Here is a 72,089-nt window from a genome sequence, read left to right on the forward strand (position 1 = left end):
GTCTTGGAGCTTTTGAGGACCGGAGCATGAGTCAGCACCCCCATCTGAGAACAGTTTTTCAGGGAGGACCAAACCACCAGTTAGTCTAGTCATGGAGGGCAGAGGATGGCCACACCCAGCCCTGCAATGATGCTTCAAGTCCCTGAATGCTGAATCACTTGGTCAGCAGGGTGGAAACCTCCCTATCACCCCTAATCGTCTATGAGCCCTATTGTCTACTGTCTCCTTGTTCCCAGAGAGTGAAACTCTCACTGCTCATTCCAAGGGCATCCTGAGGTCCTATCCTGTAAAATGCAGGGCAAGGATGAGACCAGGTCCTGATGGCCTGTCTTTGTCCACTGGATCTGATCATTTTCTGGCCACATATGAATGGCCTTTCTAAGAGACAGGTCTCCAAAGTTGACATCTCCATTTACACAGAACAACTGCAGGAAAGCAGGGCGGTCCTAATGCTGACCTTGTCCCAAGGCTACCATAAGAGTAATAGTAGCCAGAAATGCATACATCACAAACCAGAGTCCTAGTGGAAGGTTTTCATTCCACTTTTTATCAGATCCTAGGCCAAAGAGCGAGAGTAACTACTGAGACGAGGAGAGATGATCGGCGCTGTCCAGGTCAGCTAATCGAACAAAGTGTGTAGTTTCATCATCCCGGGGCTAGCCTCAGACAGCTCATCACTGATGCGCTGGACATAACTGCACTGTACGGGGCTGGTGGAACCCACTCTCTCTCTCAGAGCAATCAGTGGGAAAGGGCAGGTTCTTCCAAATCTCATGTCATTAATGTTGCTGAAATTCCCAGGAAAGGAAAAAGCCGCCAGGCAGCTCACCAGGCACTGGCTTCCAGCTTAGTCTAAGCACCCGATGAAATTTTAATTATTTCAAGGTTCAAACTGTCACTGATCTCCAGGGCAACCAAATTCTTAAAGAAAAAAAACAAAGTCTTGTTGTTATTTCTCAAAGGTACGTCTTAGGGTGGACAGTGAGGCTCAAAGGATTCAGTCATTTATGTAAGTTATAGCTTAGGACATGAATTTATTACCAGTGGGTCACGTATCAGGGGCATTAGCTTTCTCCTAAGGTTTGGCTTCTCTCCATTTGAAAGAGAAAATAGCTCAGTGGTAGAGTGCTTGCCTAGCAAGCAGGGGGTCATATGTTCAATTCCCAGCGCACTTGTGCATGTACATGCATGCATACACACACACACACACACACACACACACCTCTTCTCTCTCTCTCTCTTCTTCTTCTTCTTCTTCTTCTCCTCCTCCTCCTCCTCCTCCTCCTCCTCCTCCTTCTCTTCTCTCTCCCTCCCTCCTCCTTCAAACACATTTGTCTCAACAAAGGTATTACTGCTCAACTCATCACTGCCTCTTAAGTTTAATATTCTGAGCTGAGCAGTAAAGAGCCAGCATTTTAGAAAGAGATGGCGCACTCACAGAAGCTGGCTGTGTCCATATTTTTTATTTACAGTTTTGCTAATAAGATTTTTTAAAAGTGAGTTTTATTCCTTTATAAAAATTTTCTTAAATTATCTCCTGTTCCTTTAAAAATTCAACATGAATCTTCTCTGCTTTGCCGTATCTATGCATTCATGTGAAGTGAATCCTCCTAAGGATCAAAGATGGGAAATCCTTAAAGTACTAGTACAGAACCTGGTGACTTTTCTGCCTTGGCCACCCAGGGCCCCTTCCATGGCTACTGAGTTACACATGGCTGGGGTTACACAGTTAAGTTTGTCAAGACAAAAGCTGGCACTTTCTGAGCTTGAATCTACCTGTAAGATAACTCTAGGCTTTGAACTCCCAAGATCAGACAGGAAGAGATATTTTTTTAAAGATAAACACTCCTAGTGAAATCTTTACCCTGCAGACTTTAGCCATTTGCCAAAGACTCCACTTTGCGGAGCCAACAGCTTTAGAGCAGGAGGGAGGACTCAAGGGACTGGATGGGGGGTACTTTGATGTTTTCCACACAGGAGGATACTAACAATGTGGTTAGTCAGCAAGCATGAATCCTCATTAATGTCTTCATCCAAACCTATTCTCTCCACACAGCTGTGAAAATATAAAGTCACTGGACTGTTCTGATCAACATGCCCAGGGGAAAAAAAAAGCCAAGATGTTTTGCCAAAAAACTAATTAGATGAGTAACACATGCCTGCAATGCATAGGAAGGACTGAGGGGGTCACGCTATAGGCTAAGACAATACAGTTGCTCCTTGGACCGCATGGAAACTCAAAACTGCAGATAGTCAAGTCCCTTATATAAAATTGTATAATATTTGCAAGCTACCTATCCATTATCGAATACACGCTGAATTGTTGTGCTATGTTGTGTGCAGAATAATGACAATAAAACCAGTTAGCTGTAAATGCTTTTAACAGGTGTGTGTGTGCGTGTGTGTTACTTGGAACTGTACCTACGGCCTCACATAGGCTAGCCCAAAAAACAACACCACTGAACTATATTCTCAGGCTTTTTTGCATTTATTTTGACACAAAGTCTCACTAAGTGGCCTTGAACTTGCAATATTCCTGCCTCAGGCTCCTGAGTAGTTGCCATCAGATCTGGCTAAATGTTGTGGGTGAGATGGAGGAGGTGGTTACTGGAGTTTAGACTCAAGGCTTTATATGTGACGCCAAGCACTCTATCTCTCAACCACAGTCCTAGCAAAAATTTTCAGATCCCTTCAGTCTGCATCTAAAGGAGCTCATGAAGGCAAAGCCTGCACATATGGAGGGCAAACTGGACATTAGAATCCATCCTGGTGTAAACGTCCACCAAAAAGCATAACGGGGTGGGAATGAGTCCACCAAGAAGCAGAAAATTGAAGGTCGGGAGGACAAGAGCACTCATTGCTTTCAGCACTGTGTGAAGGATAGCATCTCGCTGCAGAGGGGCCCACAATGGCATCATTATGCCTGGTTTACATGAAAGGTAATTAGGAGCAAAGAGACTGCCTGTCAATCACTCTTGGATCCCAAGCCATAATTTAAATCTGGGTCGGCTCCAGAGTTTGTTTCCAACCACGTTGCTGTCCTTGTTCTCTCTGCATCCGCAACACGCATGCATTATATAGAGAGGAAAAAAGCATAAGGACTCTGTCTCTGCCCTTCTGAAGTTTACAACTTGACTGAGCAAATAGGAAAGATATGCATGGAACCATCAGAAAACAGAAAGGGAGTGTACCGCGGGGGTACCGCTCTTTCAGCTGAAGGGAGTAACTCACAAGACCTGAGGCAAGCGGATATAATTCAGCTGTGCCAAACTGCGAAGCATTTCTGCCAGACTCTAGAGAACAAGTTGTAGAGAAGGCTATAGTTTAAAGACCAGTAACTTTCTGACATGGCGTGGCATGCATGTTGAATTCTCCCTCTAAAGGACAGCACAGCCAGCCTACTCCCAGATATACCATACATGGCAGAAAAAAAAAAAGCCCCTAGTCTCCAAAAAGCATCTGAGACAAAGGGAAGAGCAGTTTCTGAGGCCCACTCTAACAGAGCGGTGGTGACCTCTCCGAGCCTCCAGAAGCTGAGCGGGGAGGAGACAGTTTGTCTCATCCCATCAGCTCTTCTCCCTGTAAACTAAGCAGCCTGACACATGAAGGTGTTTAGCTACTGCCCAATAGCTTCAGGGTGGAGAGAGCCGGAAGGAAGCCCAGTCACTCTGCTAATCATTCTAAAACTCACGCCCAACACAAGCGTCCTTCGGAAGCTATGACAGCAATGCATTTGTATTCATTTGCTATCCGGAAACTTCTAATGTGCTCTCAAGGGTGCTTGACTTTAGAAAGCTATATCCTTTCAAATGGGGTGGCATGCTGTCCTCAGCAGCAGCCTTATGGAGGAGAGCCGAGGGGCAAGACTTCAGTGTGCAGGGCAGTACAGGCCACTCTGTATGGAGTGTCTTGCTTGGACTCAGCTTTCATGGGGGAGCAGGGGAAGAGATATAGAAAGGAACCCACACTCTGGCTGTGGTGAATGAACAGCAAACATAGAAAGGCTTCCTTCCTTTTGTCAGACAAGATCCCGAATGCTCCCAAGCAAGAAATAGGCAAAGTATATGGTTCTGTCTTCAGCAGTGCAAATCGGGCCCAGAGCAAGTTGCCTGCTTGTTTATGGTTAAAGAGAAAAACCGAGATTCTTAGAGGCCCTGGAACTTAGAATCAAATATGAATATTCTCAGTAATCTTAGGTGTAAATTTAGCATTTCTTTAATTATGAGCATCTACAAGAAGTGAATGATCCTGCCACCAATAAAAATAACACATTTCACATCATATCATGGTTGCAGTGGATATCTTATGATATTATGGCGATTTAGAGTGATCCATTGTCTCCCTTTGCCCAGATTAAAGGGATGTCCTGTAACATGAGGCTCACAAGGTCGAAATTAAGAAAGTCCCAAGCAAGTCACTCTACTTACATTCCTTACTGTTTGGAAACTCAGTTAGCTATCACAATCCTAGGTAACGAGGGTCCGTATGGCAGTAAAGACGCATTTAAACTGGCATCTCCCAATTTCAAAACCATCTTGTGTCTCACAAGTAGAAGCCAACATATTTTTCTTCATTACTGATGCTTTCTATTTCATTTGGTGCACTTAAAGTGTTATTTTAACCACATTGTCCTCATTGACGGGGTACATGGCACGCACTCACACACACAAAGTTTAAGAGAGAAAAAAGGAAAGACCTTTGTCTATAAAGTTGAAGCTTCAAGACTGAAACTCCTTCAGGCCTGTAAAGCTAAAGGCCACAGTGGGTCATGGAAAAGACTTGAGAATGCATCTCCAAAGCTGATGACAGAAAATCCGTTACTTCTCCAAGCCCTACATAGGCCTGCACATATTTTGTGACCTGTGGAGTCAACTTAGACCTTAGACCTATCAATTGGGATATCTATTTCTCAATAACTACCAATGATTCCTATGAGAATCATAATTTGACAGATCTTGATTTATCTTTTAATAAACGCAATAAGAAATTCAGATTTATAAAAAGAACAAGCAAGTTTAATGAAATAATGGAAAGAAACAGGAGTGTCCACCTGTAATCTCAAGATTCAGGAGGTTGTCAGGAGGGTCATGCTAGGCCATATTCTTAGAGCAAGCTCCAGGCTTATGTAGGGCCTATGTAGTAAGACCCTAGATAAAAACTCCTAAAGGGGGAATGAAGGAAGGGAGGAAAAGTGAAACAAACCAAAGCAGTGGAAGAAACGCAAACTCTTACCAGACACCATTGGGCTTCAGACTGACGTAGGCTCCCACGTAGCCTTACATCCATTGCTGACAGAGGTTCCATTGCATCCCCACAAGACCCTAAGAGCCTCACTCTCTTCCGATCCACATGGCTCCAAGCAGCTGGCCCGATATGGCCAGAAGGCAAGGTTCTCACTATGGCTCTGGTGCCGGTGTACACGGACTTCTTCACTTCCCTGTCATTTTTACAAAACCTTCTCACCAGCAAAGTGGACCGTTCCTTTTTGCTTTTCAAAAAATCGTCTATGTCTTCACAACTGTCAGAGAAATCCTCGAAAGGGCTCAGGAAAGTCTTGGCAGGTGGGTTGTGAGTAAAACCCTCCCTGCAAAATCCAGCCCCTGAGCAGCCCCCGTCAGCCTGCGGGCAGGAGCTTTCAAAGCGCAGGTATTTGCTGTGCAGCAAGCTGCAATGTTCGCACTGCAGCTGCCCGTTCTTATTGCCACAGTCTTTGGTCAGTTCCACTAGCTTACAAGTATAAGCCTCCTCATAATGTTTCTTCTGCTGCCCCCCAGGAAGAGCAACGTAGTTTGCACAGTCATCCAAAATTAATTTTTCTGACAGGGAATGGAAAGCGTCGGACATTGTTCCGTCCGCTTCATAACGGAAATGAAAGACTGCCATGTTGCTGTCAGGCTGAGGTCCGCTGGGCTCCGTGATTCCAGGCTCGTTTCCCAAAGGGCTCACATCCATGGGAGAATCACCCATTTCCAGTTGAATTCCAGGGAGTGCCTTCCTTTCCAGTGGAGAAGAAATTCCAGTTTGCAAACACAGGCCCTCTTCTGCGACCGAGTCACAGGCCCCACGAAGCTGGTTCCAAGGAGGGTCACACTGGTGACTTTGCAATAGGCTGTTGCAGTTGACGGTGCTGTTTCTCACAGAATCTGGCAGGTTTTGCTCCCAGCGCTGTTCATTGTGGTTCTCATCGCTCATTATTCCTCCTGTGGCCATTGAGAGGACCTGGGACAAATCGCTTCTAGAAGTCTCTGCCTCAGGTTTGTTCCACCGTGAGAGGGTCTGGGGGATCTGGCCGCTGCGCCTACCAGCGCGTACCTTTGGAGCACCAGCATCTGAGACCTGTTCATTCTTGTCCTCTCCCACTGCCGACTGGGCAGAAGCCACTGTCCTCTGAGTCACAGGGATGAGGACGGAAGCGGCCATTTCTTCAGAAGTCATCTTGACCTGTGTCCTTCAGTTACTCTTCTGTGTTCCCTCCCCTGGCAATCATGTTAAGATAACAGGTAATCTCACATAATCCCGGTCTCTGTGAGAAACAAGTTGACAGCGCCTTTCATTTGGGTATGTTGAGAGCCAGACAAAAGTTTCCAGTTGTAATTTCCAACAAGAACAGTTTGTTTTAGACCAGTATTTCAAAACGGCCCTCCAGTTTTCTTTCCTCTGTTGCTTGAAGCTAATTTTTCAGAAGCGTTTTACACAGGATCACATTCTGTGACTTGTGGTTTATTGTTAGTGTGCAATGACTTAAAAATCCAGCTTGAGTGTTTTCTGTTCCCTATAAGAAAAGAAATAACATCAAACATTTATGGCATTAAATGGATTTTTAAAGTGAGTTGATAATTTTTACTTAGTGGAAGATATAGGTCAATTCTGAGGAGAGAGTTTTACAATCAAAAGTTAGTTTTAATATGTTAAGCATTTGTCATTTTGGCTTGACAATTTGGAACTTCCACTTCCACAAAACAAAACAAAACAAAAAGAAACTGGAGAGTATGAAGAATCAAATTTATCCTGGTGCTTTAAATAAAGTCTAAGAAAAAGAAAAGAAAAAAGAAAAAGATAATGATTTTCACACAGTGAATAGTCCAAGAATATTGATATCTGATTCAAGAGAAAAATTAAGTGAGTGCAGTGTAAATAGCTGAGCTCGCTCTTAGAGTGTTTCTAGGCCCAGGTAGAATCCAATAGTCTGTCTAGACAGAAGAGGAAAAGCTGCCACTTCAGAAAGGCCAAAGGAGCGAGAGTAAGACAAGAGCTGCAAAGATAAACAATAGATTTCTCATCAGAAACAATGCAAGCAAGCAAAGAGTAGAGTAAGAAGAGACACTGTTAAGCAGAATTCTATACCCAGCAAATGTCTTCTACAAATGAAAAGGAAGTAGACCTTTTTCAGACATGCAGAGCCGGAAGGACTCATCAAGTAGCAGAGTTGAACTGTAGAAAGTGATAAAGGAAGACCCTGTGCAGAAGGAAAATTCCAGACAGGTCTATCTAAAGGAACAAAGAGGGGCTGGAGAGGTGATTCAGCAATTGGGAACACCAGCTGCTCTGCCAGAAGACCCCGGTTCATCTGTAGCACCCACACAGCAGCTCCCAACTGTCTGCAATCTAATTAAAACTGATCTGATACCCGCATACACGCATAAATGCAGATAAAGCACTAATGCACACAATATAAGAATACACAAATCATTTTAAGAGGAGCAATAGCCTAAACTTAAATATGTACATACATTTTTTCATTTTTTTAAAAAAAATCATTTAGCAAGATAATTGGCCATTTAGGCAAAATAGTAATTGTGTGTTGTAAGATTTCTAATAAATGCAGAAGTGAACTGTCTAGACAGTAGAGGTCAAGAGAAGGGACCTGGAACAGTAATGCTATGAGGTTATTTCTACATGAATCATTAGATGGTTACCTAAAGGTAGACTAAAGGTATACACTCTGAATGCTAAAACAATCAAGTCATTTAAAATTCAGTTAATTTTAAACACTTATTATAAAACCAAACAGTAAACAAAGAAGAGATGCAACCGAAGGGAACTAACAGTGGGTTTAGACATTCCAAAATACATCTTTAGTCAACACTCCTAGTCCTTGCTCCCTCACATTTCAAGAAACATCCTTTTGGTTTCACTTGAGTAAGAAATCGTTCAGTTTAAATGTAAGTAGACATAAAAGACTGACTTACGAAGGTGTAATATTTTAAGTGACTTAGCTAGTTTAATGGCACAGTCTTCAATCAAATTATTGAATATCTTCCTTGTATTATATTGTCCTATGGGGTAGACAGCCAGCACTTACGTGAAACCCTATGAACCAAGAGAGTCAACCAAACTTCTCTGTGATGTGGAAGGTGCTGTCAGCAGGCTCTTTCAGGAATGTTGGGACCAGAGGGTGCCCATCACAAGTGGATCCTTTCTGCCTAGGTGCAGCCTCTCCTCCTGAGGCAACTCTTCACAGGTCACCACTACCCACTGCCAGCACCAGCTGTGCTGTCTTTGCTCCCTGTCATACAGATGCCACTCTTCCCCAAGGAAACCTACCAACATCATTGCCTAAGCATGAGTTGATCAAAAACAACAATAGACATACCAAAGCAGGTAGAGAGAAGCCCATGAGGCCTCAACCTTACACTAAGAGCTATAACTCTGAGGGGAGGAGAAATAGTCTTCCAATTGGTTATCCAATACCAAATGCTCAGCCTGGAAACATACATACAAATAACACTGTGTATACTGAGCATATTATATTATGTATATAAATGCATATGCATATAATAACAACAAAAAGAGAGGCCATAAATTTCAAAGAAAGCAAAGAGGAGTGATATGGGAACGTTTGAAGAGAGGAAAAGGAAAGGGTGAAATGTTGTAATTATATTATAATATCAAAATTTTTTAAAAGAATGAAAAAAATCTATATATTCACAAACAGCTTTCTGTTTCAAGAATGCTACAGAAAACTTTAATAGGTTATCTCATTAATTTGGATTCAGGGTCTTTGTTTTGTTTTGTTTTGTTTTTTCAAAGCCTTCAAATTGACAGTCCATGTTTTGCTTTTGTTTCTTCATCTGTGGAAAAGATAAGTAATTCTAGGTGGGAGAGAGGAGCAAACATTTTTGGTACTAAGTCTTCTGGTAAATACAGTGCAGTTAATATCTCAGTTCATTCTCACACAATCCTATAAAATAAAAGTAATGATTTTTAAGTAACAAATGCTTTTGATACTCCTCTTTACAAAAGGTAGGACATGATTCTCCTCGTGGATACGGGATACACTAGTGATTTCCTCCTAACACACAGAATGTGACGGAAGTAGCCCGGAGGACTTCCCAGAATAGGTCATGTTGCCAGGGACCAGCTGCTGCTGAGCGCCCCCGATGGTCACATGGTATATCATCTTCAGAGTGGCTCCTCTGGCCTCAGTCAAGGCTCCCAATGACTACAGCTGCAGCCAGCACCTCAGTGCTCCAGCCACATAAGCCCTCTCCCAGATGCCTAATCACAGAGTTATATGGAATAATACACGTTTATTGTTTTGCACCATAAATTTTGTTGTGTATTGATTGTTACATAGCAACAGATAATACAAGAAAGTTCTGCTCTTTGTATTTGGGAAACTAGAAATCAAGGCCTAGAAAAAGGCTAAGTCAGCTGATGGGAATGATGGAGACAGAATTCAAATCTAAGAGTCTGACTCCAGAAATTTTTCCTAACCATGAACTGTGTTGTTTCCTCCTCCATCCAGGCCTTGTGGGTTCAGGTTCTGGTGTTTATAAAGACATGACTCCTAGGAGTAACCTATTCTTTATTTGGGTTTGTTTCGGAAGGCTGGAGATTACAGACAGCCCACTAAAGCAATGATCTTTGTTTTGCTTCCAGCTGTATTCAGGAATGAGAAACATCACGGAGAACTGACTCCCTAGGCTGGGCTCCATCTCACGATATTCCATTTTTCAACAAATGTTTACATGAGTGCAAAATTAAATGAGGCAAGAATCTTGCCCTTAATTTCTTCATGAGCTAATAAATTACCAGTCAAGGTATGTTACAAACAGCGCTGTGTCAACACTGACGAAGAACACCTAAAACAGATGGTGGGCATGAGGCAGGATTAATTTCCACAGTGACATTGCAGGAGATGATGATGATTACGCTGCATTATTAAAGACACGTAGGAGTTAGCGAAACGATGAAGTGCAGTGTACTTCCCAGAGAAGAGCAATGTGAATTGAAATGAACTAAAACAGCCAAACACAGGGTCTGGGACCTCTGGTAAATATTTTACAGTCAGGTATGAGTTTCTCTCCTGCAAAATAGAAATAAAAATGCCTTCAAAGATAAGGTTATGAGTAAAAAGCTTTGAAAGATACCAAGTCAGAGGAAATGTCTGTTAGTTTACATTATTCAAAAGAAAGGACAGTCAAGGCTCAATGGCTCTGCCTTGGTGGCATGGTGTTTGTTGAATTTCCTCTCATGAGGCATTTGTACACATATTTTTCATCAGGTCTACTTGAGTTTCATTTCTGCTTTATAATCAGAATCAATTCCTTGAATATCAGTCTTGTGACCACCAGTTGCTATCGTTCTTGAATTATCAATATTAGGAAGAAACACCTGTGTCATACCTGTCAAAAGTGGTTAGCCAATCAACAAATGCTAATTTCTGCCCAGACCATCTAAAGTAGTCCCGGGTTAACTTTAAAAGAAAGGGTCAACTAAGATTAGAATTAAAGCTGCAGTGAGCACTATGATATTGTCTAAATAAAATTAGAAGCACCAAAATGTGGACCATAGTCTTAACAGATATGAAAAGCAAAAGGATGTAAAATGGGATTTATTGTTTTTCTTACATGGACATGTGAGAAATGTTTATGAGGGAGACTAGAAAAGGACCACCCCCCTGAGAGTTCAAGGGATGTATGGCCTAAGGTTATGTAATATGGGGGAATGGGGTCAGTCTAATATGTCTAAGCCAGATATTTATTGGGGATAGATAGTATGATTAGTGGAATGAATAGCCAGAGCAGAGCCATGGAGATATAAACTGTGCTGGAAATCATAGACGAAGCGGTAAGATAAGAAAAACAGATAAAAGGTATAAAGGATCAGAGGGTGACACAGAGGGAGGTTTTAGCTTCAGAATAGGGGCGTATCAGCCAAGAATAATGGTGCTAGTGGCTTTTCATGGGCTAAAACAGGGGTAGAGAACTACAGCCTGAGGCCCAAAGCTGGCTTGCCACCAGACTTTATCGATAAAATTTTACTGCCACGCAGTTACATCTACTAATTTTTGTCGTATCTATGTCCATTTCTACATTATAACAGAGGAGTTGGGAAGCCGTGACACAGACCGTGTGGTACACAAAGCTGAAAACATTTACCATCTGGCCCTTTATAAAAGAGGCTCACCAACCCTGTCCCAGATAATTAATGAGATGATGTGCTGCGTGTTTAGAGCCAGAGAGTGAAGTGGGAGTCCTGATCGCTGTCTTTGCCTATCTGGTCTCAAGATGAATAAAGACTTGTTTCATATTGTCTCAAAAGGCAGAATAAGGGCCAAGGCATATTAATTATTAGGAAGAAAGTCTGTGGCCCAGCCTAACAGAGAATTCCCTGTCTTGCAGAGCTGTTTAACCAAGGGGGAGCCATCTTTGATGATGGGCTTCTTTAGATGCTGGTAGAGGGATTTCAATAGAGCAGCAGCATCCAGCACTGAGGGAGCTCACAATATGCTGAATAGATTGAGCGAATGGATGGCTGTCTGTCAAATTTAATTATAAAAACAATAGTTAGTACTTAACAGAACATAAACTGTGTGAAAATCTTGTTCAAACAGATATATAGAATCTCATTTAATATTTGCGACAGCACTGTATCACTTGGGTGGCAAAGAGTCCTTTATTCCTTAGCAGTGATCTCCTCCCTCCCTAGAAATCTGTGCTCATAGTTATTCAGATAACATAATATCTGAATTTCAGGACAGGGGTATCACTACCCCTTATATCTAAATGTGGCCATGTGATTATGGTACAGCTAATGAGACATAAGGAAAAGTGGTTTGCAACTTCTGAGAAATGTCCTTGGAGGGACAGTCCTTCTCAGAAGATGGATGCTAAAAAGAAATCCCACACTAGCTCAGAACTGAGCATAATAAAGGGGTTATTTAGTTAGGGGTAGACTCAGATCACAGTCCTCTGCACGAATGGGAAACAGGAATTGAATCTAGCAGCCAGGAGAGAGAGGGAGTGCGTGCACTTTATATCGGTATTTATAGTATAAGAGGCCACACCCAAGTGGGCTGGTAACTTAAAGGCTACTGGCTGAAGGAATTCCTACAGCACCTCCCCACTTTTGTTTAAATAAGAGATCTAAGCCAAATATAAAATTATATATAATAAGAACAAATATCAAGAATAAAAATTAGAATTACAACCAGCAAAAAAACATATCGAGCAAGAAACATGTTATAGTCTTCCTTAGTTATGATAAAAGATAAAGTGGGTATAAATATTATAACTGTAATTCTTGCTTGATACCTGTTTTAAAACCTTCCTTTTCATTTAAACAGAAAAGAGGAGGCGATGTGGGATTCCCTCTGTATACTGTGATTACCATTGATTAATACAGAAACTGCTTTGGGCCTATAGCAGGGCAGAACAGAGCTAAGAGGGATAAATTAAACTGAATGCTGGGAACTGAATGCTGGGAGAAAGAAGGCAAAGTCAGAAGAAGCCATGGAGTCGCCAGAGGAGACAGACATGAGCCACAAGCCGGAACCCTTCCAGTAGGCCACGAGCCTCATGGCAAAATATAAAATAATAGAAATGGATTAATTTAAGACATAAGAACTAGCTGGCAATATGCTTAAGTGATTGGCCAAGCAGTGATTTAAATAATATTTTGAGGGTCTGGGCAGCCGGGAAACGAACAAGCAGCCTCCAACAACACTTCTCCCCTCCCCTTATTCCTCTTTGCTAGTCTCAGGAAGGACATGATGGCTGGATCTGAAACATACTTAGCAACATGCTGTTATGAAATCCAGCACATGTACAGTGAATATACACTCATAAATAAGTAAATAAAGAAATAAACCTTAACTGTTGGCAAACCGTCAGATTTTGCACCTGTTAGAGTGTGCATAGTTCAGATGGTTCTTAACCAGAAGACCAGCAACGATTTGACAGATGGGGGATTTGAGCTGGGACTTTACAGAAAGATGGCAATTATTTATAGCCACGGAGAGGAGAGGAAACTTTGAATAGAGGGAACAGTACAAATAACAAGAGATAAAGGAGGGGACTGCCCAGTGCAGAGCTGAGAGCTGGCCTAAAGCTCTCTGGAGACCATTTTATCCAGCCAGTCAAAGTGAAAGTTGTTCATCTCTGTCACCATCATGAGAAAAACCACTAAGGTGACTCTGAGAGCTGGAAGCAGAATTTAACATGCTCACTTACATCTTCAAACCTAAAGAGCTTTACTGAGCTGCTCTGAGTATCTGTGGATGACAGACAGCCAACCACGGGACAGTTGTTTGCTTATACATTCTCCTCCCCCAGGCTCACTATGCAAAGAGATTAAAGAAGGAATGTGTGCTCTCGTGGGTCTGTCCTCCCTTTCTCCGTCACGTGCACACGGGGCACGTGGGTACAATGCGCACATGCCCGCACACAAACACTGCATGGTACAAGTCGATTCCCACTGCTTCTTCTTCCAAGTATTTGCAGCTCCACTCCCTCTTGACCTCCTTTCTCTGAACTATTACGATGGAAATTCCATAACTCACAGGAAATAAAGCTTTGAAACATTCCCCCAAGGCACTGGTGTACTCATCTGGGTCCTTGTCCAAGACCACAAAGGTTTAACCCCTCATGGCTTTAACATTCTTGATTAGAAGTCTTTCAGAGTCTGAAATGTCAGGCTTCAGACCCCGAAGACCCAGATACCTCGACTTTATATCCTGCATATGTTAGGCATGAGGAATTGGCTGATATGTATTGAGAATGCTACAGGAGTCGTTTTCTACCTACGAATTCATTGAATTATCAAAAAAACAAAATGGAGGTCCACAAAAAGGTTGTCCATATCAGGTTAAGTCTCAGTTGTAATAAGCTACAAAAAAAGAAAACCCTTCTGGTAAATACAGTCATCCCCCCAGAAATAACAAAAACTGTAAGCATCCAGACTGAAGTAAAAAAAGAGAGACAGGATTTCAATGTGACACCACTCATGGGACTCATCTCCAGCACTGGAGTGTGACCCTTTATACCCTGTCATACATGAGGTTAGCTCACAATGGATTACAGACCCAAACAGAAAGCCCACATGGTGAAACATACAGGAAGAGGTATCTTCATGACACTAAGGCACAAATCATAGGACACAAGAAGCACTAATAATAAAGATGAGGAAAAGATGAAATGGGCTTAATCAAAATTTAAAACCCTTGCCTTTCAAAAACTTAAAAAGGTTTTTAAGTCAATTCCTTTAAAGGAAAAAGATTGGTTTTCAAATATATTTTTCTGAAAAGGGCCTTGTATTTAGAATACTTTTATTGTTGTTTATTTATACATATACAATGTGTTCTGATCAAAACCGCTCCCCACTTCCTCCCCCCAACTCCTTTGAGAACCAGCCCACCACATCTTCCTTCCACCTTCACATACTCTATTGAAAAAAAACCCACAGAGTGGAGTTAGTGTCATCAGTATGTGCAACCATCTACTAGTGCATGAGTAACCTACAAAGGGTCACATCCTAAAAGAAAACAGACTCCCTCCCCAACCCCAGCAGCCACAAACTGTTGAATAATTTTAATTAAAAAAAAAAACTACAACTAAGGGCTGAAGAGATGGCCCAGTAGTCAAGAGGGCTTGCTGATCTTCCAGAAGACCTAACTTTGGCTCCCAGAATCCATATCAGGGAGCTCACAACTGCCTTGGACTCCAACACGGAGAAACCAGGACCATCTCTGGCCTCCTTGGTTGCACTCGCCACCTTTCAGGTACTCAGGAGTCATATGGGTTAGTGACGACTGTGCTACACAGAATGGTATCCAGCTCTCCAGAGCTATGCTGCTGCAAACACACAAAGTTGAGCTGTGGAGACAGAATCCAACTGTGGGCTGAGGGAGTGGACACATGAAGTGAAAAGATTCCAAGTGTGGTTCTCTGAGCAGCACTGAAAATGCTTTACTGCTTCTTGACTGCAATGCGGTCTCCCTTGGTAGCCCAGGCAGCCCTCCGTCTGCAGCAGCCCTCGTGCTTCAAGGCTCCCCAGTGGCCTAGAATACAGGTATGAGTCTACACTCAGCTTAAAAGAGTCTATGCTCTGGTCAATGTGGAAGCTGCCCAGGCATGTAACTCCCAACTCTCTGCTTTATCCCAGAGGTCACAAGCTGGGGTCATAGGCTGCGTTTCTCTCCTGCTTGCTCCCTCAGCTGTAGGACTTTGAACAGTGTCTTTGTTACTTTTTTATTGCTGTGGAGAAACGCCATGACTGAGGCAACTTACAGAAAAAAAAGCCGTAAGTAGGGGTTTGCTTATAGTTCCAGAGGGTGACTCCATGACCATGGTGGCGAGTATGCAGAAAGTCAGCAGGCCCGCTGCTGGAGCAGCAGCTAAGAACTTACACCCTGATCCAAGGGATGGAGACAGAAAGAGAGAAGCATTGGGCCTGGCATGGGTTTTTGAAACCTCAAAGCCTATTCCCAGTGACACACCTCCTCCACTGAAGCCACACCTCCTAATCCTTCCCAAGCAGTTCCACCAGCCACAGACCCAGCATTCAAATACATGAGCCTGTGGTGGCCATGCTCATTCAAACCACCACAAACCGCAAGCAGCCTGTCTAACCATAAGATATTGTTGTGAAATCTTTAAAGGCTCTCAGAACAGTTTTCAGAGCCTGATAGCTTAACAGACAGATCTTAGACAACTCAGTTTCACTAAGCCTTGGTTCTCCATCTATAGTTTCTCATGTAACCCTCACAATTAACCTTCAAAAAGAATTAGCATCTTTTCTCCTCATCATAATGAATACTTTCTGGAGTTATCACATGCCTCCTGATATGGGATAATGTCTATTTCATTTAAATCACTCCAGAGCATTAAAAATTATAAAGGCTCAATGAATATTTGCTCACTTACTGTTGTGTATAGATTATTTGTTTGCTAAGATGTAATCATTATCCTTAACCTATACAGAAAGGCAGCCGAAGGAGTCTGAAAGTTCTATGTGCTCACTCAGTGACGAGCACATTGTGAGGTCCCACACACGTTGACAAGGAGAGGCATAATCCCTGTATACAGGGCAATCTTCACGTACCACACTGTTATAAACAAAACATGGGAGCATGAGCTAATGCCATAAATTACCGGGTATTACGGCCCTGACAGTCTAAGCATCGGGAGTTATTCCATTCAATCATGCACACACACACTGTGACTATCTGTGTGTCCAACTTGTGATTTCAAGAAACACACAGATCAGACTGGCAGAAAGCAGCATGGACTGAAGCCAACAAGGGAGGCCCTCCCAGAGTGTGGCACACACTTTAACAAGGGCCTACCCCACTGAGGAAGGCCGGGCAAAAAATAGCAGAGTGGAGTGGAGTCCCAGTCATTTTACACTTGAGATAGACAGAAGGTTCTGGGCTGACTAGAGTATGGACATCACCCTACCCTTTCAGAGCGTAATCTCAGCAAAGGCAGCAGAACTCATCGGGCACTGGACAGTTCCCATTCCTGGGTGAGGAGGCACATTTTGGGAACCCAGATATGAAGGGAAATCAAAAGCAGGAAGGAGCCAAAATTGCTGCCTTAAAGGCCTTGCATTACACATCCCACGAGTTTTCCCAGCAGCCAACTGCCACCATTTCCATGGTGTAACTACAGGCTCCTATTATAAGCAACTTTTGGTTAATTGACAGGTAACATCGACACATCCATTTGCTGAATGTCTCTTCAGGCTAGCATTCTTTGGAGCCATTCTTCAATTACTCTGAGTGTCTTCCAAAGAATTAAAAATACATGTGATGAAAACCCAGCCTGGAGGAGATAAATCCAACAGAACGGCTCTCCTCTGGTCGGCTCTCCCATTACCCTTTCTCAGTAAGATGACCCCTATTGCATCAAAAGAAGGTACCAACTGGCTTCTGCAAACTGTTCTTCACGGTTGTACTTACTGAACCCTCTTCTGTGGGTCCCCCAGGAGTGATGCCTAAGCAACACTTCATCATCACACCAAGCAAGATGTTTCCCAGATTAAATAACTCCCCAGTCTCACGGGAGTTCTCCCACAAATCCCTGGCATATTTAATGCATCACATGGCCATTCCTACCCATGCTCTACTTCAAGCCCGTATTCTACTTAACACTAGCACCAATGAAGGCCCTCTAGTCAACAAGCTAAAAAAAAAAAATTGTTCCTGCTGCTCGTGGATGCCACCAATGACCTCAAATGCTGGGTAGATGCCCGGGCCAACAGCTGACTCAAACAGTTGATGTCATTCTCACGGCTTGTTTTGAGTAGAGTTAAAAATGCAAATAGAACACCTCGTTAAAACTCAAAGTTCATTACAGCTGTGCCTCTGAGATGAGAGGCAACACTATTCATGCTTCTTACCTGGCGGGGGGAGAAGAAGAGGCAATGAAATTAGGGGTCTTTATTATTTCGTTTGGGGTCCCTTGTTCGTTCATCTTCAGGCTAATACTTTGGCACTTGTGCTATTTTTCAAGATGGTGTAACCCTAAGGTAAATATACAGAGAGCTGATTGCAGAGTCCACAGTCTGAAGCCAGCCAGCTGCTCCAGCCTGTCCCGCCAGCCTTCAGGTTCTTCCCAAGGCTCCAGCAGTAGTAGGGGACAGGGTACCCAGGGAGGCAGCAAGACTGTAGGTGGGGAGATGGGGCTATGATGTAGCAAATTCCAACCCCCGAGAACTGCTGGCTCCTCTCCAATTAACCATGTGGTGACTGGGAAGACCAGGCTCCTAATGTAGGAGGTATGGGGCATGTGCTTTCAATGCCATGATGCTGTTATTTCAAGTAGCAACTGGGACTGTATAGTGCCAGGGATTTTATTTTTTAAAGGCAACTTTTTTTTTTTTCCTTTTTCGAGACAGGGTTTCTCTGTGGCTTTGGAGCCTGTCCTGGAACTAGCTCTTGTAGACCAGGCTGGTCTCGAACTCACAGAGATCCGCCTGCCTCTGCCTCCCGAGTGCTGGGATTAAAGGCGTGCGCCACCACCGCCCGGCTTAAAGGCAACTTTTAAAGAGCTATTAAATCACATTTCACAAGAACTTCTTAACAAAAAAAGAAAGAAAAGGAAAAGAAGCCTACACAAATTATTAAAGTAGTACATATTTACCACAAAAATATTAAAAACAAGCAACAAAATGAAAATACCCTGATAGGTAAAAGGAAAGATATGATGAGTACTACCCATAATACTAATTATATCATATATTTCTATTTTCTCCCCCTAAACATATACAATCCCCACAAGCAGTATCATTATGTGTCCAGGTATGGTAGTAGATAATGTCATTACAGTCTCTAAAAGAATAGTTTGGGGTATAGAAGGAAATACACACAAACACTAACAATTTCTTTTTGTTTCTTTTGGAGGGGTGGAGAGTTGTTGTTTTGTTTTTTGTGTTTGAGACAGGGTTCTGTGTAGCCTTGGCTGTGGTGGAACTTGCTCTGTAGACTAGACTGGCTTCAAACTCAGAGATCTGCCTGCTTCTGCCTCCTGAGAACTGGGATTAAAGGTGCACACCAGCCACAATTTCTTTACCAAAGTTACAAATGTGCTTCTTAAGAGCAGGAGATCATGGGAAATCACACAGCCTTGACACCCTAAAATCACACACAAGTTCATTTGTCCTGTGAGTGAAGATGGCCTCCTCTTTGAAGTTATAAAAGGTCCCCACCTTTCCTACAAGGACAATCAACAGCTGGGATACATCCATTATTCACTCATTTATACAATGGCTTATTTTTTTTTTTTAAGTTTGAGACAGAGTTTTGTCCTATAGCCCAGGCTGGTCCCAAAGGGATCCTACTTTCTGAACTCAAGGAATCCTCCTGCCTCCATGGAAGGTGGCTAAGACCAAAGCTGTACACAGTTAAGTGACTGACTAACAAACATTTTGGAATAATTTGTGCCAGGCCATATAAGAGGAAATAAGTACGAATGTTCCACCAAAGTATTCTGATGGGGCCTGGGAAGATAGCTCAGTTGCTAAAGGGCTTGCTTGAGGACACCAGTTGAGTCCCCAGTACTCATGTAAAATGATGGCTGTGGTAGCATACACTTGTGATCCAGTGATGGGGAGGCAGAGCCAGGCATTATTTCAGTGATTAGGTCAGCTAGCCTAGGCTAATTGATAAAACCCAGGGCACAGTTAGAGGCCCTGTCTTAAAAACAAAAACAAAAACAAACAAACAAACAAGCAAAATGGTGCTTGTGGTCAGGAGCTGTGAAATGACACCTGAGATTGCTTGAATTCTGGCCACACATACACATGCTTACACCCACATGCAAATGTATCCCCCCCCCCCCCCCCGTTTATCAAAGGTCTATTTGTTAGGTTTAGATGACATTTCATATTAAATTAGGATGAGAAGACACAGTTGGAGTTGATGTGATCAAGGCTAACCTGTTCCATCTACCAATAGACGCCCATTTCACTCAGACACCATTCCCTGAGCCTGGCTTCTTCTGTGTCCTGTTCAATGCTCCCAAGCCCCTCTGCCTTCCTTCATGCCAAGCTACATTCTACCATGGTTTTTTGATCAGAGTCTATGAGTGTCACTCTTAAACTCTTTCAGAATTCAAACATCCAGAACATCCTCAGACAACACTAAAGGTCCTTGTTCCCAGTAAGACTATAGTAGATGTCCAGGACAGAGGCCAGCGCCCTGTAGTGGCATATTATTTGTATTTTAATAAATAAGTCGTTCCTGAAGACCAGGGACAAAGCTAAACCACTAGAGATCAGACAGTGGTGGAATAAACACACCTTTAATTCCAGGGTTTGGGAGACAGAGGTAGAAGAATCTCTGTAAATTCAAGGCCACCCTGGGCTACACAAGATCAATGTAGAAACAAATCCAGATGATGGTGGCCTATACCTTTAATCCCAGTCCTAGGAAGTCACATGCCTTCAATCTCAGCGCTAAAGGGGATATAAAATGGGAGGAGAGAGAGGTTTAGGCAACTGAATTTGTGGTTGCCCAGCCTAGGGAGAGGGAAGACTTCTCTAGTGGCGTGGCTGCTTTGTTTCTCTGGTTTGGGGGGTGAACCCCAATTTCTTTCTCTAGGTTTTTATTATTCATACTACAGCACCTCATTTCATTCATCGCTTCCCACAGTTCAGCAATATGTGCATCATTACTGGTTGCTTTGCTCTTCCTCTCAGGAACCCTTCCACCTGAACCCATCTCTGGAAAGACATTTAAGAAAAACACCCTGGGAGAGAGGGAGTCAGTGGATGGCCACACACCCATGAGTATACGGGTAACACCAACTGAACTCAACCAGGAGGGAAAAAACAAACAAACAAACAAACATAGGACATGACGTTGGGAGGGATAGAGGGTGGATTGGGGGGAATTAGAAGGGAAATACAATCAAAATACATTATAGGCATGTGTGAAATTCTTAAAGAATAAAAATACATCCTTCAAAACAAAAAGCTTTCTACCCTCTGAATTGTAGGCATATCTTTTTTCTACAGCAATGAATGACCTTACCTGCTGTTCTGTTCAGCGGGACAGATATGGATCTAGTTTCAGATTTCTCATGAGGATAACCAACCAGCTTTTGCGGTATCATTTGCTGAAGAGACTATCTTTTCTTGGGTGTATGTTTTAAAACATGTTTTGAAGGATTAGAATAAACTGGAAGAGTTTATTCTGGATTCTCAGTTCTATTCTCTTGGTCTATATGTCCGTTTCTGTGCCAGGACCATACTGGTTTCGTTTCAGTAACTCCAGTGTAATTTAAGATTAATCTTAAATTGTGTTGTGATACCTCTCTGCTTAGGATTGCTTTGGCTATTCAGGGTGTTTGGTGATTCTAAAATAAAACTTGGGGTTGTTATCTCAAGTTCTGTGAAAAGTGGTGGAGATTTTTTTCATGGAGTTTTCACTGAATCTGTAGATTGCTTTTGATGAGGTGGCTATTTTCACAGTATTAATTCTGCTAACTCATATTCATTGGAAGTCTTTCCACAGTTTTAATAAGTTACTTAATGAACTGAATAAACAGTTATCAAGGAAGAAACACAAACAGCTAATAAATATTTGAAAATGTATTCAACATCCTTAGTTACCAAGAAAACACAAAGTTAAAATGACATTGAGAGTCTAGCCAGGTGGTGGTGGTACCCACCTTTAATCCCAGCACTTGGGAGGCAGAGGCAAGTGGATCTCTGCGAGTTCAAGACCAGCCTGGTCTACAGAGCTTGTTCCAGGACAGCCAGAACTGTTACACAGAGAAACTCTGTCTTGGAAAAAGAAACAAAACAAAACAAAAATGACACTGAGATTCTACTTCACTCCAGTCAAAATGGCTATCATTAAAAAAAAAAAAAAAAAACAAACTAAAATCGCCACAGTGTCCACATAAAGAGGTGGGTGTGAGACAACTCATTTTAGCTGTCTCCACTGAGGCAGTGTAGACAGAAAGACCCACAGGACTAACTGTCCTGACAGTCTAACAGTACAACGAACTCTACACTCAGTGAGAGACTGTTTCTCAAAAATAACACGTAGAGTGCACCTACCTGTAGCCCCTGCACTACGCCTGGTCTATGTGCTCTACGCGCTACTGTACAGTTTGCAAGCTGTGAAAGGGGCCGAGAGATTTAAACACACACAAACACAGACAGAAACACCGGGACACGGGTCATCCTTGAAACAAGAACGCCAAGAGTGCCAACCTTATTGTGTTCAGGGGCAGCTTATATAGTGCTCTGGCCACGCCCCAGTTCTCTGGATCTTTCAGCTGCAGCCACCAGAAACCACTCCCCTGCTTCTCTGTCTCGTGCTCAGAGCAGCTACAAACACAGGAAAACAAGTTGTTTTGCTCAGAGCAGCTACAAGCAAGTTGTTTACAGGAAATTCGGAGTCTGGGGGTCTATATGCCCCAACACCTACATGTGATTGTGCTCACACACACGCACGTGTGCACTCACACACACACACACACACACACACACACACACAGAGACACACACACACAATGTGGTGTTCTGGATGAGCAATGCCTCCCTTAGACCCATGCATTTGAACATTTGGTCGCCACTTAGTGTCCACTGTTTGGGAAGGTCATGGAACCCTTATGATGTGGAGCCTTACTGGAGCAGGTACACCCTTAGGGGCAGGCTTTGGGGTTTTACGGTCTGCCTTTTCTTCCTAAATTCTCTTCTCTCCCTGTTTCCTGTGGGGATGAAAATGAAATCAGTCGGTTTCTTGCTTCCACTGCATGCACTCACTGGCTGTGGTCATCCTTCCTGGCCATGATAGACTCTCTACCTCTTCAACCAGAGACCAAAGCAATCCTTCCTGTTACCTCAGCTGCTTTTGGTTGTGGTAGTCTATCACAGCAACAGAAAGGGGACTGATACACATGAGAGGCACAGAGGCAGAGAGAGAGAAACAAAGAAAAAGACAGAGATCACACAGGCTGACAAGGGTGTGGGGGAAGGGAGCCCCTTAGACACGGCTAGTGGGAGTATAAACTGGCATAACCACTATAACCAACCACATGGAGGATTCTCAAAAACCCAAAAATGGAAGTACCAAAAGACCCAACTCTATCATTCCTGGGTATATACCTGAAAGACTCCAAGCTGGTATACAACAGAGACAGTTGCACATCTGTGATGACTGCTAGACCATGCGATACACCAAGATACATGAGCAGCCCAATGCCCATCAACAGATGGATGAAGGAAATATGGACATATGCATGATGGGATTTTATTCAGCGGGAAACGAATGGAGCTAGAGACCATTATGGTAGCCAAAATAAAACAGAGTGGGTGTTGGGGTTTGAATGTCCTCCATCAGCTGGTGTGTTTGAACACTTGGTTCCCAGTGGTGATGCTATTTGGGAAGGCTGAAGAACCTTTAGGAGATGGAACCTCACTTTAGGGAGTTCTTTATACTGAGTGAGACTTGATGCTCTGTGGCCCAACCCCATCTCCTGTAACTGGCCGAGTGTGGATGCAATGTAGCCATCTAACCTCCTGTTCCTACCATGTCCTCTCTGCCACGGTGGGTGGAATGATTGTCTTCAACTGTAAAAGAGAATAATGCTTTCCTCCTTAAACTGGGTTGGGCAGGTATGTGGTCACAGCAATGAGAAAATGAACTAGAACACCCAGTTATAATGAACTGTGTATGCTAATTAAAAGTTAACAAAATGGAAAAAAAATTAAATTATATTTTCTGAAAAATGATTTCACTCCTCATGAGGCATCAAGGTAACCTCCTCACGGGTTTGATCTTATTCATCCTTCACGGGCAACTTGTCAACACTAGAATTTCCAACTGGAGAGAAGACTGAAGTGTAAAGAGGCTGAGCAAATTGGAGGCATAAAGGCTAAAGTGGAAATGAAATCCAGGCAGCTGCCTCCCCGAGCAGCCTGGTCTAGTTATCACCTCCTTACGGGAAGAACCCTCTTCCCCACTGTTCTTCCCACCAGGCTGAGACCAGTGACCCTCACACTTACATCAGGCACAGTTCATGGGGGCAATTAACATGGCTGGAACCCAAGCGAGTCTGACGGAGGCAGAGGAAGGAAGATGACACCTGCAGCAGGCTCCCACTCCTCACCGTTACTGCCACCCCAGTGCTCTTCAGGCTACCCGGGAAGACACGGCATGGGACTCTAGGAGGCTCTGCCATCAGGGAAGAGGCTTCATAAACGAGAGCTATTCCCTCATTATCCGCCACTCATGAGGGCTTAAAAATGGCAGGGACCTGTTTAATGGGTACAGAGTTTCAGTTTGGATGATGGCAGGGAAGGGTGCTGTGAGTGGTGTGGCTCGTGCCTATGATCTCAGTACTAAGCTGACTGAAGCAGGAGGATTACTGTGAGTCTGAATCTAACCTGGGCTACACAGAGAGTTGCAGGCCAGACTGGGCTATAAAGAAGGAGGAAAACACAAGGAGACAGGGAAGGATGGGAGGGCAGTAAGTGGAAAAAGAAGGTATTACAATATGAATATAACAGCACAATGACATGAATATACACATGGCACCAAACTGTGTTTTTAAATAGCTAAAAGGTTAGAATTTACTTATTTTGCCACAGTTAGAAAAAAATGTCACAATACTAATCTTTTAGTTACTACACTGGGGAAGGCATCTGACATGCCTCTGATGACCTGGAAAGAGAGGAAATTTAACCTTAAGGGGCCCCTTGAGAAAAGCACTGTGTAAGACATGTAAAGCCACATGAGTCCCCCAAATGGTACCCCTCATGCTAGACTCTCTGGACATCCTCAAATTCAGTCTGGAGTGTGTGCTTAGTATGATCTTCCAAGGTTTTGCCTACCTCAAGGATGTTAGATAAATCCAAGTCATGGGTGTCCATGAACATGGTAGAGAGAGAAGAAAGACATCACAGGATGCTGGGGACAGAGCTCTCTTCGGGACTCCGGGCTGCAGTCTGTATCCTGGGACCTCAGCAACCCCCTTGGGCATCAGCTGGCTCTCTCCACCTCGCCCTCTGACCTCTACTCAACTGTCACCTCAGAAACGCTTTGCCTGCTGGGAAAGCAGCCCCCCCCCCACCAGCTCATGAGTTTCTATGGAATCACTCTGCCTCCATTTTCCTAGTGCATACTACCACTGGAAATTCTTTACGCGCCAGTTACTTACTTGATACCCTTGACTGGAACCAGGACTTTCTTCAAAAACTCAGTGGCTGCTTGTAGGATAAACAAACCAAGCAGCCAAATTTGCTGTATTTTATATAACGAGAGCTTTCTACCTCACAGAGTGATTCACAAGGAAGGTCAGATGAGATTGAGTATGCCAAGGGGCTGGATGAGAGAAAAGAGGCCACACAGCAATAGGGTCATTGTGCTTCAGGAGAAAGAAAGGCCCCTTTGCCAAACCCATGCGCCTCGGAGGCTTCTTTCTGTGACTTTGCCCTGGGGTGTGACTTCTCCTTGCTTTGCCACTTTTTCTAGACAGAGAACACTATCTACCTGAAGACCATCCAAACAGAATGAAACTGAATCAGTACAAAGGGAGGGAGCTTTGTCAGCGTGGGCCTCGAAATGTATGCTGTGCTTCTGAAGCCACGGATCTGCCAGGAGGGCAAACCTAGAGGAAGGCCTCAAAGATGCTCGCTGTCCTGGGTCAGCAGTGTTCAGCAAGTATGAACTGAGGTTCCATACCACCGCCGTCAATACTATGCTTTGGACTCAGCCCAAAAAGAGAAGTGATATTGTGCAACGGAGAGACATGCCTGAAACAGAAAACTTGGATTCAACACAGGGAACCTGGCCCAGGGTAGGCACGGAAGACTTTCTAGAGCCCCATGCCTAAAGTGAGAATACAGTACAGAGGAAAGTGTAATGAGGGACCCTAAGGAGGAGAGCACTGGGCCTTTATTGCTGTAATACCCAGCAAGCTGTGCGGAGAAGCCCTGGGCAGAGCAAGGGGTTGGAACATGCAGCCGGAGAAGTAGGCAGCAGACACTCTTACACACACGCGCGCGCGAGCACACACACACACACACACACACACACACACACACACCTGCAGAGGCTCTGCAGACAAAGGGTCCATTCATTAGTCCAGCAGTCCAGAGGGTGAGTAGAGTCTGGCTACAGTAGAAGCAAAGGAAGCTAAGACAAGCCAGAGCTCACTAGAGTGCTAGTAGGGAGGGCTTGGGTTGGGAATGGGCCAGGAATGGAGAACCAGACTGAGAGATGGAGAGAAATTCCAGCTAGGTTTGATCCACAGGAATATGCTGATAATTCTGAATCACCCAAGAGGACTGTTCACCAAGCAGCTTCCTTAGCCTGGCAGAACAGGATACCAGCAGAAAAGACAAACCAGCGAGACTCCCTGCATCTTAGCACCCAGGGAAATCTCCGAATCCCAGAAGGAGACGTCAGAAATAAAGGGGAATAAATGGAGGCCTTTGGTGGTTTACATTAAAAAAAAATGGACCAAATCTACTCAAGATGTGCTATGAGTTAAAAGATGTAAGACTAGGAAAGCAGAAAGAGGCAGAAACAGAGACAGCTCGAGTACATAACCAAATGCAGGCAAAGCCTGTGCAGGCCCTTTATCTCCTTTCCCAGCAGTCTTTGCTGGAGCTGCTTCAGTCCCAAGCACTCCAGAGGAACAGAACAAATCTTACATTTGTAGACAGAAAAATATCTCAGATCTCCCCTGTGTTCGCATCAACCTTCCCCCAGCTTAGGTGTGGACTAGGGATGGAGGTAGGGTACTACATCTCATCAGCACAGTCCTCTCCCATTCCTTCTCCCCAAAACCTCCAACATTTGCAGCTTCTGGGCACTGGGAGGGCCCTGTCAAGGGTGAACACAGTAAGCTGCTTTAAGAAGTCGATGGCAGGCAGGCAGGGGTGGCACATGCCTTTAATCCCAGCACTCAGGAGACAGAGATCAGCCTGGTCTATAGACTGAGTTCCAGGACAGTTAGGGCTGTTACACAGAGAAACTCTACCTTGAAAAAACAACAACAAGAAAAGAAGAAGAAGGAGAAGAAGAAGTCAATGGCATATTAATAGCTGGCCCCTTGGATGTGATGGGTCTAAGACCCACAGAGGCAATAATTAGGGTCCATCTCAATCATTCATGTTTATACACTGCAAAATCCACGCAAATGGTTCAGCCCCTCCCTTCTACTTCTGCATCCTCAAAGGCATGCATCTCCTTTCTTTCAAGTACTTCAGCAACCTCAAACAGTACACCGCCCTTTTCTCCTGTGTGTTCCTTTATTTCATTTTGTTTTTATACCTCTACTGTTTTGTTTTGTTCACAGGGCAGGGAAACCAAACCAACAGCTTTGCACATGCTAGGTATCTTAGCCAGTATTCCTATTGCTGTGATGAAACACCATGGCCGAAAGCAGCTTGTGGAGGAAAGGGTTTCTTAGGCTTCTGCCTCCATATCACTGTTTATCCTGGAAGGAAATCAAGACAGGAACTCAGGACAGGAAATAGGAGGCAGGAGCTGATTCAGAGGCCATGGAGAGGCACTCCTTACTGGCTTGTTCCTCATGGCTTGCTCAGCCTACTTTCTTAAAGAACCCAGGACTACTATCCAGGGGTGACCCCATCTACAATGAACTGGGCCCTCCCCCATCAATCATGAATCAAGAAAATGCCCGACAGGAGAATCTTATTGAATTGTTTTCTCACTTTGAGATGATTCTGAAAGTTGATACAAAACCAGTCAGCACACCAGGCACACACTCTGACAGTGCCCTGAGCTACATCTCAGGACTGTCAAACTCTTTAAAATACAAATAAAGAAAAAATATTATATGAGCTCATTAAAACAAAACAAAATACAACTACATGAAAGCCAAAAGTACATCTTTATGTGCATGTGTGCACGCCAATATAAATGCATAGAGAAGACCTTAAGAATGCCCAAGGCAGCACAATAGCCACACTTGAAAAAGAAACCAGGATTTGATTAGGATTAATTAAATTAAGGGAGATTGTTAAGCTATATGCAATATTCATATTCTTTGTGAATAAGAAGATATCCACATATTATTCTGTGATTTAAAATAAATTAAGGGTATAATTTTTCTAAACCTGAAATTCTTGTATGAAATTCTTGTTTCTCCTGCAGAGCTTGGTTTTAATGAGTTAGATAGAACTGGGAATGCAGTCGAATGATTTTCTACTTCAGCAAGTGTTTGTTTATCCTTTTTATCTTGAGTTGAGGCCAACAATGCTAATGATTGCAAGTAGTAGGGCCAGTCCTGCACCGCCCATCCACTCCCACCCACAGCTTCAACTACTACCTCGTGGACGACTCCCAAAGGCCTCTTTCCAGAAACAGCCTCTCCCTCATAGCAGGTCCTCACTTCCCACACCCCAGCCAAGGAGAGTCAGCACACCAGCACAAAGCCAGGTTCCTGTCTCAGGGTTCTGTTCCCCCACCTAACTTCTTTATTTCTGTATTTCTGTCAATGGACACTGAGCCCCTGGAATCCAGAGAAACCCTTCACAGTCATCCTTGGTCCTTGAGCCAAGTCCCCATTCCCAAATTCTTTGCTAGTTGTCACCATCTGATTTTCTAAAAGGTTCTTCCCCATTGTTAACCGCTTTCCATTGCCAATGACTCCACCCCAGAATATTTTTTTCACACGAGACCAGTGCTTCCTAAGCACTTCCATTCATGACCCATTTTTACCTAAGAAATGTTCTCAAGAGCTCACTATATATGTATACCAAACAGGTATACACATCAATCAAACAAAGAAATTCTTTTGTACACATTCAATTTTACCATTTAGTAAAGATTAAGCCAAATTTGCATATTATGAGATGGATGTCCACATTCGTTTTTGAACAAAAAATTCAATATTAGCTGAGTATTGGATATCACAGGACAGAGAGCATCTTCAACATTTTTCAGAGTTAACTGGTAATTTACTCTTATAATTGTTAAAGCTGAGAACAATGACACACACACACACACACACACACACACACACACACTATGTATTTCATAATGGCAGAGTTTAGAGCCACTTCAGAAATTGTAGGAAATTCTATCCTATCTCAAGCTAAAATTCATTTAACGTTCTTTTTAGTGAACCTCAAGTCAGCAATTCAAAGCGCAATATTTAAAATCAAATATACAATCCAATAATAATAATAATCAATAATACAGTTCAAAGGTAGACTAATTTGATATTTCCATACTGAGGAATGACAATAGGAAAATATTGAAAGTTTTTCTTTTCTTTAAACAATATTTCTGCCTGGCAGTGGTGGTGCCCACCCTTAATCCCAGCAATCAAGAGGCAGAAGCAGGTGAACCTCTGAGTTTAAGGCCAGCGTGGCCTACAGAATGAGTTCCAAGACATCCAGGGCTACACAGAGAAACCCTGTCTCAATAATAATAATAATAATAATAATAATAATAATAATAATAATAATATATTTTCATAAAAGGAGTAAACTCTGTATGTGCAGTAAAACCTTGCTATATAACACGCTGAGCTATAGCTCAGTTGACATGGTTGATTGGTGGTGTGGAGTGTAAGGGAATATCCAGTGCAAAGTGCAAGAGCTTATGTGCTCAGGCCTAATGCTGTGGTGAGGTTACACAGGTGAACACTGCCAGAAACACCTTAGATCCACTATGAATTTAATATTAAATCAATTTATCCTTGTTGAGTGGTCAGAAGCCTTTTATTGTGGCCTAATTCTTTGTTACTCCTACGCTCAGTTATGTGACCCCATATGGGGCCATGACTCACAGTCCATGGGGCCACGGACTAGACGAACCACCTTCAAGTGGTCACCATGCTCTTGGTTGCTTTAATAAACCTTCTAAATACCTTCCTGGATGGAGGACCAACGTTCCAGCCCACTGAGGTCACCCTACCACCTATTTTATTAACCATCTCCCCAGTTGAAGATACATTTGGGAAAAATGGCTTTCATGGCTTTATGCCTCACCCAAGTATCTGATGAAAATGTTACAGAGGGTCAAAAATAAACTCAGGACATGGGCAACCTGGAAGAGTTTTTCTAGAATAAAAAAACAAAACAAAACAAATAGGATTAGATGCTATGGTGGTTTGAAGAGACACAGCCTCCACAGGTTGAGCATTTGAACATTTGGTTTCCAGTTGGTGACAAGCTGCTGGGGAAGACTGTGGAACCTTCGAGAGACAGAGCCTTGTGAAAGGAAGTGCTTCAGTGAAGGTGGGCTTTGTGGTTTTAGAGCCTGACCCACTTCCTGTTTCTCTGCTTCCTGTACCTGAATGAAATGTGATCTCTCTGCTTCCTGGTGCCCGCAGGGATGACTTCTGTTACTGCTGGCACGACTTCCCCACAACGATGGACTGAATCCCCTGGTGGCCGTACGCTAACAACCCCTCCGACCCCAAGTGGCTCTTGTCAGGGTATTCTATGACAGAGTCAGGAAAGTAGCTAACACAGATGCCATTCTCTATCTTATGATAAGCCCCACTAATAGGTACCATTACCCTGTTTTGGCCATTTTGAACTGAGGTTGAAAATCAGTAGACAGATTTTGAAGCCTTGGATCTATTAAGCAGTTGGGTTTTCATGGGGACCCATCTTATAACTGCAGAGCACATGGTTTTTAGGTCATGCAGTTGGACCCTTCACAGATCCCTGCCTTTTCAAAGATAAAGCACACACCCCTAAGCTGTGCTGATGAAGGTCCACACCCCAACATGAGTCTTACCTTTGTAACAATGGACCACACCATGTTAAATACTACAGTATATCTCACATACTCTATTTCATTTAGTCTGAACACAACCCTAAGACCTAGATATTATAACTATACCCATTCTACTAATTCAGAGGTGAATGCATATAGATTAAAACTAGCTTGATATGTAAATTAGCTACTATCTCAGAATAGTTTTTAAAAAAGCTTCATGAGACCAGTAAATGGCAGAGCTGCATCAGATATAGGCCTGCCTGACTAAAGAGATATTTAGGAGGTAGAATTTGCAGGAATCTCCACTTGTACGACTAAGCAAGTATTTATTGGAGATCTTCATTTCAGGCTCCATCTGGGGTTAAGGGCCGGAGAAAACAGAGATGATCAGTCAAGGAGATCTTGTCTTGTTGCTGCCTGTCTTCACTGAGCACATAGTCTATAGGAAAAGATGACAGTGGAGATGAGAAGCAGTGGGGAATGGTGAGAGCTCAGCAGGAAAAACTCTCAGTGGTAAAAACCAAGGTATTAGTGGACGTGAGGGCCCAGTTTCAGCAAACGAGTCAGCAACGGCTGCCTTCCTACAGTGGCGCGTACAGGAGACACAGCTTTGGGGAAAGACTGAGTTCAGTTAGGGATATTAGTTCTGGAGATGCCTGGCAGGCAGTTTGACTGACAGCTCTGGGGCCCAGGAGTGAGGCAAAGGCTGCAGACAGCATCGGAATCATCATGTATCACAAGTGTGAGGAACCCTAACACATTTGTAGAGTGAGAAAGAAAAGAGAAGGTCTTAAAAGCCATCCTTCCTACCTTCTAAGGATTGGTCCACTTCCCCTGCAAGAGGATGACCTTGCCATCAAGTCAGTCACACCCTGCCTCCTCCCCTCCCGATGTTCTGCATCAGCAAAACCTAGGACAGAGGTCCTGCTTTGTCCTCAAGACTTTTAACACCAAGCTAAAACTAAGAGGCTTTATAAGAACACTTAAAATTTTCAGGTATTTTGACTTCCTACCTGGACTTTAAAAGGACAGAAGGCAAATCCTGGATATAAAATTAGACATTCAGAAAATATCATTTCAGAAACAGCCAAAGTATTTGTCTTAGTCCCTGTTCTGTTGCTGTGAAGAGACACCATGACCGAGGCAGCTCATGTAAAAGACAGCGTTTATTTGGGGGCTTGCTGAATTTCAGACACTTAGCCCATCATCATCATGGAGAGGGTTTGGCAGCACTCACGGCACTAGGGCAGTAGCTGAGAGATGCATTCTGACCCAGAGGGAAAGAGGGAGACACTGCGCCAGGTTTTAAAATCTCAAAGCCCACCCCCAGGGACTTCCACCAACAAGGCCACAATTCCTAGTCCTCCTAATCCTTTCAAAGAGCTCTGCTCTTTGGTGAATAAGCATTCAAATATAAACCTATGGGAGGGGGCATTCTTATTCAAACCACCACAGTAATGCTCTAATGCAAAGAGCAGCAAGGCAATAAATCAATAATGAAGTATTTATGAGAAGTAGTTACTCCACATAAACCTGCATAGCTTCCTCATACCACAGCATCTGATAACCTGGGCGTTCACCCATGTCTTCCCATGAGCCTCTGTGCTAGAAAGAGATGGCGCAAGCTAAGCAGTCCCCTCTCCTTATACAGTCCGCTTCTATGTGTTGGAAGATGCCGCTCAGATCCAATCAGCCGTCACCTTCCAAAGCCTTCAAACTGAGAAGAAATGTCTGCAGAAAGAAAAAGTTTAGAGTGGAAACGTTTTCCAAAAGAAAGTAGTGCTAACAGAAATGTCTTCCATGAGTCAAGACACATCACAGAGATTTCATCAAGCCCCTTTGTCAAAACATTATCAAAAATGTATAACTTATAAATGGATTCCTCTGTTCTTATGCTCTATATACCACCCTTCCATAAGCAAAAAACAAACAAACAAAAAACCTGAAATACTGAGAAAGGGAAAGACACTCTGGCATCTTATTTCATAAGCAATGGTCATGTCCTCTCCGCAGTCTCCTCTCCAGCAGTCTCAACTGGCTCAGGTCCACCTGGCTGAGCAACAGATGTGCGGGTCTTGCTCACGGGGATCCTTAGCAGTTGGCATGTCCATAGTACCCGACACATAGAAGGGACTCAAATGACCACTGAATACATGGGCACTGAATGAATGAGGACATCATCTCATCATGGTTTTAAAAAGAAGTAACATGCATGCGGCAAGGACGCGTGAAAAAGTGAAGAGAAGAGGTGAGCAGCACGCTCCTTACAGGTCACCTGTGGACTCCTCAGCTCATTTACAAAGATGGCACAGAGCAGCCCATGGTGAGGTCAGTTTCTTACCTACAGATGCTGACGTTCAATTCTTTAAGTTTCATGACTTCCCCTTTCCGTATGCCTTAGGAACATATTCTTAAAGACTTTTCACCTAAACTAAAATTTGGCACTGAATTTGGCTGGTGGTAGATTCTAAGGTAAGGCACTGGCCCAACTTCGTTGCCCAGGTTTGCTGCCCTGTTCTTTAATGCCTTTTCACACTAGACACATGCTACATTTTGTATCGGTGTAAATAAATGCAATGCAGATATTAAAGAATATTTACCACTTTAATGATAAACTTACAGAACCGAAGTTCCCGCGTGGCACAGGAGGTAGGAAGGAAAGGGCGGAGCCGCCTCCCACGCCCATTTATCTGTAGGCATTCGCCCGAGGCAAACCCCGCCCCCTAAAGGGGCTGTCGTCACCCTACAACATTTCTCAAGGAAAGAGTCTAAGTGGCTGGCCAGGCTGCAAGGATGGTGTCTAAACAGCTAATGGTCAGGTCCAGATGCTGCGTATCTTGTGAGGATTAGGAAGAAAGGGGGTTCGCCATAAAGGAGGGGTGAAAGAAATTCCATTTTCATCTCACAGGAAGGCAAATTTAGAGATTACCCTTGATTATTGAAGAAAAAAAAAACAGCACAAGCCCAATTAACCAAGCCACAGTGTGGTCACTCGCTCCCACCTGCCGTCCCCATAAGCCGAGTCCCTAGTTTGCTGCCACATCTGAAGCTGGCTGTACTTCCAGAAAAGCACTGAGGATCTCCTGGAATTCAATCAGTGCACACTCAGGAGCCCTGGGCTAATTTTAATTCTGACATGTAGTGATCATGGCTCTATTAGAGCTATTTTTATTTAACTCCAAAATAAACTCTAAATGGGCTCGAGATTAATATCAATTAATATCATTGTGTTAGAAATGTAATGAATTAACAAAATGATACCACGCTGTTCCACTTAGCTGCAGACACGGTTGACCAGTGGGACATTTGTTAACAAGACAAACACTGCAGAAGATCAGCTATGACAATGCATAAATCATCTGAAGGCATTTGACTAAATTCAGTCCTCTTTCCTTAAAAATAATCTGAAACATGATGCTACTTTTTCAAAGGATTTAAACTGTTTTAAGCCAAAAGCCATCATACTTACTAGTAAAAACAAAAGACATTTCTTCAAGCTCAGGTCTAATACAAAGGGGCCCAATGTTTTCACCCTGAAATCTTTATATAAGAAAAATAATAACTTAAGGATAACGTATTTTTTTTACCTACAAGACTGAGGACAATCTACCACAAAATTAAGTTGATTAAGCAAAAAATACTAACATATTTCAAGAAGGCGAAGTTTGAAGAGGCACATGTTTGGGGTGTAGAGAGAGAAGTCAGAAGAGGGGAGTAAGGGAGTATGTCAAATTTCATTGAATCCACATATTAAGAATAAAGAAAATAAAAAGCTAGAGTTAACAAATATATTAACATATTTCAAAACTATGAGTGAGAAAGATGGGATTAATCTGAAAATTCTATAAACTTCCAGTGACTGATATGAAAACATTTGAGAAAGTCAAGAAACATACCAAGACAGAAAAATAAACTATGAGAGATTCCAAATTAATATATAAATTTAATATAACCCTGACCAGAATTTCAAAAAATTTCTAAGATTTTGGCAACTGTCTCAGAAGTTACTGGAAGTTAATTGTAAGACTATATATACTAGGAGGAATATGGACTGTTTGAGTAAGTATAAGAATTTTCTCTGTGAGATAGTACAGATATTACAAGTTCAACTAAAAATATGTTCAAAAATCAAAAGGCAGATACCTCAGACCTAAGCTTATTTTTAAATATACAATATGTGATTAAGAATCATCCAGCATTAGATGATAAATAATATTGCAAAATTATTAGCTAATTATTCATTTTAATTTGTGTGTGAGAGTGGGAGAAATAGTATCCATCAAGGGCAAGCCCCCAGTTGGCCAGCCAGTGCCAAGTGGTCCAGCCCTGAGCATGTGTGTATGTATACGTGTCTGTGTGTGTGTGTGCCTGCATGTGTGTGTGTGTGTGTGTGTGTGTGTGTGTGTGCGTGTGTGAAAGAGAGAGAGAGAGAAGTAATAACAAAGAAAAAGAGACCATGATTAGGTGGAGGAAAGGGAGGGGGAAAATTATGCAATTCTCAATTAAAAAATTACTATCTGAGAGATGAGTATAATAAGAAATAATCATCAAGGAATAGAAGCCTGAGTTCAATCCCAAAACCCAAGTGAAGATGGAGGGAGAGAGCAGACTCACAAAGTTATCATCTGATACCCACACATGTACACACTCACACACACACTCCTGCATGCACACACACACAGACACACATCCATACACACATGCACACACATATATGCACATACAGTTCAATAATAAAAATTTTAAAGCATCATAAAAACAAAACGAAGCACCGTAAGCATTTGAAATACATATTCTTCCCTTTACCCGTCGAGTCACATCGCTGCCTGTTCCATAGGATGGTGTAAAGCGCAGATGCATGCTGACATGACAACGTTCGCCCCACTCGAGAGAAAGAAGCGTTGAACGAAACAAAGCACTGAGCATTAGTGATGTTAGTGTAGAACTACAGGTTGGTTTTTTTCTTTTACTTTTTTCTTTATTGTACTTCTATATCCCAGGTTATCCAGGTTTTAAAATTGCAGTATTCAGTAATCAAGAAAATACTTGGGCGGTGGTGGTGTACATCTTTAATCCAAGCCCTCGGCAGGCAGAGGCAGAGGCAGAGGGATCGCCTTGAGTTCGAGGCCCAGCCTGGTCTACAGAGAGAGTTCCAAGCAGCCAAGGCTACACAAAAAAAAAAAACCCTGTCTTGAAAAACCAAAAGAAAAAAAAAAAAGAGAAAAGAATGCTAATTGGAAACTGTGAAACACAGGGAAATGTCTGCTAAAAAGATGATTATGGTGGGGGGAAATTGAGGGAGGGGGAGAAAAACAGAGAAGACCAAAGACACAGAGCAAAAACCATCATTAAGTAACTAAGAAAAAGCAAACTGATGATAAAATAGATAAAATGCCTTTCATTACGATTCGAGAAACACTCTTTCAAGCTATAAAATACCAAGCTTTGGCTAAGGTTAAAAATAAGAAGGATCCCACAAAACTTGAATCTGCTATTGAAACATCGCTTGGAAAGACCATTCTTATGTATTATTAACAGAACTGCAAATTAGTACTTTTTTTTCTTTTGAGATGGGGTCTCATTATGTTGCCCAGGTTGGCTGCAAACTCCAGGGTTTAAGCAACCTTCCTACCATGACCTCTTGAGTACCTAGGCCAACAGGGTGAAATCATCGTGCTTGGCTATGACAGTTTTAGGGGGCATTTTTGACAACACCTGTAGGGAGTCTCTTGGTTAAAGTACCCTTTGAACTATTAATTTCACCTCTGGGACTTTGTAAGCTAAAGAGAGAATTAGAAGCTAAGTATGATGGTGTGTACCTTATAGTTGGCAAGGCTGAGACAGGAAGATTGTTTAAGCCCAAGAGTATGGGTCAGTCTGGGCTACTTAGGAGGATCCTATCATAAAATAAAAAGGATTAAAAATAAAAGTGGTGGGAGAATGTGATCTATGGTAGAGTTTTTGCCTAGCATACACAGGCCCTGGGTTTAATCCCAGTACCCCAAAAAAAGAGAGAGAGAAGGAGGGAGGGAGGAAGGAAAACTAAAAGCTTGGTCAAGAGTTAGTTACACAAAATTAGAATGGAGATTAGCCACAAAACACCCAACAATGGGGGAATGTATAAACCCTGTAGAAAGGCACTACATGAAGAGGCTATGGTGGTGCACACCTATACGCCAGCTACTCCCTGTGTAATCACAGCTACTCAGGAGGTGGAAGCAGGAGAATAACAGTTTTGAGATCAACAGGACTGTACAGCAAAGCCCTATCTCAAAATAAAGCAAAAGACTGCGTACGTAATTTAGTGGTAGGGAACATAACAGAGTGAGAGGCCTAAATTTCGTGCCCAAAACAAGTAAAACGGGGTTAATATGAACCCAGAACCACACAAACATTTGAAACTGTTTAATGGTATTGGGACTCTCTCTAAGACAGAATGTGATGCAAGAAACCCAGCAACGGATATATTCACAGGCTGATCTCAATTCTGATTCGGAAAGCAAAAGTCTAGCTCTACCTCTCCCCAGGTAGGAAGCGTTGGACAAAATGTTGAATTTTCCAGTAGCCCAGTACCTTCAAATCTCAAGAGGGCCAAACCTGAATGCCTCCCCTTTTCAGTCTTCAGTTCTGAATTACTGTACAGCATTGTTCAGAGTCAAAACCAGTAAATCATAAACAGATATACGAAGTGTGTATTAATAATGAAAGGATGAAATATAGGGGCGGGGAAGACAGCTCAGTCAGTAAAGTATTCGCTGTGCAAGCATGAGGGCCTGGGGTGGATCCCTGGAGCCCTGTAAAAAAGCCAGTGGAAGTGGCATGTGCTTGGAATCCCAGAGCTGGGGAAGGAGAGACACACAGATTCCTAGCGCTGGCTGGTCAGCCAGCCTAGCTTACACCAGTGAGCTCCAGGTTCAGTAAGAAACCCTGCAACAAAAATAAAGTGGGCAGGCACTGAGGAGGATACCCAGTATCAACTTGCAGCTGCACACTCACATGCATCACCCCCTACACACACCACACACATGCACACACAAAGAAAATACACAGAATTTCAGTTGTTAAAACGGCGTTTGTATTAAAGGTTGTTTTGACTCTTAGGCAAGCGACATACTTTAAGACATGTGCTGGGATGGTGGCAGTTCTTCAGAAAAGCACAGCGTGGCTAGAAATAAGCACAGCCTCTCGTCCTCCATGACTAATCGGATCGGGGTTTGCCTGTCTGGGATGTAGACACTCTTCACCTGTTGTCAGCCATCCCATGACTTCATACTGGAGAACCCCAGCCATCCTCAACCAGCCCTGGGCAGTCAGAAAAAGGCTAGAAGTGTCCCTGAAGAATACACAAGGTTGCCAGACTCCTGCTGCTGCATTAACCTCCAGATATGCCACAGGAAGGCTCCTTGCACATATATGCAGCATTTCATGCAGGTTCTAGAAGTTCTCATTTTCTTCTCATAGATTCAGATACCAGCCCCTGGCTGCCATGGTACTGGGACCCATCCCTAAGCTATAGCCCCATCCTTCGAATTCAAATCATAATGGAGAATATTTACTTCACAGCTACGTCTCGTTTTACTAATCTCTACCACTGTGAATTTTAAAATCATGCCCAAGCCACAACTGAAGGGAAAACCTCAAACTCAGTAAGCCAGGCGGAGTCCAGAACAAACCAGCCTGCTGAGCGGTGAATCAGCCTGGACCCAGAGCGGCTAACAAAGAACTCAGGCTCTGCCCTGTCCTCTGAACTTATTCTGCTTTTGGGAGTGAAGAAGTGGAGACAAAGCTTCACACCAAGAGTCTTTTGCTTCTGGGACGATTCTCCACCTCCCAGAGACTGACGGAACGCGGTGGGGACCCTGTAATTCTTCCGAGTAAATGTTTCACTGGTGAAAAGATATTCATCAGTGGAGTCTGTTCTTGTAGAGGATAACAGATGAATTGACGCTTTCGTTAGAAATGACAGCCTTTAAAGCAACTCCACTGATACCCAAATTAAAATGTGTTACATGATATTTTAATCCCAGACATGTATAGCATGCACTGGGTCACATGTGTTTTCCCCAAATGATTTTCTTTCCACTCCCTGGATTTTCCATACTCGGTAATATTATATAGTTCAAATTTACAATGAAGTCATCGAAACAGAGTCTCTCCTTGCTTCTGCCTCCTCTTTAATTCTGAATAAAGAAGCCCCACTCTTTAATTACTTCAATGTAGCAAGCGGTCAAGGAACAAAACTACATAAATGCCTGCTGACTTCTGGATGGGGGCACACCCATAGAAGGAGACCTTTCTCAGTCGCTGTGAGTGGCTGATGCAGACCCTATAACCTGACCCCAGCAATGTCACTACCAAGCAGAGAGATAGAACAGGTTTTAGGCAAATTGTTAATGAGTCTGGCTGACACCAAATAGCCAGTACTGACTATGAGCCCTGTCAGGACTGGGCTACTGTGTTTTGTTTCTCCCAGTACTTTGATCTCCCTGCAGTGCTCACACCCTCAATGAAGGGATACTGGGATACTGTCACCTGCGGGGCGAGGGGGGGGGGACACCTTACACCTTCCAGCTAGAGGTCAGAGTTTATATTATATTCTGAATTTGGAGCAGAGGCAAAGTTGAGGTTGGGGAGCTGCAAGCATCATCCTATACCACATACTCCAGGCCCTTCTGGCTGGCTGGCAGGAGGCAGAAGAAGAAATGTCCGGTAGCCTCTATAAGCAGCAGCCACTCTGCTTCTGGGCAGAAGACCAGGAGATCTCAGAGACCTCAGGCAGGGCCAGCTACTGAGCCCCTAAGAAACAGCCCTCGGTCACTGAAGTGAAAAGAAATTAGACTATTTTCCTGCCATACCACTGAGTCTAGAAAAGCTCATGGTAGCCGGGCGGTGGTGGCGCACGCCTTTAATCCCAGCATTTGGGAGGCGGAGGCAGGTGGAGCTCTGTGAGTTCGAGGCCAGCCTTGTCTACAGCGTGAGTTCCAGGATAGCCAGAGCTATGTAGAGAGAACTTGTCCTGAAAAACAAAAACAAAACAAACAAAAACTCACACTGGCAAATACGTGTTGAATTTTTATTTTATAGTAAGTGTTGCTCTCAACACTACATGGATTTATCCAGTTCAGTTTCACAACCTAGTAGATAAGTGACACTATGACCCTCCACTATGTACACTCAGACACTTGGACTGCATATCTTGCAGGTGGACAGCCACGCCAATTATTAACAGTGGAGTCAGGATATAAACAATCCAAACAGCCTGCCTCCAGAGCTAAACTTATAGAATGGAATGAGGGAAAATCCAGAGTTACGTTTCTTTCACATCTAATCTGTGCATTAAATATCATACATATTGTATCTTTACTTAGGATGTAGTTCCCTCTCCACATTAATGCTTCCTGTCATGCAAAATCTCAGGCGGCGCCAATATAGAAAGCAAGTAAGAGTGAAACTACTCAAGAGAAGCAGAACAAAATGCTGGGGTCTCCATGGCCAGCACCTCACTCACCAGACTGAGGCTCCAAACCCTCCTGGAACAGTGTTTAAAAATAAAATAAAATAATAAAAACACCTTGTCCAAATTGTTATCTCCTAGAATTAGATGCTTGAGACTCAAAAGAAGTCCCGGCAGAACACCGATAATCATCAGCAAAATCAAAAGAAAAGACCAAGAAACTCCTACTTGCTGTCATTGAGGACCTGAGAAACCCTGATCCCTGTCCTGACACTAAACAGCTCCAGACTGAGGAGCAGAGGGACCAGGGGAGGTGGAATTTGGGGCTGAAGGGAGAGTCAGGAATGGGCAAATCCAATAAACAGGCAGAGGTGGGACACAGAGCCAGTGGGGCTCCAGAGCCAGCAGCCTGTGGTGAGGAGGGAGGTCCAGCGGGAATGGAGGTGGGAGCAGGGGTGCAGGCAGCTCTGCCTGCCCAGCCTGTTCCTCCGGCTGCAGCTGTCGGAGCACTGTGACTTAAGAACGACAAGAACTCAACAGGACTTCAATCATCAGCATTTGAAGGGAAAATAAAACCAGCTACACTGCCCTTCTCACCAAATCAAACATTGCCTTTCCCTTACCTACAGCCATTCAAAGGTGAAGGCTTCAGGTACCTGCTTTGGGGATGGTGGGGTTCCCAGTGAAGAGCACCGAGAGACTTGGACCCACAACACGGCTGTACCTGCACTAGTGGGAGCCTGGGCAAGACTCAGACTTCTGTCTGCTCCTGCAGCCAGCAGATGATCACTTCCTAGGACTGCAGGTTAAACCCTTTAAACGCTCACAAAGCACTCAGAGGCAGCGCCTCGGGCAAAGCGCTCAGCAAAGGCCGGCTCATTGCTCTCTGATTTAGGTAGCTTTGGACCGCTCTCCAATGTCTCCTCCACGCTGCGTCCTGATTCCTAAACTGCTGTGACAAATGACTACACCTGACTGAAATAAATAACACAAATCTGTCACCGTACAGCCTTGGAGGTCAGAAGGCTCCGATGGGTTGCGAGCCTTTTCCTCAGGCTCTAGGAAAGAATTCAGTTTCCTGCCTTTTTTCCACCCTTCAGGCTGGGGATCAAACCCAGAGCCTCAAATATGCTAGGCTGGTGTCTTACCAGCTATCTGCCTGCATCCTTTTCCTCTCTTTACATCATATGACTTATCTCTCTCTACAAACTCTGGCCTTCCATCTCCTTCTTATAGGAGCTGTGTGATGAGATTGAACCTACACAGAAATCCAGGAAAATGCCTTACTTTAAACACATCTGCCGACTCCATTTGGTCATATAAAGCAGTGTATCCACGGATGCCAAGGACTCACCCTTGACCTCCCACATGCACCTCCCAAACCCCAAACTACATCCTCTCACAGCGAAGATACAATAGTGCGAGTAGCTAACTTATTGAATAGTCAGTATATGCTATATAAGAGCCTATGCAATTTGCTTTGGGCAAATCATTTTTAATTACCTTTAAAAATATTGTTTTTTAAGAACTGTCTGGGGCAAGACTTAAGTATACTCTGGCAAGTTTGGGTCTAGATACTTTGCCTTTGACAAGAAGGATGTCTGAACCTATCTTTAAGTCACACTAGCTGGTGGGAGAAGGCACACAACCATCAGGAAACTTCAAGACGAGAGGCACTCATGTCCCCTCACTAAAGAAAGGGTCCCGCAGAGTCCTTGGTTAAAGGAACACACAGATGGCAGAGCACTCAGAACATGTCCCCATTTACAAAAGAGAAACTTTGGGGTTTCCAAAAAGCCAAGAAGAAGCCACCTGAGGTTTCCTGGGGGGAAGGAGATGTAAGAAGGTCATTCCTGTCTCTAGCTCAAACAACCCTGATGCTCCATGACTTAAAGAAAGATTCATGTGAATTCCCGGAGAGAGCTCTTACTGGGTCAGGTGAATCTAGACCCGATGAAACAGGCTGAAAAGCCTGGGGATCCTGGTGGCCCAGCATAATAGCTCTGCCACTGAGCTGGGGAACAAGTCCTTGCCTCCACCGCAGCACTTAGGGATACAAGCCCCCCTGTTCCATGGCTTTCAACGCAGCCCAGTTGTGTCTCTACTATCCCTAAGTATCAAAAAATGACCTCTTTTTCTTTCCAGTTCTCACACAGCCAATGGCTAAAAGTCTGAGTGTCACTGGCAGAGGGCGGGACCGGGCAAGCTGCACCATTGCTGGGCATGCGTGATGAGATGGCTTGGGTAGTCAAAGCTTTCAACCCTCAACCACCAAACGATTTAGCTCTACTCTTATCTGAAACTTCCCAATGGGCCGGATTAAAGTTATTAAGTTTCACCTAGTCACTTGTGTGAATCATAAGCTCAAAGTCAGATGCAGGACAGCACAGTGCTCGAGAGAATAGATTCCAGAGCCAATCTGCTTAGATTAGGCTTCGCTGTGACTTTAATGCACGTTAGCCTTCCGTTACCTCTGCTTTGTCATCTTCAGTGTGGATTTAACAACAGAATTATACATTCCTCAGCAGAAACTGAGAAACCAGCCATGAAATATAGAAGTCATTTTGATTGTGTCCACATAAAGGGTATATATGTCCAATACTACATCCCGTGTCTGTCCATTATTTCTGAAGATGTATAAACAGTTGTTGCCAGCTAAGAAAAGGAGACGATTGCAAAGTCACACCAGGCTGGACCAAGTTTTGTTGCCGAAATATAAATCCACAGAAGGCTGCAGGTAAGGGGTCAGGTCTCTAGCACTTCTGCCCAATGCCATACGAATGAAATACATTAACAGATGACATATGTGACCTGCTGTCTAGTGTTATTTTCATCAATATAGACGGGGAGAGTTATAAACAGGAAGCTTTAAAGATTTCATTTGCAAATCTGTTCCCTTTGAAAACCAACTCTGTGGAAACAATTCTCTAGGGTGGGCCTTTCTGCGGTGATGGCAGTGTCCTGTATTTGTGCTGTGTATATAGCTACGTGAAGCATCCAAGCACTTAGATGCAGATAATTTCATTTATTTTTAACTCATTTAAACTTAATCATATGTGGCTAGTGGCTACCATATTGACAATACAGCCACAGAGAGCTATGCTCCCAATCTGGCCCGTGGAAACCTACTTAAGCCATAACTCAACTGAATTAACATTAAATTAACAAGCCTGAAGCAAAGGGGAAGAGGGAGACTCTTAACTTCCTTGCCAGGCCTCACAGCTGGTGCCCTTTGATACATCCTTCCTCTTTTTCCATTCCCCATTCCATCAATCCACAGCTCTTGTCTTCCCCGCCCAAGGTTCACCAGGCTACATGCTTCTCTAAGTCCCATCCATGCCTCCCATCACTTGTCAAGTGGTCCCTAAGGAACAGGGTAGGAACCAGGACTGTATCAGTTGTCCTCTGCAGGCTGCATGTGGAAAGCAGGGACTGCCAACAAACACAAACCTGCAGGACAGACATAATGCTTGAAAGTGTCCCCTCTACTTACAAAACTCCTCAACTTTTCAAATTTCCTTTACTCGTTTAGGAATCTGTAGCAAACTACACACACCAAACAAATGCCAGCCATCAAGTATAAGATAGAAGACCAAAGAAACATGTAACCAAGAACCGTTGTCCATAGATAAAGGAAACCAACAACCTTCACTGGTCTCTAGCTTCACCCCTTATGCCTAAGTATGAATTTTTTTTATGACAAAGGTCAAATCTGGAATGCATCAAGAAGCTTGTCTTACGAGGAGGGCGGGGGAAGAATGCTCCTCCGGCTTAATCTCACCTCTCACCTGGTCTTGAGCCAAAGATGACCAGGAGGCACTCCTGAGCACAAGGCAAATTGCTCCTTGGGGCTGTAAGCAAAGGATAAGCTGCTGGTAAATGCGTCTCTAAATCCCTTTGGTTACACTAACTCCTCTGAAATGGAGCTTTATTATGTACAAAACTGAGTCTTAATATTTAATACCTGCCCATAATTATTTCTAGAGAGCCTTCCAAATGTAAACATCAGTTCAGCAAAGTCAGAGAGCAGATACCTTGGCTGGGGCAAAGAGAGAGAGAGAGAGAGAGAGAGAGAGAGAGAGAGAGAGAGAGAGAGAGAGATCTGCATAAATCTCACAGGTCTACCAGGATCAAAGAGGGGCGGCAAACTTGAGAGTGAAGGCTGTTTACCCTTTAGAATGGCCACGGGTGGGGAGACTGGGGGAAGTCAGTGAAGAAGAGTGTACATCTACAACAGTGGCGTTCAACCTTCCTAACGCTGTGACCCTTTAATAAACACAGTTCCTCATGTCGTAGTGACCCCCAAGCATAAGATTATTTTCATTGCTACTTCAAAAGTGTAATTCTGCTACTGTTAGGAATCGTAATGTAAACATCTGTGTTCTCCGATGGTCTTAGGCAAGCCCTGTGAAGGGGTCGGTGGGCCCCAAAGGGGTTGCAACCCACAGGTTGAGAACCGTGGCTCTAGAGACTACTGCCAGGCATTCGTCAGAAAAGCCAGGGCTGTGTTTAGGAACTGAGGGATAGCCGCCTCTTCCTGAACTGACAACTAGGACCCCAGACTGGCATCTGTGTATGGAACCACCTGCAACCACTCCCCAGACTGGTGTTCAACTATTCCTCCAGGATTCCCAAGTCCCTGGTCTTAGCTATTCTGCAGCCTTGGCTTCACCCTGCCCCCACAGGGGGCTCCTTCAAGAAAGTCAAGGAAACCCACCAATACTGATGGAATTGTGAGCTATGTACAAAAAAAAAAAGTTTTTAGCAAAGTCAACTCTAGCAATCCACTCAGAGAGTTTTTTTTTAAAAAAACACTGAAATAATTTAATGATGAAAATTTCTTATACTAATTGATTCAGTCAATCGAACCAAGTGTGGCTTGGCTTAAGCGGGAAGCGTATTTACACTATGCACTTAGCACGTATCTTCGCCAAAGAACTGCGTGCATCTTGGTTATTTAGAGCGTGCATCTTGGTTATTTAGAGGGACTTTGAAGAAAAAGCATAGATAACCACTCTAGACGTCACCGGTTACAGTGAGACGGGTCCTGCATTGTATTTCCTAGGACTCTGCAGATAAATCTCTCCGGAAACAATGTCTGAGAACTTTCCTTGAAATATGTTGCCGAGTCCCGCCGCGAAAAGGACTCCTACTTTTCTTTGTGCTGGCCACTTTCACACTACACACACAGCATGAAGTGGTGAGCCAAAGAGGGGTCACCGGGTGACCTCCAGCCTCACATTCCCCGAGGGATGGGCTGTCCCCTGGGAGGCGGGAGCCGCTGGGCCACCAGGTACAAAAAGTCAGGCTGCTGCTGGGCGCGACTCCAGCCCCGAGAGCACCCAGGCCGGAGCACTCCGGGTCCGCGGTCCTTGGGGACCCAGCGGCAGAGCCGCAGGCTCACCTTAGATCTCCAGCCAGTCGTGCGGCGGTCCCCGAGTAGCCTGTCCCTCGGGGACCTCGTCCGCGCGCGCGCGTCGCAGGAGGCGTGGGGAGTCCTGGCTTCCGAGTGTCAGCCGCACAGCCGGTGCCCAGGAGCGCTCAGGAGCGGGGCCAGTGCCCGGGAGCCCAGCGGGGCGCGCTGCTGCTGTTCACTGCTCGAGCCCGCTGCCCGCACGTCCCGTCCCCGCCCGCCAGCACTCGGGCGCAGCCCGCGCGTCCCTCGCCTCAGCAGTGCGAGCTGCCCGGAGCCAAGCCGAGCGGGGCGGCGAGGGCCCCCGCCCTGGGCCGGGCTTTCCCAGAACTCGCCCGCGGGGTGAGAGACCGCGAGCGCCGCCGTGGGCCGCTAGGCGACCAGGGGAGCGGCTAGTGCCTGGCCCGCCCCCGACTCTGCCGGACGGGGCCCGCCCCCACCACCCTGCTATCTCCCGCCCTGGCGGTCCAGGCGACCCTCGCCTGGGCCCCTGGCTAAGGCGCCCAGGAGCCACTCTCTGGCTCAGGCCCAGGAGGGAGCCGGCTACAGCTATGCCGGGTCACCCAGCTCCTGGGAGAGAGGGAACTTTGCACACCTTCAGGGGCTGAGGTCCTCTTGCACTGGCACTGCCTCCCCTCCTGCAGACCTTCTCTGGGTGACTTGACTAAAGTTACTCTAATAGGTGTCATCAGTGAGACTCAGCACTATCCTTCACCCATTCATTTCACGAGTACTTGTAGAACACTACAGCTGGGCTCGCGACAACCCTTCACTGCGTGTGGCCACCCATTCCTGTGACCTCTAAAAAACACTCACATCTGCTGGGTGTTTCGAAGCAAATCTGGAGATTTTTCACAGCTACCAGAAACTTCCGGCTCTGCATCAAGCGTTCTCTGCTACTGGCAAAAGTTTTATGCCCCGTCTGCAGTTGGGAGAGCCAGAGACCTGGAGAAAACCCAAAACTCCTCCCATTTGCCTAAACCTGTGCCTTCTCCTTTGTTACCTATTTCACAGAGACCTTTGACCTGACACCTCTTCACACATTCAATCAGAGCTGACCCTTTAGGCCCACGTTTCACATCTGTCTTTCCCTTGGACCAAACCAACCTTTCAAACCACAGCCATAGTCAAACCTCCGATATCTCAATATCCCCCTCCATACTCGCTCCCCATTATGGGGGGAGGCCAATACAACAGGGTGTGTCCAGCCCCCAGACTCCCCCAGCTCTACCTGGAACAGACCTATGTATCTGGATCATGGCTGCCTCCCTCGGGTTCTGCTCCTGTTCAGCTTAGGTCCCTCTTGAAAAAGATCTCCCCTCCTTGGAGCCTCTAGAGCCCAGGAGAGGCTGGAACAAGAATGCACGAGACAGCCAAAGAATTCTGCCCGTCAGAAAACCCTGCCAGCCCTATCCCTACTCTGTTTTGCTGTTTTCCTACCCCTAGGATTTTAATGAAAACTAATGTTGCCGCCTCCCACGAGAGCTGGTCCAGAGAGCCTGAGCAGAAGGCTTTGAGGGAAATTCTTTGTTCATAAGCACTTGAGATTTTAGTTTTAGACCAATGAGAAATAAACAATCCTTTACCCCAACCCCAGACTTGGACAGGTAGGTGGAGAGAGAAGCAAGAGATGCTTTCACTAAAAGGTAAGCAGCGTGGACTTTTATTTATCAGACAGAACTACACTGTGGTTTTTAGAGTTCATTTCATAAATCTAGTAATCCAGATATCATCATCACCTGGTCCATGCCCAGACTTCCAGTTGGTTGTTCTTTTTTTAAAATTTGTTGTGGGAGTTTGATTGCTGCAAAGTGGTGGGTTTGCAGGCAGTCAGCATCGCCACCTCCGCACTGTCGAGAACCAAGACAAATGTAGGTCCCATAGGCAGAGAGTTGGCCACCCAAGTGTCATGACCCACAGGCTCCACCCCTACGAAGGGGTGCCTTTCCCAAATCTTTGCAAAGAGAGTATCCAGATCAACGTTCTCCGCTCACCCCCTCAGTAAATGCCACTGGAGGGAGCCTGGTCCCTGAGGCTGCCTCACCGCATTGGAATGTCTGAGCTAACAGTACTTCCAGAGGGTTCATTGCTCCCTCTGAACAGCACTGCCCAGACTTTCTGGAGATTTTAATTCACTCCGCAACCTTGCCAACAGTTGCATACAAGGTGCCTTTTTTACACCCTGCTCTCTGTTCAGTCAAACATGCAGACCATCTCAGGGGTACAATAGCTCCATTCAAGGCTGTTTCTAAAGTACAGCATATAACCTCTGCGCTGTGGGGTTGCTGCCAGCCATTATCTGCAGGAAGAAAGACTGTCAGATAAAGTGCCTGAGAATCAGAGAAGCGCTGGACAGTTTCCATGGAAAATTCAGTTCAGAGAAGCCAGTCGGCATCTCAGTACAGTTCACTCTGCACAGTAAACAATAGCTTCAAGGAACATGACTGTGAAAATTTTATATACGTGTAGTGCATTTGTGTTGGAAACTGCAGAAGAAAGTACACCATCTCTTTTGAAGTGGTTACAGAAAGGATCAAGCAGTGGGAATGAACTTAAGAGGCAATCCCTAAAATAAGAATTTAATCCATAAAATCATTTACCAACAGGAGGCCCTACCCCCTCTACTGCACAACACTACAACAAAAAGATGGGCCCTTTGTCACACTCAGCAAGCCAGGCACCAGCTAACCTGTTCTTAAACAAATCCTGAAGTTAAGGACTGAGTTGTCAGTACACACTACTATACTGGTATATTTAAGCTGCTGGGGGGAATATGTTTGCCGAGAATACGTTTATCTGAAACTCTGGAAGGCTGAGGACCTTGCTTTATGAGGGCTTGTTTCCTCCCTCTCCAAGACACCGACTGCATAGACAGTGCGGACCTTCCTAGTTGGCTGGAGATTTCAGACGTTAAGAGACCTGATTCCTGGTTCCTAGAGTGGGCTCATCTCTGAAGCTGATGTCGTCGACAGTTTTAGTTGGTTCACTGGTTTTGCCAACTGGAACCTGAGTGCTGATTTATAAGCAATCCCATTCTTCGGTGGCTCTGCATTTGATACAATAAATAAGTCAGAAAACAATAGGGTTGCAGCCAACACTGAGGAGAAACTAATACATACCAAAGGAATTATTTAAATAGAAAATAAAGAGCCCAAACTGGCTTTTTGCAAAGAAGATTAATGAACAAGAAATTCCTTCATGAATGCCTGTATGTCACTTCTGCTGCCATTCCTAAACCCTCTCATTAATAACTGCCACCTTAAGCCACTGCTGCCAGATAGTAATAATGAGGTAATAGCAATCACCCAGGGACATTCTTGTGCTTTTTTTTTTTTTACACCTGGAGGAATCATTGAGCTTTATCCAGGTTTTGCTTTGTTGATGTTTATTTAACAAAAGTTTTTGCATATATTGTTTCCTCTCTGGTGTGTTTGCTCTCGGTGCCAGGACAAGGGCAGTGAACAGAATAGTCAGCCAAGTCCCCACCTTCCTGGTACTGATTCTCTGGCAGGAACATATCTAAATAAGTCAATCATGCAGCATAGCAGAAGATAATGCATGCCCACCACTGCTTCTCATATACTACGCTCCTTTTCCTTGTTTGCAAACAAGAAGTCGGAGTTAAGCAGTTTAGAAAAGAGGCACCAACTCATCTCTCTCTCTCTCTCTCTCTCTCTCTCTCTCTCTCTCTCTCCCCTTCCTCTCTTGCTCCCTTTCCATTTCCTATGAAATATGGGGCAGACTAGAGAGATTGCTCAGCAGTTCAGAGTACCTACTGCTCTTGTGGAGGACCCAAGTTCAGTCAAGCAGTTGACAGCCACCTGTAACTCCAGTTCAAGGGATCTGACATCCTTTGCTGGCCTCTTCAGGTACTAATGCACACGTGACATGAATTCACTCATACACATATGCACATGCACACACACTCATGTATACGTACACACATGTGCACACACATGCACACAAACAATCAAAGCAAATCATTAAAAAGAGAGAAGATAATTCTTTTTTACAAAAGAGGAACAAACCCCTCAATATTTATAGGTTAAAAAAATTGTATTAGAAATTGAAGTACTAAATTGAAAACAACAAAATAACAACAAAGTACACACACACACACAAATGTTGGCTTAACTAAAGCAGTATTGGCAACAAGTCATAAGATTATAATAGATGCATTTATCAGAAAAGAAGAAAGGTCTATAATGAGTTATCTAAGCATTCAATAGGAAAAGTTAGAGAGTGACAAGAGAAACACAGGAGTCGAGACATGCAAAACATACTAATTAAAACTAAGAAAACTAAAAAGCAAAACCTAGAATTTTAAAAGCAAACTCTTAATAACTGTACGCACAGTTCCTCTGTGTCCTGCCAGCCACTCCCAAACAACCATAAAGAAACTTAATATTAAATATGAATGCTTTGGCCAATAGTTTAAGCTTTGCTTTTAGCTATCTCTTTTTTTTATTTTTATTTTTTTAGCTATCTCTTATAACTTAAATTAATCCATTTCTGTTCATCTGTGTGCTGCCCCAAGCTCATTTACCTGCTTGCTCTGCCTCTCACGGCGTCTCTTCTGCTCTGCTCTTCCTCTCCCCAGCATTCTCTCTACCCCTGAAATTCTGCCTAGTCATCGGCCAATCAGCCTTTTATTAACAATGAGAGCAACACATCTTCATAGTGTACAGAAGGATTATTCCACAGCACATAAGACTAAGTATGTAGAAATAAAATGAAGGGATAATCATACAGCCTCTATTTATTAGAAAGTTACTTAATGCCAGATAAAGTTACAAGTACTTGGCATGAATTCATTCGAGTTCCACAATAAGCCTATGAAATAAATACTACAGTAATTTCTATTTATGAGAGAGGAAACTGGGGCACAGGAAGTGTGGAGTTATTTTCCTGGTTCATAAATACTCATAAAAGAAATCAAGTAGCGTGATTGCAGGTCTCTATTCTTTGGTACTAAGCTAAAGATGGTGGTCACGGCAAGTTGCAGCAAAGTGGAAGACCCTAGCTAGCTATGGAGAAACATGGAATATCACTCATTTTTAAAGAAGTGAAATGGGAAATTTGATATTTGGCTTTGGCTTTTGATTTTTTTAAAATACATTCACTTATTAATAGGAAGTGTGAATCCTTCAACTTTGATCTTATTCAAGGTTATTTTTGATAATGTGTGTCCCTTACACTTACATTTGAATTTCCAAATCAATTTGTGCAAAAAGGAAGCTGTTATTTTGATAGGGGTGGTGTTGAACGTGAGGATCCATCTGAATCCATTTTTATCTGAAGATGAGTGTGGAGATTTTTTTCAAAAGATGTAAAAGCCTGTAGTCTAGGCTTTTACTATAGCTCAGTGGTAGAATGCTTGCCCAGTACATCTAAGGCTCTAGATTTGATCCCAACCAATGGGCAAACAAATTTCTTCCTTATTATCCTTTACTACCTCTTCCAAAACTCAGATATAACCACTTGGGTATCCTCCCAATGTTCTTCAGTGTATATTAAAGTATTATATTTGATACCTTATTGATCACCTGCCATATTGCATGTACCTTGGCATTTCCATCTCTCACTGTATGTTGGAAATTGTCCCATGCCTACACAGAGAGAACTACCTCTTTCATCAATACTGTGTTTTATTCTGTAGTCAGGCCATTATTTACCCATCCAGTCTTCTGCTGATGAAAACCGAATTTACTTCCAACCCTTCTCTATTACAAAAAAAAATGATGAACAGCCTGGACTCATATCATTTCATCTCCAGATGAATAATATTCCTATAGTGTAGCGTTCTAGAAGTCCCAACTACTGGGTCAAAAGGCTTCAGATGGTTTAAATTTAAAGGTTGATGCCAAATTGACCTTGATAAAGGTTGTAACCATTTATATTTCCTCTGGCAATATATATGAGTTCTTGTTTTCCCTCCTCTTGGCCAGCAAAGTCCTTTTTAAACTTCTTGAGGCTATTCCAGCCGGGGCTGTTGGCATTCCCTGCTGGGTGTGTCATTGACCTTGGCATCCTGCCTCCTTTGTGGGAGGTTTGCTGGCTAGGGTGTCCTTACTAGAGATCTTTCCACACCTGTTTAGCCTCCACTGCATTCGGCTTCTTTACTTGGTGTATTTAAGGGTTGTGTGAGGTCTATTTTCTTTCATCTTTTAGATTGCACGGTCCTTTCCCTGAGTGTTTAAAGGCCCATTTCTTCTAACACATATACAAGAGTCAAGATGACTTCTGCAGGAAGCAATACAAAAATTCTAAAACTTCTAGACAAAAACATGGAACCATGTTACTGTGTTCTCAGAGCTGAAAATGAACTTATAGAAGAGGCTTTGTAAAAAGAGACTGACTAGGCAAATTTGTTTCTAGCCATAAACTATGGTCTGAATCTGAAATGTCCCCCAATGGGCTCACACTTAGACTATATTTCCCAGCTACTAGCATTGAGAGGGGTGCAGCTGGGACCTAGCTGACCGAAGTAGGGCTGGGCTCCTGGAGGTCACAGTCCAGCTCTCCCCCAGTCTTGCCGTACTCCTGCATCCTGGCTACTGAGATGTGAACATCTTTGCTCACTGTCATGGGCGGGGGAGCTGTTCCTCTCAGCCTTCCATGTTGTGATGCGCTGAAATCTCGGAAGTCATGAATCGAAAGAAACTTTTACTGCCTTAACTTGTGTCTATCAGATTGTTTGGTCACAGAAATACAAAACCAATGAATACACCCTTAACCTGCACCACCACAGAAAAAAACAAATGAAGAATGTGAATTATCCAAGAAAACCCAAAGACTAGGAAACAAAAGTTGCAGCATACGCAAGATGTAAATCACTGCTCTCCTCCAGAGAGTGCCTTTGAATCAGAAAAATAGAAAGTAGGGAATCGTATGAACTAATGAAAGCATTCAGCTTCCTAGTTTATAATCCAGAAATGAATAAACGAGATCTGCCCTCCACCCCTCCCATGGGATAGCTTTTTCTACAAACTCCTTGGCACAAGAAACAAAGATTCAAGACTGAGAGAGCAAATCTTAAGATGAGGTTTTCTACTGCGTTGATGAGAGTCTCAACCGATCCGATCACAGGGAGAGCGATTAGGCAATATCTGGCCTTGTAGAAGATAATTGTACACCGCAAAATAGGGTTCACGTCTATGTCTATACGCCAGAAGAATTTTTAGAATTCTAGAAATGTCTAGAGGAATTTCATGTATGCATAATGAGATACACTGGGAGTTCTTTGCAGTTTGTTTAGGAATTTCCCAAACAAAGTCCACAGACTGCAATATACCGGAAGGTCCACTGACTGGAGATAGGTTAATATAACTGCTTTTGCTTACTCATGAGATAAAATGCTATGCAATGTTTGAGTGCCACTCCCTTCTTATTGTGAAGTTGAAGCTGAATTCACATCTGGGCCGTAGGTCTCTTGAGTCTGCAGTCTGTGGTTCAAGGTAACAGTCAAGGCTCTCCACACTCTGTCACACCTATCTGGGTGTTGTAGAACACAGTCCAACAAACAAACAAGGAGACAAACTCACCACCTTCTTCAGATCGGCTGTGCCCACTTGCAAGAGACCACTTGTGGGCCTGTTGAGTGTTGATGTCCCCTCCCTCACCTGAGATGCCAGCAGCATACTCCTATACTTTCCACCCATCTGGATGCAAATCCACCCCGATTACCTGCAGCACCTGGGTCCTGGGAATCCTTAAAGTCTCTAAACTGGGAAGGGCTAACTGAAGGGGACACCCACCAATGCAGCTAGTTGTCCTGTATGCTGGGCTGAGACTCTCTAGTGGTGGCCGCTTTGGAGTCAGCAGACTCCTGTAAGGTCTTTCTTGTGCTGTGTCAGAAAATTCATTGGCTCCACGGGATAGACTCTACTGGAATTATAGCTTGTTTTGTCTTTGGAGCCTTAAAGAATGGGGTGGACGATTGTTTATGAGTCCCCTGGGAAGGAATTCTCCAGCACCAGCATTGTGCTCCACTCCTTCCACCAAGCCAAGAACGTACTTAGTGTCGTCCCTGTGAAGTTTTGGATCAGCCCATTCCGCCACCTGTGTCACGTTCACTGGGGTAAGCAACTCCCAGAAAACACCATACCATCGTTCTCATAAACCACACCACCACACACTCTCCTGCTTTGATTTTCAAAGGTATGCAAACAGTGTTATAAGCACACGCTTAATTGGCTTTCTATCTGGTGAGAGTTATCCTCAGACATCTTAAGGCCATTATGATATTGGTCAGTAAATTTGTGTCAAAGGAACAAGAGGGGCAGCCAGTGGTATTCATCATTATTTACTATGTACCAAGCCCTAAGCGTTATCTACCCGAGCCATCGGGTCATTAGCTTTTCTTTTTGTCTTTTTGGATTTAGAAGACTGAGACTTACAATGGGGAGTTGACCCAACTTTTGGCCCAAGTTTGCACAGCTAGTAAGTGTCAGGCCTACTTTCCTAAGTCAGGAGGTATTGGCTGGGAGGTAACGTGGTTGAGATGACATCCCTCCTTCCATTAGTCACCGGGGTTTACTCAGCTGATCTGGCCAAGCAGGTAGCCTCTCTTTTTTCTCACGAGACACATGTACCTTTCCTGATCCGTGCATTTCCCCAAAGCTGTACACTCTGTAGAAGAGCTATTCGCTCATGAAGAATCTACAAATAGCCGTGCCCCAGTAGAGCCTCCAAGCACTCTCTCAAAGCCAGGATTTGCTTTGTTGGCCCTGTTGGGGGAGCCCCTAAACTGCCTGTCCCTCCATTCCCATTACAAAACCCACTTGAACAATGTGTTCTTCAGATACAGCTTTTGTCTGATTTCATTGAAGAACTCTGCCTTTTTAGTTTCAAGCCCCCAGAAGGGAACATCGGAAGCAGAAGGGCTGCTCACATATGGGGGCCTGATTGAATCGCCTCTTTAGGAGAGCTGATGGGAACTGGAGAGATGACTTCTGAGGCGCTAACTCACAGTGGTTAAGAGCACTTGTAGAGAACCTTGGTTCAGTTCCCAGCACCTACATGGCAGCTCATAAACCAGTTTTTAACTCTGGTTCCACGGTATCAGGTGCCCTCTCCTGGTCTTCATGGGCACTACATGCATGTGGTACACAGACATCTGCTCAGGCAAAACTCTCTTGTCGTGTGAGTCCCCACGACTGATAACAAGTGACCACACTGGGAGCAGAAAAGCAGCCCTGAGACATTGAATGTGCTGGTGACATCAGTTGGTCTTCACAGCCTCCAGGACAGTAAAGAATGGATTTCTGGTACCTGTTCTGTGGCTTTCCAACAGGTGCATAATACCTGGGCATCATGCTGCTTCTTCAGGGCTTTTTGACAGGCTGCTCTATTTCCCTATCGGTTCAGTGTCTGGCTCCCTTTTTCACTGTGTTGGCACCAATGGCTCCACAGATGTCACCTGAAGGCATGAATAAATAAGAGAGACCATAAGTGAAACTCACAATTTAAAGATGAGGTTCCAGTGGAGAGATGTTTCTAATTATAAGTCAAAATATTGATTTAAAAGATCAGCAAAGTAAAATGTTATTGCAAACATTTCAAAAGTATTCACTACGGATTTCAAAATATTCACCCTGGTGCCTGAGTCATTGGTAAACACTTTCATTTTTGTCTAATACACCTACTCCCTAAGTGTGATGGTGCATTCCTGAAATCCCAACACCCCAGAGGCTGAGGTGGGAGGATCATGTCATTGAGACAAGCCTGAGCTACACAGAGAGACCCTGCATGAAAACAAAACAACAACAATAATAATACTAAGGCTTAAAAATTGAACATGTTGCTATACAAACTGCAATGCCCTTAAATAAATTACACAAACAACTTTCCTTATTTTCTAGTCAGCTTTAGACCATGACTCCAGAATATAGATTCTTACCACGTGACCCAATCAGTGAATGAAGTAAAGCAAACTCCACCCCTCTGTGACTAACGGGGCCAGAAACCTGTGAGGGGTCTGGGAGCCTAACTCTGTGTTACCAAGAAACGTGACCCCACCCCACCCCAGAAATAAAACAGAAGTACCGGTGTTTGAGTTGTGAGGATAGTATTAGTTTGCTGTTGCTGATGTAACAAATTTACCACCAACTTAAGCCGACCCACATATGTGTTACCTTAGCGTTCTAGGGTCAGAAGTCCAGGTTCAGTGTCATCAGAGACTGCCTGCTTTCCTTTGGCTCACGGCCCACGCACTGCGATCCTTGTGTTGGCACATTGCCTCCTCTGATCCTCTGTCCGCCTCACTGCTGTTGGGTCTGCCAGAATAATCATCCCGTCCCGTACTCCTTACCTTAGTCATATGTGAAAAGGCTCTTTTATCATGCATGGTGGGTGATATGCTCACCTCTTCCAAGAACTGTGATAGGGGTGTCGCTAGGGTGCTGCTATTTGGATCTTAGAGAGCTTTACTTACAATCTGATCCCTCAGTAACTGTCCTGACTTACCTTATCTTTGTTCTTCTCTGAGCTACATTACTATCAGATAATAACACATATATCCCCTGATTCATTATTATATGTCAGGCACTGTCTTAATTCACTGAGTGTAGGCACAGGAAGAGAAAGCCCAGGCAGGGAGGAGCAGAATCAGTGCTGAATTCAGGAAGTCCATGAATTTAACGTTAATTAACTTTAAATGTAGTGAATGACTGCGTTGTCCGGTCTCTGATGACCAAGCCTCCTCCTGAGCTCCTGGTGCTGACTGTGGCATCTCAGTTAAGCTGTTTGACATCTCGCTGTCCTCCTCAGACTCTGGCTCACACTGGAATATAGAGATGTGGCTGCTACTTAACCACACACCCCTTAGGCAGGCCAAGCTTCTGAGTGGTTTGGGGTCAGCTGAACACATTAAATCATTAATGAGGCAGGGGAAAGAGAGGGAGAGACAGAGAGACAGAGACAGAGAGATATGGAGAGAGAAAGCAAAGAGAGAGAGAGAGAGAGAGAGAGAGAGAGAGAGCAACAGCCAGTTCTTGACCATGGTGATTCACAAGGATAAGGTTCCTACAGCCCTCACCAGTACTGAAAAGCATTTCTTTTATAAGTGGGGAGGTGAGTCATGCTTCTTCTGTTTTTATTGAGTACACGGAAGCAACCGTTAATGAAATTTGGTCCAAATTCCAAGTATAATTCCACTGCTGGAGGAGCAGTAAGCCTCGGATTTATTAGATGGCAGAGGAGGCTCTGCCGTAGTTCATTAATGTTCTTCATTTTTCATCTCTGTTAAGCTCAATGCTGTCTGGTCTGCCAGCCAACACAGACCAGACACTTTCCTCAGCAAAGCAGCTCCTAGTCTGAGCCCATGGTTCCCTTGGAAATCCAGTAGGCAGGGTTTATGTATCCTGTGGATACCCCATTAGTCACAAGCCACCAGAAAATAGGCAAAGACACTCCGTTACCGCTCCAACCATGGCATTCGTTTCTCAACCTTCTGCTGGCCATAACCGCCATTGGCTTTCACCTGTTCACGAAGCAACGGCCATCTGATCTCTTTGTCTACATTATTGCCCTTCACAGCCTTTTGTCAAACAGAACCCAGAGAGAACCTTACAAAGCATGGGCCATAAAATGTCACAACTCCTCTCAAAACCCTTCAGAGCCTCTCCTTTTTCTCAAAGCCCTGCTTAACAGGAAGATCCTTCTTCTCTTCTATTTTCCTCCATAATACTTATTTCCAACAGCTGATAAGAGTCAATTGCTTCCTGTTATCTCCGTTGAATGTCCATGAGGTTACTGACTAGTTGTACCATTTAACTGGTATTCATCGTGTGTGTATGTGTGTGTGTGTGTGTGTGTGTGATCACTTCATTCATCAGAGGCGTCCAGCCTGAGAACAAGAGGGATGAAGGGACAACACAAAGCACAAGTAAGCTTCTTACCTCCCTCTAACTGCGGGGGTGGGGTTAGCGTCTAAGACCAGGAACATCCCTGAACACCTAGCAACGGGAGGTCTATGTGGATGAATTTCTCGTAGGAAGGTTCATGGTTTTAATCATATTGCCAAAAGGCTCAGACACAAATGTGGTTCAGAATCATTGAATTATCTTCCTGAGTCTCAAGATTCCTTTCTTATTTAAAACAAGAATTAGCATCAGGAAATACAGAGATGTGATTAGATTATATACCCAGAGCCCCAAAGAACTCAGCTAATTAACATGGCTAAGCACGCTTAAGGCCTCATCCACACAATTATATCTGAAACTATCTGAGAATTAGGCAGCCCTAATTTGCCCTGAGGATATATATCTACAACAGAGACATAGATATATGCAAGGTTATTCAATAAAGCACTATTTGTAACACTAAAACATAAAATACCGAAAATAGCCTGTCATGTTTAAAAAGATTGTTGAATAAATATAGCCATATCTACTTGACAAAATATACAAACAACATAAAGAAAACAACATATTTCTGTTAAATGATGGGGAGCCTGGGAAGAGCCAGGGGAGAAGTAAGGATTGCAAAAAGGTAGAAGGAATTTTGGGGATGATTGGCCACTTGATTGCATTGGTGGCTATCATTTTCAAGTATATCTGGAATTAACTACAACCCAAGCAGCTGGGCACATCTGTGAGATACCTTTTTTCTTTAATTAAATCATTTGAAGAGGGAAGGCCTACTTTTAGTCCAACTCTCTTGAGGTGGGAAGATCCACCTTTCATCTGGGCCACACTCTGTGTGAGCCCGAATAAAGGATATGGAAGAAGGAATTCTCTCTCTTTTCCTGCTTGATCTCACGCTTGCTGGCATGTCCGTTTCTTCACCGGCATTAGAGCTCACTTCTGGATTCCAGCATACACCAAAGACCAAAACCACCCAGCCTTATGAGCTGAACAACTACTGGACCCTTGGACTTTCTATTGGTAGACAGCCATTGTTGGACTAGCTAGACCACAGCCTGGAAGCCACTCGAACAAATCCACCTTCTCTCTGTATATTTTAATAGTTAATTTATATTAATAATATTTATTCATTAAATTCTAATAACAAATATATAAATATAACAACACATATGTGCATGTATTCTGTTATATTTATGTATTTGTGTGTGTTTGTTCATTTGGTCAGTTCTGTTCTGATTAATACAGTGCTTTACAGGTGTATACATGGCAAAAATGTTTCAAATTATACTTTTTGGTTACAGACAGTATAAGACAATAATGTATTGAAGAAGCTGTTTAAACAAAGCAGCCCACAAAAGAGTATTGAAATTATGCTTCCCCTTATATAGGAAAAAGGAAGAAAAAGACTTACAGATTGCTTGCTTATTTAGAGGTAATAGAAACAATATAATTTAAATGTTTTACCAGAGGAAGATAAAAAAGGATAAAAAAGAAGGGATAATATAGAAAATATAACCACAAGTTCTTGGACAACTTTCTGTTATTAAAAACAAAAAGGTGGAAGGAGGTGTCTGTGTGTGTGTATGTGGTGTCTACGCGGGTGGGTCTCTGTGTGTATGTGTGTGAGTGTGGTGTGCTGGGAAAGGAAAACAAAACAAAGGTGGAAAATAGTGACAAGTGAATCCAGCAATAAGGAAGATACACCTGGTACACTTTTCCAACTTCTCTGCAGATCTAAAACTTTCAGAGTGAAACACTGCAGAAAATAACAGTAGAAAATTAAACAGCTAAAGAAAGACACACATCATTTTGTGTCTATTAAGCCAGTTCTCCCCACCTCGCTGCGGTTGATTTTTTTGAAATAGCATCCAGTGCTGCCAGGTTGGTGGGAAAACTGGTCCACGCAAATTGCTAGTGGCCTGACCACAGGCTCAACTCGCTGGGACCAACATGTAGCGTGGTATAGGGACTCGTACATGCTGTGAAGCCAGTCCCTTCTCCCAGGAGTCCTTTCCGGGAATTAGGCTGACAAAAGTAAAAATGATGATGATGATATAATAATAAACAAAAATATGCCTGGAAATTAGGAATGAAAACACTACAAATGTTCGGTGGGTTAGGTTTAAGAAATTACACTCTATTACTTGATACTATACTACACAAACACTAAACACAGGCTTTAAGGTTTCTTGAAACAAAAAACAAGGCTTGTGCTGTAAGGAGGCTCAGTGGGAAAGGTGCCTGCCCCTGAAGCCTGACAGCCCGAGTTCAATCCCCGGAGCCCACGGAAAGGTGAAGGGAGAGAGCTGACTCCACGAAGTTGTCCTCTGGCCTCCACGTGTGCACTGTACATGTGCATCTACACAGGCATGTGCCTGTGTAACACACGCATACACACACGCATACACGAATATAAAAATGAAAAAAACGACAAACATTTTTAAGAATTTGTGACTAGCATTTAATAAAACATGAGAGTGTGATTGCCATTTAAATATGAAAAAGCGTGAAGAGACATGAATAAGACTAACACCTTTTATGTAAACATTTAATTCCCTCAATTAGGGTTTCAGAAGTATGAATCTTTTCCATTAGTCATTTGAAGCTGCCCCAATGTATGCAATAGAGAAAAAAAAACTCAGTGTTACATATATGTCTATGTAAACCATGGAAAGGCGTGATTCTTCAGGATATGCTGGCTGTCAAAGACTCTAAATATCAAGTAACAAATGAGCTAGTCATGAAAACAAATCCATGCCAGGGAGATGCCCTAAGATGAAAAAGGAAGCTGGGAAGAACACACCAAAGTGGTTGGGTCCTGAGCGTTTTTCTTTCTCTTGATGCTATTTTTTCACTCCTACCTGGAAAGACACAAGCTACATGAGAAACAGCAAAACCCGTAGCTCCCACGCATTTCGGCGTTCAGTGTGCACTTTATATGTCTTGTCCTCCTGCTCCGAGCTCTACTGCCGCGACGTGAGTGTGAACTCTGGAGAAAGCAGGCAAGTGGGGCTGGTTTATGGCGGAAGCTCTTTTCTGCACCTTTCTTAGGGGACTCGGTCCACTGCACACAGCGACTTCAATCCTGCTAGGGAACTCACCACCTCTGCTCGCGGCCATATGCTCTTTAGATGCTGCTAACTAAATTGCTTATTACAGTTCTATTTGTATTTATGTGTGTATGTGTATTAATGAATAATCATAGGGGTGTGCATTGAAGTGCCTTGGAGATAAGAGGAAGATGCTGCCTCGCCTGGAATGGAGCCAGAAGTGGCTATGAGTCATGAAACATGTGTGCTGAGAGCTGAACTCAGGTTCTTTAGACGAGCGGGGAATGTTCTTAATCACCGAGTCTTGTTTCCAGTCCCTGATCACTGCTTTTTTATTTTTTTCTAATTTAATTTAATTTTGCTTTAAACTTATTTTGTGTGCGAGGTCCTCTTGTCTTCATATATGTCTGTTTACCGCTTCTGTGCCTGGTGCCCATGGAAGCTAGAAGAGGCCACTGGTTCCCCTAGAACTAGCTACAGCTGTGAGCCACCATGTGGGTCCTGGGAATTGAACCTGGGTCCTCCGGAAGAGCAGTCATTGCTCTTAACCACTGAGCCACCTCTCCAGCCCCTGAATACTGCTTTAAACAATAGAATGTGACGGAAGTAGCCTAAGACTTCTGAAGTTAGTTCCTGCTATGCCTTACAGCTTTACCCCGATTGATAAAGCAGTGTTGTTTGCTGCAACACCCCCAAGCCTGCTGTGTGTCCGTGGCCCAATAATTATTTTTGAGTGGATAGAATGTCTAGGATAAGACTGCTATCAGGTCCTGCATCACAATTTCTAATTGGTCTTATTAATAAAAACCTGGAGTCAGATATTAGGAGGAGAAAGCTGAAAGATCAGAGAAGTAGAGCAGCCAGCCACTGCTTTTACCTCTAGGAAATCCTCAGACCTAATAAATATCCTGTCTCTCTACAAGTCCTCAGACTGACTTTGCCTTGAGCTCCTGTCTCCTCCTGCCTTATATTCTTCTCTCTGCCTGGTCATGTCCTTTTTCCTGTCTCCACCTCCCAAGTGCTGGGATTAAGGCATGTGACTCCCAGGTGCTGGGATTAAGGAAGATGTGAGCCACCCCTGCCTGGCTCTGTTTCTCTTTGAGACTGGATCAGTCTAGTGTAGCCCAGGATGGCCTTGCACTCACAGAGATCTGTCTGCCTCTGCCTCCCCAGTGCTGGGATTAAAGATGTGCGCCACCCCTGCCTGGCCTCTGTGGCTAACTAGTGGCTCGCTCCACCACTCTGATCCTCAGGCAAGCTTTAGTTGTTATAGCACAAACAAAACATCACCACAGGACCCAGGGATAGAGAGATAGCGCCGGGTCAGACCTTGTAGAAACCATCTAAGGAACTCAGCTTGAACACATCAATAAATCCAGAAGTCATCATAACAGGAAGATGCAAACTGCATTGGCTGGAAGAAGCTGCCCTGAGGAGGTGTCTTAACTGATGGGCACTGAGAAGGTCAGGAAAGCCTTGCAAACAGGAAATGTGAGTGGGATGTACAAGGACAGCCTAGAGTGAGCCTCGCAGAGAGCAAGGATTAAATGTGCCTGTCCAGCAACATGAAAGACTGGTCTGGAGGCCTCCGTGGTTTGGGAAGTGAACATATGAAAATATTTTAACATTGGCCGTTAGAGGGACCATTGGACCAGCATGTCCACATTAGATCAGGAAGGAGCTTGGGTGTTGAAAAACAGGGGTTCTTCTGAGAGTAGAAGACCCAAATCTCAGTTTCTGGGAAATCTGGGGTATTTCCTTTTTGTTTTCTACTGTTACGCTGAAGTCCTGGCAAAGACTTGGGTGTTCCCCAAGTGCTACAGACAGCCTGGCAAGGCAGTGACACCGACAGCCAAAGCTGAACAGGCTCCCCAATTGTTCCCGGGACTTGCTGTTCTTTAGCCTTTTGCCCTTAGGGGCTCTGGAGCCGGGGGTGTGCAGGCCTGGTATTATCTGTGGGAACAGAAATAGACTCCCTGCCATGAAAAGAGGCCACGAAAGGGGCATCCACCCAGTTGTATGGGGGTGTAGCCCTTGATGCTTTTTTACCCTTGAAGTGGAGATTGAATATCTCTGCTTCCCACAAGGCTACACGCAGAAAAAACTGCAGGCGAGCAAATGGGTGTCTCCAAAGCACCCCACTGCCTTTTCATCATCTAACAATCAGATTGCGACTTACTGCTTTCCGTGATTAGATTAAAGCAACCAGTGGGCAATTAGTCTTGTTAACAAAACATCTGCCCAAAGGAGGACCTCTAAGTTAGTTTGAGTGCTAAATGGTTCAGAATGTAATAGCCCCGTCTTATTTGTCCTCCCTACGCATTCACATTGAACTCTGCCTTCATTTCGCAGAAGGTATATTCATCTTGACCGGACACTTAATGACCTTAAGCAGACATTTTGCCACAAGAACTGGGGCTCTGAAGAGGACGTTCAGCTTTTTTTCTTCCTTAGACTTACAAGAAAATCACTTTCTCTTCACGTTTCCTTCAGTTGCTGCTCTCTCTTTCCTAAGGAGGGTCAGGTAGGTTCCAGTTTCAGAACAAACAAACAAACAAACAAACAAACAAATCTCCTTCATGTCAAAAGCATAAAGTTATCAAAATCAAGGCAGCCCATTATCTGTGTGACTTAATCTTCCAGAATAACCAATACTGTTTACAAAGAGGCTCAGCAATATGTAAGGGCAAATATAATAGCTCAGAGAAAAAACTGGGGGAAAATACGCTCAGAAAAGGGTAGATGAGTTAGTCGGTTCTCATCCCAGCTCTATCCTACAGCCATAAGAAAGCTAACTCTCTGTTTCCCGCCCCACAAACAAAGGATGGAAGCACCTGTGCTCAAAGTTAACCAGGGGTTGTTAAGAGTGGGGATGGGGAAGACAATGGATGGAGTGATGTGGCCATTATTCTTAATTGTCCCTTTGACACCTAGGAGGCAAGACTCCAGACGCACCTAGGAGTGTTGTGTCTGTGAGGGATTGTCTTGGTTATGTTAGCTGATATGGGAAGATTCATCTGATTTGCAGGGGGACTGTCCCCAGAGCAAGGGGATCCTGGACTATATAAAATGAAGAAGAAAAGATGGGCACAAACATGCAGGCATTAACCCATCGCTCTCTGCTCTTGACAATGGATGTACCGTGACTAGGGGCTTCAAGTTCCTGCTCCTTTAACTGCCACACAAGGATGAATTTTATGTGAGCCAAATAAAACATATTTCCTCTTATAAATAGTTTTTATCAGGGTATTTATCTTGGTAACAAACAACGAATATCAGACAGCTCGGTATTATGTTTCTCTTTGGTATGATAAAATGTCCTAAAATTCTGTAATTATTATGGTTATACCTTATCAATATATTAAAAAGCACTGAATTACATATCTTAAAAGGGCAAATTTTTTGACATTTGAAATACATCTCATTTTAAATTAAAAAATTATTTGTTTAATTTAGAAAATGTCTATGTGCATGTGGTCATGGTGGTAGTAATGCATGTGCATGCGGGGTGCCTGCAGATGCCAAAAGAGGGCAGCAGATCCCCTAGAGCTGGTAGCAGCTGTGAGCTATTTGATGCGGATGCTGGGAACTGAACCCAGGTCCCGCACAAGACCAGTACAGCTCTTAGCTACTGAGCAAGTCCTAAATTTCATTTTTAAAAGCAGGGCCAAGCACTATGCTTAAAAGGCCCTGAGAAAATCATATGTGAAAGTATCTGTAAAACTATAAGGGGCCGTTTTCAATGATGATAAGCTGTATTAATGGGAAGGTTTTCTTTCTTGGTGTTGTGCTTTTGTTCCGAGTTCAAATACCAGGAGACTGAGAATTTTCTGATGCTATGGGTCCTTAAAACAAAAGATTCCAACGGGACCCATTTTTTCCCCATCTTTTCTTTGACTTGCATAAATATCACCTCAGCTCTCTATGCTACATCAGAGGAGCAGTATCTGGGGCCAACTTCCTGAGACACCTTCTGCTCTGCCTATAGAACTGCTCCAGCTGATCTGTTTTGGTACGATATGCAACCCAGGACAGTTACAGTGGCCTAGGGGTCCCTGCTTGCAGGAAAATTCTCTAGAAGCACAGAGAGATATGGATTTCCCAGAAGAGGTAGACAGGCTGCTGTTGCCTTCAACAGACAAAACAGCAGAACAATGACTCAGATTTCCCTGTGCTTGAGCCAGAGGGACCATAGCTATCTCTAAGAACATCTATCTGATCACCTGTCTCACAAAGGAGGGAAAAGATTCAGAAAACTAAGTCGCACAGCCAGAGGTAGCTCCCTGATCTCTGACAGCCTGGTCACAGCACACTGGCAATTCTCACATTGATACCACAGCGAAAGTACCAGAACATACTGAAAACACAGATCTTGGGGCATTCACTCCAGATCTAAGAACTCAGAGAGCACGTAAGTCTAAATTTAATGGTAAGTGTGGCAGAGGGCTGTGTTGTTTGGGATTTACTGTTCGAAAAGCAATCCTGTTACCTGAATGTCCCTGTCTTCATTGCTGACAAATATATTTTGAGCTGTGGTGGTCTCTGGTCTTGTGTAGCTAAGACCAAGAACGTTATTTAGACTCACCGGGGAGGCCTTAATACCACTCCAGAGACTTAGACCCAAGCCCTATTATAGACAAGAGGGTTTATAGTTGATCTGGGGCTCCAGACTTTTTTTTTCTGAAGTTCATAAAAAATAAAGACTCCTTAGCTCAGGCATTCCTGCCATCCTTACACAGGGACTGTAAATGAAATGGAGCTCTGGAAAGTTACTATAGACTACTGTGTTATAAAGGCTGCTGGTGATGATGGTGGTGATGAAGACATTTCCTGTGTGCTTCCTGGGAACAAGACACCATGCTAAGCATTTTATGAGCATAATTTTATTTAATGCCCAACATCATTAGCCTGCTCGTATTCCTTTCCCCCTTTTCCTCGACTACAGTTCGTCACCAGTTGAAGGCTTTCAATTTAATAACAGTTATTAGAGAGAGCCTGCTGTTAGTTAACAGGGCAGTCTGGGTAATTCGTCAGACCTCCAGAGACTCCTGCTAGGGTGAATGTAAGTTGATAGGAAGATGCGTAAATAAACACGTATAGTAAGAGCAGCGCTAATGTTTCTTGTGTGGTGATATCAAAAGATCAGAAGCCCTGAAGGTAATCTTGGTCTTGTTTCCGGACTACGTAGCTCAAACTGACTTCAAACTTGCCATCCTCCTGCCTCTTCCTCTCCAGTGCTGGGATTGCAGGCGTGTGCCACCACGTCCAGCCTTCTTTATATCCTTTTAAGTTTATCTAGGACCAGTTGTATCTCATACTGGGTGATCCATGGTGGTCCTGGAGTCCAGCCACCTTAGTTAGGAATACTCCATCGCAGGAAAAATAAACTGCAAGAAAAAAAATACAAGTCTCTGAGTCATAGAATCAGAGACAAAAATATCTCTGTTTTCAGATGAGACTTTAAAAGGTTACAAGATTTTTTTTCCCAAGTCACATGGTTCTTCTCTGGCTGAGCAAGAACAACAACCCAGTCCTCCTGATGCTACAGAAGCCCCCACTATCAAGCAAGATCTATAGCTCAACACCCCTGATGCCAGAGATGGTCCCAACCACCAAACTCCTTACATTCGATCCCCCTTGACAAAAACAAAACAGCATGTCAGAAAAGCAGTGTCAAATAGATCTGCCTCCTGCTAACACTTGGAAACAGTCCTGTGAGGTACACAGCAACTGGCTTTCAGGAACTAACCAGGCTGAGGATGTGGTTCACTTGTTAGACTGCTGGCCTAGTGTGCCTTGGGTTCAGTCTCAACATCATAGAAATGGGGTGTGGAAAGGCCTGCAATCCTAGCAATGAAGGTGGAAGAGGAGGATGGGGAGTTCGAGGTCATCCTTGGCAACATAGCAAGTGTGAGGCCAGGTTGGGCTACATGAGATCTTCTTTATAGAAACAAAACACAACAAGACTAAAAAAGAAAATTTGAACCAATCCCTAGAGAGCAAGCAGTGAGTGCCAGTGTAGTGCAGAAAGTAACCTAAAAGTGTTCTGAAAGAAGCACAACTAGGTATTCAGTGTATTCAGAAATGCTTTTGCCTTTGAAAAATACCAATTCAGAAAGAAAAGCAGACCCTGGGAGGCACAGGCAGGTGAATTTCCATGAGTTAAAGGCCAGCCTGGTCTACACAGGGCTGCAAGCCAGCCCGGGTGATGCAGTGAGACACTGTCTAAAAATAAATAACTAGAAACCAGGGTTGAGACTGTAGGAACTAGGACAGCATCAGTTGGATCTGCTTTAAGCTTGGAGAGGCTATTGCCAAATGACGAGCGTGACAAATCTATCTGACATTGCTGGACCTCTTCTTTCTTTCAAAAGTAGTATTTAACTAAAAGAAAACCAGAGGAGTAACTGAGACCATTTCAGAAGGAAAATGAACAACCCTCCCTGTTTACTCATCCCTATCCTCCTCTGCTAAAAGTCAATCTGATGTGGCCTTCTGTGATATACATGTCCCCAAACTGTATTTGCTAACATTGGCGCATATGTGCAGAGATTACAGATTGATTTTTTTTTCCTCACTTAACGATGCATAATGACCATTTAACATCATTTTAATCTGAAGGTAAACTGAAGGATTTATTTTAGGCACTTTGGATGACCTTTTTCACAGCAAATGTTCAGCTGGCAGGCACCATGCAGATGTTCTACGTGCAGCCCTATTGTACCAGCAGGAGTAAAACGATATGCATGCATCAAATCCAGAGTCACCAGAGAAGCTGGCAAAATCTCTGGTCCCTGCCAGTACGGAGAAATCTTGGTTTGTGGTTTTCAGCGTGTGTGTGCTGAGCAGCAGCGTCCTTCCCCAGCTCTTACCATCTCTGGCCAGCATGTGTGGTTCAGTTAGCCTGGATGAGGCCAGAGGAGGAGTTCTGAGTTGTAGGCCTTTGGGTTTCTATAGTAAACTCTCCCACCAAGGCTAGCTTTAAATATCAACAGTTTAAACAACTGGTTCACAAGACGCCTGAATATGTAATAACTCGTGCTGAGCTGCTATGAATCACCAGCACCAGGCCTTTCAATGACCACTTATGACACCCACACAACAGACATTTTTATCTCAATATAGCCTCATCATAGCCTGATTTCAAACATATTGTCCCTGTGCCTAAGAAAAAGGTGGCTATGACTGGAACAAATGATCAAGAGCCAAAAATGGGAGGAAGAAAATGAATTGGGGGAACACCCTTCTCGTATTTCTTTAATAATTTGTTGTTTCTGGTGGATGGCCTCCAAGTGTGATGAGGTGAGGTATGGGTGTTATTCTAATATGTTTCTTCTGCTAGATAAAAGTAGCTCTCCGACCTGGTTTTATGTTATGTTGACATCCATGGTGTCCCTTGCAGTTTTCCCCTTTGGCAGCTGCTGGATCGCTTACGCTTGCAGTCTTTTTCCTGAATAATGATTTTTGTGGGAGCGAGCATTTTAAAATCATTCCAGTTGTACCAATAAGATAGTGGAACTTTAGAAACTCAGCTAAGTGCATGAAAAGACAGAAACCCCATGTGCTTGTTCTTCAAGAAACCACATACTCTATTGAGGATGCTGTTGATCAAAAGCTTAGGAAGTTCTCTCTCAAGTTGTCTTTAGCACAGGATTATGTTGTATGAATGAAAATTACTCACATTGCCTTTGTCAAAGGACAAAATTACAAATCAAGGTCAGTGATTTACATCTGTAATCTCAGTTCTTGGGAGACTGAGACAGGATTGCTGTGAGTTTGAGACCCGCCTGGATGACATAATGAGTTCCAGAGCAACCTAGACAGAGTATGTGAGACCCTGCCTCAAATAAGAAAGAAAGAGAGAGAGAGAGAGAGAGAGAGAGAGAGAGAACAAAAGAAAGGACTGGGTAGAGAGAAAGCTCAGAAAGGTGCTTGCTTCATGAGTATGAGGATCTGAGTTCCTATTCCCAGCACCCACATAAAAAGCCAGGAATGAGTGGGTGTGCCTGTAATCCCAGGGTCTGGGGGAGGGGGCTCTTCTAGATTCAGAAATACCTGATCTCAGGGATAGAAGGAATAAAGGCATAGGACAGAAACCCAATATCCTCTGGCCCCTGGACACACATAGGGATTCATATCCCACATGAACAGTCAAAGATTACCCACCCAAAAAAACCCCATAAAAATAGAGAGGAGCAAAATTGAAATGCAAAGATCTTAATTACCTTCACTCTATTGCATGAAATTTATTGTTATGTACACATATATATCGTGTGTGTGTGTGTTCCAGTGATGTGTGCATGTGGGTGCACACATGCCACAGTTCATTAGTAGAAGTTAGAGGACGACTTTTGGAAGCCAATTCTTTCCTTCTGCTATGGATTCTGGGGGTGACGCTAAGGTCACCAGGCTTGCCCTTTAACCTGATGAGCCAGCTTGTTGGCCCTAGCAACACTTTGGATTCTATAATCATACAATGTATCTTTTTTTTAAAAAAAAATTGATTGTTTCAATGGGTGTTGAAAAAGGCTGCTTGACCACTTGTTTGTTTCCCAGCTGCCCAGACTCCTGAAATAACCACACAGAAATTGTATTAATTAAAGTACTGATTGGCCTAGAGCTTAAGAATATTCCTGGCTAACTCATATCTTAAATTAACCCATCTCCATGAATCTGTGCATTGCCACGAGGCTTTGGTTTACTGGGTAAAGTTCTGGTGTCTGTCTCCAACGGGACTACATGGATTCTCCCCAACCCCACCTTCTTCCTCCCAGCATTCAGTTTAGTTTTTCCCACCTAGCTCTACTCTAACCTATCAGGCCAAGCCAGTTTTCTTTATTTATTAACCAATGGTATTCACAGCATACAGAGAGAAATCCCACATCAAATGGGCTAATGAGAAAAGAGTTGAAGTAAGTAGAAACAAAGACAAAAGGTCGGTGTCAAAGTTCCTTTTTTTATAAGGCTGAGACAGAGAGACTGAACAATAGAAAAATAACTGTGGGTGTCAGATTAATTGAGGTCACTCTATTGTGTGTTAGGGCGAAGGCAGAGAGCACTTCATGTTCACCAGAAGAATCTGTCTGTTGGGATTCTTTGCCCATTTTCTTAGAAGGCTGGATAAACAGCTTGGTTCTTGGTGACATGGAACATCATTCTGAGTTGTTAGCCAGGTCCATTGGAGCCCAACCCCTCAGACCTTAGCCTATGGTGTCCTCTCATTTCTGTTTTACACATTTAATACCATTTCATGCTTTTGAAATTAAGATGGATGCTCGGATACAGGGTAAAGGACCCTGGATTTGGAATTAGAACATATGTCTTCAAGTCTAAACTTCTGCAATTTTGTAGTTGTCTATCCCTTGGCTTCTTATAGCCTCCCTTTGTTCCAGGAGTTGATCTGAGATCAACTACCTGCTCCAGGAACCTTCCTGGAGGCGCACTACTTGAGAGACCATTAAAACATCTTGTGACGTGAAGTACGCCCTTCCAACATAGCCTGTTATTGGTCCCATTTGACTAGAATGGAATGGGTTTGGCTTACCAGAATTTGGATGTGCTTTCTAAAAGCATAAATATTTTCTCACTGAAAAAGTATTTGTGGTGTAATAAGAAATAAATTTGGTCTTTGTACCTGACTCTGGGCCCAGAGCTCCTAAAAGCCCTGGAATTTCCTGAGAGACAGAACCTGGCTTTTGTTTCTCATAAGGAGTGCCTTTTGATCTTGCCTGAGTTTATGTTAATGAGGTAACTAGGACTGATCCCTAGGTAGCTTCAGGATGGAGCTGGCTGCCATAGCGACCAAATAATGGAACTTTCAGCCTTGTCTACTGACCACTGGGGATAAATAAAATGCTAAGGTTCAACTGTAAGAAACCTGGGAGCCATCTTGGTGCTAACGAGAAATCTGGCACTAGGGACATTCCCAGGAATGCACGAGGATGATCCCACCTAAGAGCCTAAGCCATAGTGGAGAGGGAACCTGGACTGGCCTTGCCCTGCAAGCAGATTGATGACCACCTTAATTGTCTCATGGAACCTTCATCCAGCATCTGAGGGAAGCAGAAGCGGAGATCCAAAGCTAAGCACTGGGCGGAGCTCTGAGAATCTGGCCAACGAGAGGGAGGAGTGATAATATGATCAAAGGGGTCAAGACCATGATGCGGATACCCAGGGGAACAGCTGACCTGAGCTAGTAGGAGCTCGCTGACTCCAGACTGATAATGAGGGAAACTACATAGGACCAAACTAGATCCTCAGACTGTGGATGACAGTTATGTGGCTTGGGCAATCTGTGGGTCCACTGGCAGTGGGACCAGGATTTATCCCTAATACATGAACTGTCTTTTTGGAGCCCATTACCTATGGAGGGATACCTTGATTGGCCTAGATACAGGGGGAGGGCCTTAGTCCTGCCTCAAGTGGTGTTCCAGACTTTGTTGACTCCCTATGGAAGATCTGGCCCTCTCTGAAAAGTGGATGGGGGATGGGGAGAAGATGGGGGAGCTGGAGGAGGGGTGAGTGTAAACTGGGAGTGGTATGTAAAATTGAAAAAGATTGATCTAAAAATTTTTTTAAAAAAGGAACTTTTTAAGAAAAGGAAATCCAAGTAAGGAGATTGGATTCACCTCTAGGTTGATGGACACACAAGCATGCTGAAGAGATAGTGTGCTTGAGAGGACACAGATGCCATTAACTCGAAACTCTGAGATGCAGGCATCTCTGAGATAAAGGAATTCATTGAGAACTGTTTCATGGGCTTGAGTATAGCTGAGCACCACAAGACATCCACAGGAGCCTGGATTCAATCCCCAGCACAAAAACGAAATAAATAAATGTAAGAGCAAGAGATGTTACAGATGCTAGTCGGGAACAGACCAGATTCTGGGACAAGTTTCATGACCACCAGCAACGAGGCTAGACAGCCACAGGAAAGATGTCTACCAGATCCAATGGTAGACCATTTGTATAAGAAAATTTGGAAGAGGAAGGCATGAATCTATGAACTGAGTCACTACGGACTGTAGATAAGAGGGAGGAGACGACACAGGCAAGGGCGTGTGGGGGTAAGGAGGAAAGTTCACAGCTATTCCCTGTTGCTTCTGGATGGTGGGATTTTAGTGGAGACTGCAACATCTGTTGCAGAGTATGAACCACTCTCTTGTTTGCTTTGACCCAAAGCTGTTGCCTCATCAGTGACCCTCATCTCCCATCCATCTTCTAGCTCTACAAATTGAAGTTAGTAAACCTCAGAGTCTTCAAAGCACTTAGCACTTGGTCTTTGCTAGCTCTTTTACCTAGCTGCTCCTGAGTTGCGTCTCTTTGTAATAGAACTGTCACTAAAGTAATTATACGAGGGACCAGTGAGATGGCTCAGCAGGTACAAGCCCCTGCCACCGAGCTGGACATCCTGAGTTTGATCCCCAGAACCCACAGGGTAGAAGGAGAGAGATGGCTTTCAGAGCTTTCCTCTGACCACAGATGCTGCAGCGAATCACAGGGCAGGAGAGTGTTGCTCTGTCCCTGTCTGAAAAGCTAATTCTAAATCCAGCCACAGCATCTAAGCTGCCAGATTGACCCTAGCCACTTACCACAACCTGCTGGGTCACATGAGTGAAATTTTAAGCCATATTATCCCAACTTCCTTTCTGTAAAACCAGCTCTTCCTGGTCTGGTCCTGCTGGAGCAATCACCAGAGTCCTGCTGTCCACAATACTCCTTTCAAATCTAAACATATCTTCCCCTATGGTAATAACAACATAGAGAGCCACTACTTAATATTCCAGCAAAAGCTATACAGTATAGTCCAAACAGATCAACAGACAAGTGTTGGTATATATCATTTTACTGCATTCCC

General features: G+C 43.8%; 1 protein-coding gene across 1 annotated transcript; it reads right to left on the reverse strand.

Annotated features, from left to right (window-relative positions):
- Positions 1-3,227: 3,227 nt before the first annotated feature.
- LOC121454110 (1-phosphatidylinositol 4,5-bisphosphate phosphodiesterase epsilon-1-like) lies at positions 3,228-45,592 on the reverse strand. Its single transcript, XM_041661311.1, has 3 exons — positions 45,307-45,592; positions 5,233-6,772; positions 3,228-3,293 (listed from the first exon to the last, which is right to left on the reverse strand). The coding sequence occupies exons 2-3, from the start codon at positions 6,433-6,435 to the stop codon at positions 3,228-3,230; spliced, it is 1,269 nt and encodes a 422-aa protein (XP_041517245.1). The 5' UTR covers positions 6,436-6,772; positions 45,307-45,592.
- Positions 45,593-72,089: the final 26,497 nt, after the last annotated feature.

This window comes from Microtus oregoni, unplaced genomic scaffold (genome assembly GCF_018167655.1).
Source record: "Microtus oregoni isolate MIOR12 unplaced genomic scaffold, Mior012 000012F_ref0000307, whole genome shotgun sequence".
Classification (NCBI taxonomy): Eukaryota; Metazoa; Chordata; class Mammalia; order Rodentia; family Cricetidae; genus Microtus; species Microtus oregoni.

Excerpts from the sequence above, each read along its gene's own strand:
- LOC121454110 (XM_041661311.1), bottom strand. The coding sequence starts at position 6,435 with ATGACTTCTGAAGAAATGGCCGCTTCCGTCCTCATCCCTGTGACTCAG. Across the intron at positions 3,294-5,232 it reads CTGAAGCCCAATGGTGTCTG|AGTCTGGCAGAAATGCTTCG; the intron begins GTAAGAGTTTGC and ends CTTGTTCTCTAG.